This window comes from Scyliorhinus canicula, chromosome 16 (assembly GCF_902713615.1).
Source record: "Scyliorhinus canicula chromosome 16, sScyCan1.1, whole genome shotgun sequence".
Classification (NCBI taxonomy): domain Eukaryota; kingdom Metazoa; phylum Chordata; class Chondrichthyes; order Carcharhiniformes; family Scyliorhinidae; genus Scyliorhinus; species Scyliorhinus canicula.
The window spans coordinates 85,166,438-85,238,143 of NC_052161.1; the positions used below are offsets into that span (position 1 = coordinate 85,166,438).

Consider the following 71,706-nt stretch of genomic DNA (forward strand, 5'->3'; position numbering starts at 1 on the left):
CCTTATTTTCTTTGTTTCCCACATAAGAGAGCAACATTTACTATTGTTCCCCAAAAGGAAAATTAGAAAGCCTCCTGCGCTTGAAACCCCATCACATAAATTTGCATAGGACGCATCACTATAAACTATGAGTTTCAAATGCCTTAAGGTCACCTAAAACCGGGAACTTCAAAACACACTCCTGCATTTTTAGTTTGGCCAACGCTTTATTTGCTCTTATTATGTCTTCACTTTGGGATCATTCATTTTTGGACTCAACTCTAAGACATCAAAACTCACGTCCGGTCTAGTCTGTCTACCTAACCAGTTCAGTTGCCCAATTAAGCTTCGTAGTTGCTCTTTTTCTATCTTTGAAACCATTGCGTCTTTTTGTGAAACCTGGCCACGACAAATTGCGTTTGGGCTAATGCTTTCCAAATAAGATTGCTGACGTAAAGGTGCCCCTAACTCAGTCTGTCTGATTTCTAGTCCAATATATTTAAATGCACCGGAAGCCTGACCTCCAACACTGAATTCTTTCCTCAAACCAAAGATTACAATAGCTTCAAAATCACTAGTCCCACCCCACAAAAAATCATCGACATGCATCATAAAGCTGCCAGAAAGATTTCCTTTATAGTGCCGGTAAAACATTGCCGGATCTGCTTTCAACTGGCAACAGCCTAACTTTAACAAAACTGACCTTACCGAAAAATACCAGATGCATCATTTAATCCATATACACATTTGTTCAACTTCCAGAGTACCCCTTCTGTGTCAGGAGCTGATGCCCCTTTAAAAGGCAGCTTTTATATCTATAGATTTGCATTCCCATACCTTTGTGGCGAATAGAGCCAAGAAGATCTTTAAAATAACCTTTCCTGCTGTAGGTGAATCTACCCTTAAATCCTGATCTGCTAAGTTTTCTTCAAATCCCCTTGCCACAAGCCTGGCCTTTGCCTTATAGGTTCCATCCGGAAGAACCTTTTCCGTACAAATCCATCTGTGGGATAGAGCTTTTTGTCCCCTATCCGGTACTTCCGGGTATACCCAAAATTCACTCCAACTATGTAATACTTGCTGTTTATTTGAAGCCACCAAAATCTCACGCGCATGTGGGCTTCTACTCCTATTAGTATTCGTAGTCTTACTCATGTTCCGAGATCTTGATAAACTACGTCCCCTCTCCCGCCTGGTATCTCGGGCGGTATTCTCCCCTACCCGGCGGGGCGGGGGGGGGGTCCCGGCCTAGCGGAGTGCCGCCAACCACTCCGGCGTCAGGCCTCCCCAAAGGTGCGGAATTCTCCGCACCTTAAGGAGCTAGGCCCGCGCTGGAGTGGCTCCCACTCCGCCGACTGGCGCCAACAGCCTTTGGCGCCACGCCGACCGGCGTCAGGGCTGACTGAAAGGCCTTCGCCGGCCAGCGTGAGTCCGCGCATGCGCCGGAGCGTCAGCAGCCGCTGACGTCACCACCGGCACATGCGCGGTGGTGGGGGTCTCTTCCGCCTCTGCCATGGTGGAGGCCGTGGTGGCGGAGGAAGAAAAAGAGTGCCCCCACGGCACAGGCCCGCCCGCCGATCGGTGGCACCCCCGGGGTCCGATCGCCTCGCGCCCACCCCACCACCCAGGACCCCAGGGCCCGCTCCAGCCGCCTGCTCCCACCGGCACAGAAATGGTTTAAACCACGTCGGTGGGAGAGGCCTGACAGCGGTGGGACATCAGCCCATTGCGGGCCGGAGAATCGCCGCGGGGGGTACGCCGACCGACGGGGCGCGATTCCCGCCCCCGCCAATTCCCGGGTGGCGGAGAACTCCGGCCACGGCGGGATTTACGAAGGCCCCGGGTGATTCCCCGAACCTGCGGGGGGTCGGAGAATTCCGCCCCTCGTTCTGTACTGCTACTGCTTGATCTTTCCCTTCTGTTGTGGGATGTCCTTTCAATTGTTCTCGACCTTTTCCTGCGAACTTGTTCACTATCCGATGTACTATCAGAACTCGCACTGTATTTCTGTGCCCTCCATTTTTGAACTTGGTTTTCCCAATCCATTGTCTTAACTCCCTTCCCTGAATGCTGTACATTCAACCAATGTTTATACTTTCCAGTGGCCTTCCCTGCTCTACTAATAACAGTTGCATCCTTCCATTGACTAGACCCTTCAGGCAAGTATGTCACTTTTGTACCAACTTTTGGCAGTTGTCCTTTTGGAAAAATGGCCTGTTCTAATTTATCAGGAGTGTTGTGTTCCTCTACATAAACCCTGTCTATATCAGTTAACTGGTCCTCATAGTTCTGTAACACGTGCGTACCAGATGACTCTGGTTCCTCGTCATGTCTGTCTGCTCTGTCTAAATTTGAAAATTTATAATCGGTACCCATTATCCTTGATGACTGTACCCTAGCAGTTTGATTACCATGTTGCAAAATAAATGTTTTGCCATCTATGCCTACGATCTTCCCTGGACCTTTCCATTCATTAAAATTGTTTCTCTTATAGTATACCATGTCTCCTTGCTGAAAAACGGCATCTGATAGCCGTACATTATGTCTTAAAGCTCTGCGAATTCTTTCAGAGACTTCTGCTTCCAAAAAACATTTTCTGCTGCTATGTAATGCATTTAAATGTTCAGTAAAACCAGAGCTAATTGTAGTCTCCTCCCAAGCTGGAGACTGGACATCCAAAATGGACGGAATTTTAGGATTTCTACCAAACACTAATTGATAAGGACTATAGCCCCTAACCATCTGCACTGAATTCTTTGCATGTACTGCCCATGCTAAAGCTGAATTTAGCCTGCAGTTTGGTCGATCTGCCAAAATTTTCGGAAGCATGTCATCGATGACAGCATGATTTCTTTCGCAGACACCATTACTAAATGGGCTTTTTGCAGCCATGTTCATAACTCTGATATTCATGTTTTCGCACATATCCCTAAACTCATCATTAGCAAATTCTCCTCCATTGTCCGTAAGGAATTTTGCCGGTGGACCCATTCCTGTCCCGATCCATTTTTCCACGATTTGATCCAGAATTACTCTCTTTTCTTTACTTCGTATAATTGTTGATTGACTAAATCTGGTTGCTAAATCTACAAAATGCAAAATAAATATATTATTTGCTTTATCCCAGATCTTAAGGTCCGTGGCCACAATGTCGTTAAAATCCCTGGCCAAAGGTAGGGTTACTATCGGTCGTGCTGGTGTCCTTCTGTACTTCCTATAAACTTCACAGCGATCACTAACCTGTTCTATCAGCTTAGTATAGTCGTCATCCCTTACCCCTGCATCCTTTAATAAATTTTTCAGCCTCTGAGGAGACGGATGTGCAAATTGCCTATGCAGTTTTACTACAACAAGCTTTTTATCAGCTAAAGTCTCATTTTCAACTGCCATTAACACATCCTTAACCACTCTACTTGAAATATTATTTGTCAGTAATGGAATACAATAGTGTCCCGACTGTGTAAATTGTAAGTCCACCGTCTTTCGAAAAACTGTTGCCTTATCCTGTTCCATATCCAGTTTCATGTGTGCTTTCTTCGTCGACGGTCTGCTCAGAAGCAAAGGTATCTCACTTGATACAACATCCGTGCTAATGAAATGATTCACTCCAGCAATATTGCAAGGGATCACCACTCTTTTCAGCGACTTCAGAGTATTATCATCCCCAAACCTGAAACTTGTGGAACTTTTAAATTCCATTACCTTGTTACAATTTTAAGCATTCAAGGAGTCCAGATAACATTTTAACCAGTCAATCCCACACACAGTAGATGTGCAGCCACTGTCCAATACAGCACAGTTGAAGGATTCTGCAACCAACACTGTCATTACCAGCGTAAAACTGCTGGTTAATAGGACAATGCCTTCTTTCTGGTCACTATCTTTTTCCTCTTCTGACTCTTCCGTGTCATGTGTCGCTTCAAACACTTTTATAACGTGTTGGGCAGTTGAAAGTATAATGGCATTGAGAGTCACATCGAAAACATCGATTTATCATGCCCCGTGCATTTCTGGGGTTCATCCTCCTATTGTAGGTTCTAACTGGGTTTCTGTCTTCATAATTTCCTTGTCTCGGTCTCCTTTTATAGTCTTGAGGCCTGTTCGTAGCCGTACGATTTTGCCATCCTGTTAGTAATGTATCTTCCATATTCTGCCTTATTGCAGGCTGACCTATTTGGGTCATTAGAGCCATCGGAATCGAATATTTCCCCAGAAACTTTTGTAAAGCTTTTGTCATCTGTTCGAATAAGGTATCCTTATCCGCAAACTGAACTCCTGTCAAAACCAGGAGCCTATCCATGTTGGACACTCTAGCACAGTCAAGTAATTTAAACGCCAACACAGACTGTGGAAATTCCAGGTTGTGTTTCTGCAGCCTTTTATATAGTCTGCCAAATTCCATTATATAGTCTTCAATGGAGAAATCCTCCATTTTCCGGAACTTATTAATATCCGACCATGCTTCATACGCACTTAACAAGTCATCTTTCTTATAAATCGTATCCATATAATGTAATAAGGTGGCCAGACCTTCTTCTGAGTCTAACTCTTCCAATTCCAGCTCAGAAAGCACTTTGTTTCAGATTTTACTGCCATATGGTAAAGAAAGAGCCAATGCCATACCTTGCTTTCTCTTTCCCAAAGCAGTTACCTTAGTCCACATAACTACTGCACTTCTCCATTGGTCGTACGATTCCCTTTCAGAAAATAAGGGGGGATAGTCATACCCGGCCATCTTTATCCTGGGTTCAGCCATGTATCCCTTTTTTTTTCACTCACTCCTTGGTTTGATCTGGAAAAATTGTATCTTTCAACCCTTCACATTTACACAGCAACCATCCTCTGCTACTAAATATTAGATATATTAGATGCTGTGGTATGAAGAGACAAAAGTTCTGTTCTTTTTCCACCAACACACTTTTATTTCTTCCAACAGACTCTGCACAAAACTCTACACATCACCAGACCCAGAGGCCACCTGAAATCCCTTTACATATCAGTGTCAATTATTGGACACTTAACATAAATGAGACAACTAATTGCAATGTCTCTTTTTTATTAAATAATTTCTATTCAAAATGTTCACATTATAAATAACAGAAAGAAAAAATAGAACCCCCCCCCCCCCACCGCCCCTTTACACAAATAATAAAACAAAAAGAACTCAGCCTTGCCCCGGTCATGTGCGCCCTGTGCAGAACCTTAAATTGTATCAGGCTAAGCCTCGCGCAAGAGGAAGAAGAGTTTATCCTTCCCAGGGCAGCCGCCCACATACCCTAGTCGATCTCCTCCCCCAGCTCCTCCTCCCACATATCTTTTAACTCCTTCGCCGAGGCCTCCTCCTACTCCTGCATCACCTGATAAGTTGTCGAGATCCATTGCAATGTCTCCTAACCCATTACTTAATATCTGACTCTCTCGTTCTCTCCCTCTCGATCTCTGACTCTCTCGATTTGTCTCTCTCGTTCTCTGACTCTCTCCTATTCTGACTCTCTCGATCTCTGTCTCCCGTTCTCTCTCTCTCTCCTTCTCTGACTCTCTCCTTCTCTGACTCTCTCGTTCTCTGACTCTCTCGTTCTCTGACTCTCCCGTTCTCTGACTCTCTCGTTCTCTGAATCTCTCGTTCTCTCTCTCTCGATCTCTGACTTTCTCACTCTCTCTCTCTCGTTCTCTGACTCTCTCGATCTCTGACTCTCTCGATCTCTGACTCTCTCGATCTCTGACTCTCTCGATCTCTCTCTCTCTCATTCTCTGACTCTCTTGATCTTTGACTCTCGTTCTCTGCTTCTCTCGTTCTCTGCTCTCGTTCTCTGGCTCTCTCGTTCTCTGACTCTCCCATTCTCTGACTCTCTCTTGTTCTCTGAATCTCTTGTTCTCTCTCTCTCGATCTCTGACTTTCTCATTCTCTCTCTCTCTCTCGTTCTCTGACTCTCTCGATCTCTGACTCTCTCGATCTCTGACTCTCTCGTTCTCTGACTCTCTCGTTCTCTGACTCTCTCGATCTCTGACTCTCTCGTTCTCTGACTCTCTCGTTCTCTGACTCTCTCGTCCTCTGACTCTCTCGATCTCTGACTCTCTTGATCTCTGACTCTCTCGATCTCTGACTCTCTCGATCTCTGACTCTCTCGATCTCTGACTCTCTCGATCTCTGACTCTCTCGATCTCTGACTCTCTCATTCTCTGACTCTCTCATTCTTTGACTCTCTCGTTCTCTATCTCTATTTCCCTTTCCCTCTTTCTTTCTTTCTGTGTCCATCTCTGTGTCTCTCTGTGCCTCCGTCTCTCTCTCTCTCTCTGTCTCACTCACTCTCTCTCTTTCACTCTCTCTGTCTTTTTCTCTCTTTCACTCTCACTTTCATTGATATACAATCATCGTCTCATTCTCTCTCTCTCTCATCCCTGTCTCCCAGGTCTGTTCCGGGCTGCTGTACCCAGCGGGGCTTCCACCGGAATCTATGAAGCTCTGGAACTCCGGGACAATGACAAGGGCCGTTTCCTGGGAAAAGGTGAGCGATACAGGGATCGCAGGGTCACAGGGTGGAGGGACGAGATTGTGCCATCAACTGACACCAAGTCACCACCTCACATGAGGCCAGGGTGTGTGGTGGTAATGGACCGCCCTCAATATGAAGTCCACATTTCATAAAGCTTGGCATCAAGGAGACCAAGCAAAACAGGGGTAGATGGGAAACAGCGGAGAAAAACCACCGCTCGTTAGAGTCATACCTGACACGAAGGAAGATGGTTGTGGTGGTTTGAACTCCGGTCCAGGTCATCACTGCAGGAGTTCCTCAGGGTAGTGTCCGAGGCCCAACCACCTTCAGCTGCTCCATCAATGACCTCCCTGATGCACGATCAATTGCACAAAGACTTGAATTGGATACAACTGAGACTTTATTGCTCTCAGATGTGTGGCCTCCCACAACAGCTGGCGAAATGGCTGCTGCATGGGGGACACACATATTTATACTCCGCCTACTGGGCGGAGCCAGCAGGCAGGGACTATCAACGTACCTGTAGCACAGGTCCTACCATACAACCTCTAATAGGTGCAACAGTGGTTTACCACATTCATCCCCTGTTAAAATTGAGTCCAGCGGGGGTGGTGCAGAACTATATACAACAAATGGTTTTTACATTTACAACATTCAATAGAGAGAAGGAAATAAAAAGTGTCTTTTGAAGTCCAGTGGATCATTTAGAGGTTTAACCGGCCCGGGGCCTTGATGTGCCGCTGGGAGCGACGCAGTGGTGGAGGCGATGCTGCTGGTGTCCAGTGACTCCGTGAGTGTGCCAAAATCCTCTTCATCCTCGGGCATGGGCAGGGGGAGGACGGATGGTCGTGGGGGGGGTTGCTGCTGGGAGCGCCGGGGGAGGGAAGGGTGGCGCCGGGCCGGGTGGGTGTGTGTGTGTGGAACCTGCTGGTGCGTGGTCCCTGAGGGAGACAGTTTCCTGGCAGCCATCGGGGTACGCCACGTAGGTGTACTGGGGGTTTGCATGGAGCAACTGCACCCTCTCCGCCTTGTGGAGTCAGACGTTCCTACGGAGCAGGACGAGTCCTGGAGCTGCGAGCCAATTCGGGAGCGACACCCCGGATGTGGACTTCCTGGGGAAGGCAAAAAGACGTTCATGGGGTGTGTTGTTAGTGGCGGTGCACAGTAGAATGGAGTGTAGTGCATCCGGGACGACCTGCTGCCAGCGAGCGGCCGGGAGGTTCCTGGACCATAGGGCCAGTTGGACGGCCCTCCATACCGTCCCGTTCTCCCTCTCGACCTGCCCGTTTCCCCAGGGATTATAGCTGGTCGTCCTCCTGGAGGCGATACCCCTGCTGAGCAGGAACTGACGCAGCTCATCACTCATGAATGAAGATCCCCTGTCACTGTGGATGTAGGCAGGTAAACCAAACAGAGCGAAGATCGTGTTGAAGGCTTTGATGATGGTGGCAGACGTCATATCGGGGCATGGGATGGCGAAGGGGAATCTGGAGTACTCATCGACCACACTGAGAATATAAATGATTCGGTTGGTGGAGGGGAGGGGCCCTTTGAAATCCACGCTGAGGTATTCAAAGGGGCGGGAGGCCTTCACCAGGCGCACACGCTCCAGCCGGTAGAAGTGCGGCTTGCACTCCGCACAGACCTGGCAGTCCCTGGTGATTGTCCATACTTCCCCAACAGAGTAGGGCAGATTGCGGGCCTTTATGAAATGGTACAACCGTATGACTCCCGGCTGTCGTGCAGGGTCCAGAGTCGGTCTACTTGTGCACTGGCACATGTACCTCGGGATAGGGCGTCTGGGGGCTCATTGAGCTTGCCGGGGCGATACAAAATCTCGTAACTGTAGGTGGAGAGCTTGATTTGACCATGAAGGCTACCGACTGTTGGTCAGTGAGGAGAGTGAATCTCCTGCCAGCCAGGTAATGCCTCCAATGCCGCACAGCTTCAACGATAGCTTGGGCCTCTTTTTCGACAGATGAGTGCCGAATTTCTGACACATGAAGGGTATGGGAAAAGAATGCCACGGGTCTGCCTGCCTGATTGAGGGTGGCGGCTAGGGCGACGTCTGATGCGTCGCTGTCTACTTGAAAGGGCAGTGTCTTGTCTACTGCGTGCATTCCGGCCTTGGCGAAATCGGCTCTGATACGGACGACGGCCTGTTGTGCCTCAGCCGTCAGGGGAAAATGGGTGGACTGTATGAGTGGGCAGGCCTTGTCTGCATAGTTTGGGACCCACTGAGCGTAGTACGAAAAGAACCCCAGGCAGTGGTTGAGGGCCTTGGGGCAGTGGGGAAGGAGGAGTTCCATGAGGGAGCGCATGCGGTCGGGATCGGGCCCCAGTAGTCCGTTCTGGACCACGTAGCCGAGGATGGCTAAGCGGGCCGTGCTAAACACGCACTTCTCCTTGTTATAGGTGAGGTTTAGGAGAGTGGCGGTGTGGAGAAATTTGGCAAGGTTGGCGTCGTTGTCCTGCTGATCGTGGCCGCAGATGGCGACGTTGTCTCGGTACGGAAAGGTGGCCCACAAACCGTAACGGTCGACCATTCAGTCCATCTCCCTTTGGAACATCGCGACCCCGTTGGTGACGCCGAAGGGAACCCTGAAGAAGTGATAGAGGCGACCGTCTGCCTCGACGGCCGTGTATGGATGGTCCGATTTACGAATGGGGAGCTGGTGGTAGGTGGATTTGAGGTCTACCAATGAGAAGACCCGATACTGTGCAATCTGATTGACCATATCAGATATGCGTGGGAGGGGATACGCGTCGGGCTGCGTGTACCGATTGATGGTCTGGCTGTAATCCATGACCATTCTGTGTTTCTCCCCAGTTTTAACTACTACCACTTGGGCTCTCCAGGGGCTGTTGCTGGCCTCGATACTGCCTTCCCGAAGCAGCCGCTGGGCCTCGGACCTGATGAAGGTCCTGTCCTGGGCGCTGTACCGTCTGCTCCTGGTGGCGACGGGTTTGCAATCCGGAGTTAGATTGGCAAAGAGGGAGGGTGGATCGACCTTAAGGGTCGCGAGGCCACACACAGTAAGGGGTGGTAAGGGCCCGCCGAATTTGAGGGTTAGGCTCTGGAGGTTGCACTGGAAGTCCAGGCCTAGGAGCAGGGCAGCGCAGAGATTAGGGAGGACGTAGAGACGGAAGCCGCTGAATTCTACGCCCTGGACCGTGAGTGTGACCGTACAGTACCCCCGGATCGCCACGGAATGGGATCCGGAGGCCAGGGAGATTATTTGGTTGGCGGGGTGGACCGCGAGGGAGCAACGCCTTACCGTATCCGGGTGGATGAAGCTTTCGGTGCTCCCGGAGTCCAGCAGGCAAGAGGTCACCTGACCGTTGATTCTGACACTGGTCGATGCGGTGGCCAGGTTGTGCGGACGAGACTGGTCGATGGTCACTGAGACGAGTCGTGGTCGGTCGTTGCTTGTGTCGGATGATGGGGAGCCCGGGGGGCACAGGTCCTGGAATGCTGGCGGCACCCATTGTCCATAAACGAGGGAGGTGGGGGCGATATCGGCGACTGCACGGGTCTGGCACACCACGGCGAAGTGCCCCTTCTTACCGCAAGCCTTAAAAAAGGCCAGCTCGGGCCGGGCAGCGTTGGTGGGGGTGTTTCTGCTGGCCTCAAAAGTAGGATCTGGGACCCTCGGGGTTCGATGGCTGGCGCATGACGCAGGTGTATTAGCTGGGTAAGGCCCCCGCTGGTGCGGCCGTCTGTGGGGTTCACGATGCATAGGAGGGGTAGGCCGCGCGGCTGGGGGTGTGGGCCTGAACGTTGCGCGAGGCAACCGTCATAGAGAGCGCTAGTTTCTTTGTCTGCGAGATCGAGTGTGGCCTCTTCTAACAGTCGCTGGCATATGAGGTCCGACCCCATCCCCGTAACAAACGCATCCCGCATGAGGAGGTTGAATGTTCAGTGGCCGTAACGGCCTGACAGTCACAGTCCCGGACGAGTGGGATTAGGGCCCGCCAGAAGTCTTCTATGGACTCACCAGGGAGTTGAGAGCGAGTAGCCAGTACGTGCCTGGCAAAGAACGTGTTCATCTTCTGAGCGTAATTCTCTTTGAGAAGCATCATGGCCTCGGCGTAGTTCGGCACGTCTTGGATTAGCGGAAAGACGCTGGAGCTCAACCTTGAGTACAGTATCTGTATTTTCTGAGCCTCCAAGACAGGGCTGGGCGCCGAGTTGATGTACGCCTCGAAACAAGCTAGCCAGTGTTGAAAGTCCTTTTTGGCGTTGCTTGAATGTGGATCCAGCTGCAGGTGATCCGGTTTTATACCGGCCCTGATGGAATGCATCCCAGGGTACTGAAAGAGATGGCTGGAGTAATAGCAGATGCACTGGTGGTAATTTTCCAAAATTCGCTGAACACTGGGGCAGTCCTAGAGGATTGGAAAACAGCAAATGTGACACCACTGTTTAAAAAGGGAAGTAGACAAAAGATGGGGAATTATAGACCGGCTAGCTTAACCTCTGTCGTGGGAAAGATGCTTGAGTCTATTGTCAAGAAAGAGATAGGAGGGCACCTCGATAGAAATTGTCCCATTGAACAGACGAAGCATGGATTCATGAAGGGCAGGTCATGCTTGACGAATCTCTTGGAATTCTATGAAGACATTTCGAGCAAGGTAGACAAAGGGGACCCAGTGGATGTGGTGTACCTAGATTTCCAAAAGGCCTTTGACAAGGTACCGCACAAGAGGCTTCTGCATAAGATAAGGATGCATGGTGTTAAGGATAGAGTACCCTTAAGGGTAAATGCTTCACAGCTCCAGGGTCCCAGGTTCGATTCCCGGCTGGGTCACTGTCTGTGTGGAGTCTGCACGTCCTCCCCGTGTGTGCGTGGGTTTCCTCCGGGTGCTCCGGTTTCCTCCCACAGTCCAAAGATGTGCGGGTTAGGTGGATTGGCCATGCTAAATTGCCCGTAGTGTCCTGAAAAGTAAGGTTAAGGGGGGGGGGTTGTTGGGTTACGGGTATAGGGTGGATACGTGGGTTTGAGTAGGGTGATCATGGCTCGGCACAACATCGAGGGCCGAAGGGCCTGTTCTGTGCTGTACTGTTCTATGTTCTATGTACTAGCATGGATAGAGGATTGGTTGTCTAACAGGAAACAAAGAGTGGGAATAAATGAGTGCTATTCTGGTTGGCAATCAGTGACGAGTGGTGTGCCTCAGGGATCGGTGTTGGGACCACAATTATTTACAATTTATATAGACTATTTGGAGTTGGGAACTACGTGTAAGGTATCCAAGTTTGCAGATGACACGAAGGTGTGTGGCAGAGCAAAGTGTACTGAGGGCTGTAAAACCTTACAGAGGAACACTGACACATTGAGTGAGTGGGCAAAGGTCTGGTAGATGGAGTATAATGTCAATAAGTGTGAAGCCATGCATTTTGGTAGGAGTAATAATAGAACGGATTATTACTTAAATGGTAAAAAGCTGCAGCATGCTGCTATGCAGAGGGACCTGGGTGTACTTGTGCATGAGTCACAGAAGGTTGGTCTGCAGGTGCAACAAGTAATTAGGAAGGCAAATGGAATTTTGTCCTTCATTGCGAAGGGGATTGAGTTTAAAAGTAGAGAGGTAATGTTGCAGTTGTACAAGGTGCTGGTGAGGCCACACCTGGAGTACTGTGTGCAGTTTTGGTCTCCACGCTTGAGAAAGGATGTGCTAGCACTAGAGGGGGTGCAGAGGAGGTTCACTAGGCTGATTCCGGAGTTGAGGGGGTTATCGTATGAGGAGAGGCTGAGTAGATTGGGATTATATTCACTGGAATTCAGAAGGTTGAGGGGGGATCTAATAGAAACATATAAAATTTTGAAGGGAATGGATAAGATAGTAGAAAGGATGTTTCCACTGGTAGGTGAAAGTAGGACAAGAGGGCATAGCCTCAAGATTAGGGGGAGCAGATTTAGGACTGAATCAAGGAGGAACTTCTTCACTCAGAGGGTGGTTAAAGTATGGAATTCCCTACCGAAAGGAGTAGTAGACGCTACTTCATTGAATATATTTAAAGATAGGGCAGATGTTTTTTTGAAAAATAAAGGAATTACGGGATATGGCGAGAATGCGGGTAAGTGGTTCTGAGACCACGAATAGATCAGCCATGATCTTATAGAATGGCGGAGCAGGCTCGAAGGGCCGGACGGTCTACTTCTGCTCCTAGTTCTTATGTTCTTATACGCAGGTCCATCTTTTGACAATCTTAGAGCAATAAATTGACGCACGATCAATTGCACAAAGACTTGAGTTGGGTACAACTGAAGCTTTATTGCTCTTAAGATGTGTGGCCTCCCACAGCAGCTGGCGAAATGGCTGCAGCATGGAGGACACGCACATTTATATTCCGCCTACTGGGCGGAGCCAGCAGGCAGGGACTACCGACGTACCTGTAGTACAGGTCCAACCATACATCCTCTTATAGAGGTGCAACAGTGGTTTACCACACTCCTTCCATCATAAGGTCAGAAGTGAGGATGTTCCCCAATGACTGCACAATGTTCAGCACCATTCGCAACTCCTCAGATAATGAAGCAGTTCATGTCCAAATGCAGTAAAATCTGGAGAATATCCAGGCGTGGGTGACAAGTGGCAAATTACATTTGTGCCATACAAGTGCCAGGCAATGACCATCTCCTACAAGAGAGATTCTAACCATCTCCCCCTTGACATTTAGTGGCATTACCATCGCACATTTGGTAGTTCCCGCCAGAGTTCATGTTTTTTGGTCCATTTAGCCCGGTTCCCAGGGGAAATTGGTTGACAAATCCAGCCCAGCTAACTGTACTTTATGAGAATATGTCAAAAGCCGTGAAAAAGAATGTCGGAAAGAAGGTACGAATGGCAGCCCTTCAGTGAAGACGGAGAAGATGTGAAGCTCGTTGAGGGGAAAGATGACGGAGGTGACTTCATTGGGTGGGGCCGCACCTATCACAGTAGATACGCTGACTTGAGGTAATGGAAATCGAGTTTCAGACATAATTTAGAAAGCGCTTTGAGAGGCAAGGAAGGGAAATGATGGAGACCCTCAAGTAGTCTGTTGAGGACGGACTGGGCCCGATAAGGAAGAGTGGGAAGGACCTCGGAGGCGGTGAAGGAGCATGGAGAGGTGCTGAAGGGGGTGTAGGGGACTTGTTGTGACACAGCGACCAGACAGTCTTGCTGGAAACTGAACTGCTGGTGGTGGAGGAGAGGAATAAGGGCCAAAGGGCGAAGGTCGAGGACCTGGAGAACAGGTCGAGGAGGCACAACCCCAGGATCGTGGGGTTGCCGGAGAGGGTGCAGGGCCCCAGGCCAACCGAGTACGTTGCCCAGATGTTTGAAAACGTTGATTGGGTGGGGGTGCGAAAACAGATGCCCCCTCTTGAGCTGGGTAGGGCCCACTGAACTCTCTGGTTGAGGCCATGGGTGAATGAGCCGCCAAGGGCAGTGATAGTGTGTTTCCACAGTTAGAACATAGAACATAGAACAGTACAGCACAGAACAGGCCCTTCGGCCCTCGATGTTGTGCCGAGCCATGATCACCCTACTCAAACCCACGTATCTACCCGTAACCCAACAACCCCCCCTTAACCTTACATTTTAGGACACTACGGGCAATTTAGCATGGCCAATCCACCTAACCCGCACATCTTTGGACTGTGGGAGGAAACCGGAGCACCCGGAGGAAACCCACGCACACACGGGGAGGACGTGCAGACTCCACACAGACAGTGACCCAGCCGGGAATCGAACCTGGGACCCTGGAGCTGTGAAGCATTTATGCTAACCACCATGCTACCATGCTGCCCAATCGTCAGTTATCGGCTGAAGGAGCGGGTCTTGAAATTGGCCAAAGAAAACTGGGATGCGAGGTGGGAAGACAGCAGCATTTGGATTGATCAGCATGCGGCCTTTAATAAGGCGAAGTCAGTGTTGTACAAGAGCGGTGTATGTTTTGGTGCGGTGTACCTGGCGGGTTTGAGTCATGCACAACTCAAAAGGATCGCTTTTTCGAGATGGCGACGGAGGCTTTCGTCAGAGAACGAGGGCTTGGAATTGAGTGGATTTGCATGGGATTTTAAATGGTGTTGATGGGACAAGATTGTTTGCCGATGTTTTAATATTTTTTGTACATATGTTTGGTTAACTGGAGTTAATTGTTCTATATTGGAGTGTATATGTTGTTGGGGGAGTGGTGGGGGGAGGGGGGAAAGAAGTTGGGGCTAATGATTAAGGCAGTCATGTGGATAATAGATGGACCAAGGTGCAAAGTTGAGAAGTGTAAAGGCTTTGGTTTTGATTATTGCTTTGTGGCTGAAGGGTAGGGGTGGGGGGGGGGACGATGGTGGGCGGGGGAGGTTCTGTCTCTTTTCTTTGCCTTTGGGAGTGGGCCCAGGTTGGGGGGGGGGGGGGGGCTACCTCACCAGCAGTTAGATTTAAGGTAGTAAACGGGAGTGAGGTGGGGGTAGGGGCTGCGGCCTGTTTAGCCAGGTTTCGATGAGCCTAGAAAGAGTGTCTAGTGGGGGAACAGGATGGTTGGGAGAGAGGTTTCTGGGTTGGGAGTGGGGTAGGGGGGTGGAGGAGGAGGGCAGATGCTGACAGTGACCAGGGGTTTTCCTATGGGTGGGGCTGGTGGCCACCTTGGGTGGGCCTCGGTGCCAGGAACTTGCAAGAGGGAAGGGATAACCGCTCGCGGTGGAGATGGATAACTTTAGAGAGAGAGGGAGAGACCCCCGATCAAAGAGCAAAGAAAAGTACAGCACAGGAACAGGCCCTTCGGCCCTCCAAGCCTGCAGGCTTGTCACGTGGAATGTTAGGGACGGGGGGGGGGGGGGGGGGGCAGTGAAACACTTGAGAGATTTCTCTCACCTGAAGAACTCCTTCTCGAGCACCATGTCATTGATTCTGAAGGTTGAACTGGAGCCCTGTCTTTGAGTGGCCATATTTGGGGTGTCAGACTCACCAGAGCAGACAGACGAGGGCTGATGTTCTGGCCTTCGCATCGCTGATTTCCCAGAGGCGAGTACTGCTGGAGTGATGGGCAGTTTCTCTGTCCAGTGCCCCTGTGTGGCTGGGAGATCTGATGGGATACTTCGAGAACGGAGGCTAGGAGCGGTGGCGCGTGAATCTCGGCTGCCGGGCCTTGATGATTGCGTCAAAGTGGCGCGCCTGGAGTGACACGGTCGGCTGCACCTAAGTGACGTCAGCCGTGCATGCGCAGGTTGGCCGGCTCCAACCCGCGCATGCGCGGTTGCCGTCTTCCCCTCCGGCTTGACCTTGCGGGGCGGCGGTGGGAAAAGAGTGCGTCTTTTAGAGACGCGGGCCCGACGATCGGTGGCACCGATCGCGGGCCAGACACCTCCTGAGCACGCCCGTGGTGCTCGATCCTCCCTCCGTCCCCCACAGGCCCCACACACAGCGGTCGCGCGCTGTTCACGCCGGCAGCGACTAGGTGTGGTTGGCACCGGCGTGAACCGGTCGGGTTTACGCCATTTTGGGGGGGGCTGGGAGAATCGCGGGGGGTGCCAGGGCGGCGCGGCGTGATTCGCCTGGCCCTCCCACGATTCTCCCACCCGGCGTGGGGGGTCAGAGAATCGCGCCCCCCGTGTCTGTGTGGGTTTCCTCCGGGTGCTCCGGTTTCCTCCCACATTCCAAAGTTGTGCAGGTTAGGTGGATTGGCCATGCTAAATTGCCCCTTAGTGTTGAAAAGGTTAGCTGGGGTTCCAAGGATAGGGTGGAGGTGTAGGCTCTTTCCGAGGGTCGGTACAGACCCGAAGGGCTGAATGGCCTCTGCACTGTAAATTCTATGATTCTATAAAATATATTTTTTAAAGTTTCCCTCCAAGTCCCCCACACACCATCCCGACTGGGAAATATGTCGGCTGTTCCTTCACTGTCGCTAGGTCAGAATCCTGGAACTTTCTCTCTAACAGCGCCATGGCTGTACCTACACCACACGGGACTGCAGCGGGTTCAAGATGGTGGCTCACCCACCACCCTGTCAAGGGGCAATTAGGGATGGTCAATACAATGCCAGCGTTGCCCAGATCTCTGTGGACAAATAAATAAAACAGATTTTCCGCACTTTCTCGAATGCCGGCATCCTTCCTAAATGTAGTTGCCCATAAATGGACACAATTGTACCCCAGAATGGTGCCAAGGTTTGAGGGTCTTTAGTCAATGGGGTGGAGCTGGTTCTCCCAGGGCTCTTCAGCTCGATCGGCCAAGCCTGCATCACTTCAAACAGAGACACGGACATGACCCAGGGACATTATCGCAATGGTGTTTCTGGGATCTTTTGGTGTTTAAATTTCAAACGAGATGGCTGTGATTAACACCTCAAACCCAAGCCTTTGGCTGTTGAGTTGCTTTGGGTGGGTTCTCAGGAGGGGATGGGGCGAGATGAATGCAAGTCGGTTTAATGACAGATCCCCCAGCCCACAGACATCGGTCGCCGGTGGCATCAACATATTAATCGGGGACGATTTGCAGATGAAGAACATTCTGGAAGAATTTATGATTCCCCCCTCCCCCCACCGCAAAAAAAGACACTCGGGTGAACTGTCTGCCTCCGTGGCCGCATGTTCCTCGCCGACGCGCCATCGCCAGGATTTCCTGTTCTCGCCATCGGCCAAGGGGATTTCCCATTGCTCCCACCCCATGCCGCCGGGAAACCCGTGTGTGGGGATGTGATGCCGACGGAACGGAAAATATCGCCAGTGGAGAATTTACCCCCACTCTCAGCTAAAGGGTTAACATGAGGTCTCTGGTGCTGGTGATTCTTTCCAAGCCCAACCCCACTCTGGAGTAGATTCTCACAAGGAAAGGTAATTAAGCAGTTTCCAGGGAGCTGGAGACCTCTTTACTCTGGCGGACAGTTGGCCAACGGGGTTGCGTGGCCATTTAAGGATTTGAAAGACAGAAACGTACTTTTGGAAACCGTGTTTTATGAGCTCGTTTTATGCTGGGGGTGGGGCAGGAAACAAAAGGGTCAACTGCTTGGCTGACAATGGGAATAGTGATTTCACAGATCCGGTTGTTGAGGGAGCAACTGTATAAATCGGACACCATTTCAATGAGTCCATCATCTGTCCTTTTCCCTTCAACCATTGACTTTCTACCTTCTGTCAGGACCCCTCAGTTTTGTTTGATTTTGCGCTTGTGTGCGAGTGTGTATGTGTGCGCATGTTCACTTGTGTGCGTGAATGTGTGTCTGTACACGTGCGAGAGTGCGTGTGAGTGAGCGTGCATGTGAGCGAGTGTGCGTGTGAGAGAGAGCGAGTGTGTTGTGTGTCGGTGAGCGTGAGTGCGCACACATGTGAGGTGAAAGTGCGAGAGTCAGTATATTTGGAAAGAGTAATCATAATACTGTCATATTAATAATGTTTGCCTTTTGACTTGCCAAATCTGATTTGATGAACTGATAAATTTGAGGTTTATTGAGGAAACCTGGTCACTGAAAGCTCACTCCGAGATTCAACGGGAAAGCACATGTTTGACCGCATTACGAGCTAAATGAATCATTTAAATATATGTGGTGACCTGGGGAGGAGTGGGACTAGTCAAACAGCGCCCGCCTCGCAGCTCCGTAATAACACTTTCCTCTTTCATTATCACAGGGGTTCTCCAAGCAGTCGGTCACATCAATGACACCATTGCTCCCGCACTCATCAGCGAGGTAAGGAGAGGAGGAAACAGGGACTGGGTGATGGCAGAGAGGACAGAGGCAGAGAGAGAGAGGCCGAGGGGGAGAGAGGTTGGGAGGTCAGGAAGGAGAGAGAGTGGCACAGGGAGAGGGGGAGGAGAGGGTGAAGAGAAAGCAATGGAGAGGCAGAGAGTGTCTGATGGAAGAAAAGTGGGAAGGAGGGTGACTGAGGGAAGAGGAGAGAGTGACAGAGGGAGGGCGGTATGGAAGGAGGGAGAAAGGGAGGGTTAGAGGGAGAAGGATCAAGGGAGGGGGAAGAGAAAGGGACGCACTGAGGACAAGAGAGTGGTTGGTGTAAAACCAAGAGGGAAAGAGAGAGAGAGTGAGAGAGAGCTGCACATAGGAAGAGAGTGAAGGGGATGGGAGAGACAGAGAAGGCGGGGGAGAGAAAGTGAGGAATTGCAAGAGAGAGACAGTCAGGGAGAGAGAGAAACAGACAGTGACGGAAAGAGTCAGACACCAAGGATAGAGAGAGACACAGAGGGAGAGACAACCAGACACAGAGGGACACATAGACACAGAGGAAAACACAGTGAGGGAAAGACAGCGAGGGAGAGAGAGCGAGGGAGAGAGGGCGAGGGAGAGACGGCGAGGGAGAGACGGCGAGGGAGAGAGAGCGAGGGAAAGACGGCGAGGGAGAAAGAGCGAGGGAGAGACGGCGAGGGAGAGACGGCGAGGGAGAGAAGGCGAGGGAGAGAGAGAATGAAGGTGATTTAAGAAGAGGGGAATGGAGAGGGGGACTGACAGATGGGGATGGGGTGTTGTTACCCTCTGACGCTGACGCTCTGGGTTTGTGCAGAACCTCAATGTAACCGAGCAGGAGAAAATCGACCAGGTGATGCTGAACCTTGACGGGACGGAGAACAAATGTGAGTTCAACCAGCAAGGGGGCCACTGCCCCCACCCCCACACACACTGCCCCCACACACACTGCCCCGACCCCCACACACACTGCCCCCATCCCCACACACACTGCCCCACCCACACTGCCCCCACCCCCACACACACTGCCCCCACCCCCACACACACTGCCCCCACCCCCACCCACACTGCCCCCAAACCCACACACACAGCCCCACCCCCACACTGCCCCCACCCACACTGCCCCCACCCACACACACACTGCCCCCACACACACTGGCCCACCCCCACACTGCCCCCACCCCCACACACACTGCCCCCACACACACTGCCCCGACCCCCAGCACCACACACACTGCCCCCACCCCCACACACACTGCCCCCACCCCCACACACACTGCCCCGATCTCCACCCACACTGCCCCCACCCCCACACACACTGCCCCCACCCCCACACACACTGCCCCCACCCCCACACACACTGCCCCACCCCCACACTGCCCCCACCCACACTGCCCCCACCCCCACACACACTGCCCCCACACACACTGGCCCACCCCCACACTGCCCCCACCCCCACACACACTGCCCCCACCCCCACGCACACTGCCCCACCCCCACACACACTGCCCCACCCCCACACACACTGCCCCCACACACACTGCCCCCACCCCCACACACACTGCCCCCACACACACTGCCCCCACCCCCACACAAACTGCCCCCACCCCCACACACACTGCCCCCACCCCCACACACACTGCCCCCACCCCCACACACACTGCCCCCACCCCCACACACACTGCCCCCACCCCCACACACACTGTCCCCACCCCCACACTGCCCCGACCTCCACACACACAGCCCCCACCCCCACACACACTGCCCCCATCCCCACACACACTGCCCCCACCCCCACACACACTGCCCCCATCCCCACACACACTGCCCCCACCCCCACACACACTGCCCCCACCCCCACACACACTGCCCCCACCCCCACCCCCACACACACTGCCCCACCCCCACACACACTGCCCCAACCCCACCCACACTGCCCCACCCCCACCCCCACACACACTGCCCCACCCCCACACACACTGCCCCACCCCACACACACTGCCCCCACCCCCACACACACTGCCCCCACCCCCACCCCCACACACACTGCCCCCATCCCCACACACACTGCCCCAACCCCACACACACTGCCCCCATCCCCACACACACTGCCCCCATCCCCACACACACTGCCCCACCCCCACACACACTGCCCCCATCCCCCACACACACTGCCCCCACCCCCACACACACTGCCCCCACCCCCACACACACTGTCCCCACCCCCACACACATGCCCCCACCCCCACACACACTGCCCCCATCCCCATACACACTGCCCCCACCCCCACACACACTGCCCCCACCCCCACACACACTGCCCCCACCCCCACACACACTGCCCCCACCCCCACACACACTGCCCCCACCCCCACACACACACTGCCCCCACCCCCACACACACTGCCCCACTCCCACACACACTGCCCCCACACACACTGCCCCCACACACACTGCCCCCACCCCCACACACACTGCCCCCACACACACTGCCCCCACCCCCACACACACTGCCCCCACACACACCCACACTGTCCCCACCCCCACACACACTGCCCCGACCCCCACACACACTGCCCCCACCCCCACACACACTGCCCCCACCCCCACACACACTGCCCCCACACACACCCACACTGTCCCCACCCCCACACACACTGCCCCGACCCCCACACACACTGCCCCCACCCCCACACACACTGCCCCACCCCCACACACACTGCCCCCACACACACTGCCCCCACCCCCCACACACACTGCCCCCACCCCCACACACACTGCCCCCACACACACTGCCCCCATCCCCACACACACTGCCCCCACCCCCACACACACTGCCCCGACCTCCACCCACACTGCCCCCACCCCCACACACACTGCCCCCACCCCCACACACACTGCCCCCACCCCCACACACACTGCCCCACCCCCACACTGCCCCCACCCACACTGCCCCCACCCCCACACACACTGCCCCCACACACACTGCCCCACCCCCACACTGCCCCCACCCACACTGCCCCCACCCCCACACACACTGCCCCCACCCCCACATGCCCCCACCCACACTGCCCCCACCCCCACACACACTGCCCCCACCCCCACGCACATTGCCCCACCCCCACACACACTGCCCACCCCCACACACACTGCCCCCACCCCCACACACACTGCCCCCACCCCCACACACACTGCCCCCACACACACTGCCCCCCCCCCCACACACACTGCCCCCACCCCCACACACACTGCCCCCACCCCCACACACACTGCCCCACCCCCACACACACTGCCCCCACCCCCACACACACTGCCCCCATCCCCACACACACTGCCCCCACCCCCACACACACTGCCCCCACCCCCACACACACTGCCCCCATCCCCACACACACTGCCCCCATCCCCACACAACACTGCCCCCACCCCCACACACACTGCCCCCACCCCCACACACACTGCCCCCACCCCCACCCCCCACACACACTGCCCCACCCCCACACACACTGCCCCAACCCCACCCACACTGCCCCCACCCCCACCCCCACACACACTGCCCCACCCCCCACACACACTGCCCCACCCCACACACACTGCCCCCACCCCCACACACACTGCCCCCACCCCCACCCCCACACACACTGCCCCCATCCCCACACACACTGCCCCAACCCCCACCCCCACACACACTGCCCCCATCCCCACAACACACTGCCCCCACACACACTGCCCCCACCCCCACACACACTGCCCCCACCCCCACACACACTGCCCCCACCCCCACACACACTGCCCCCACCCCCACACACACTGCCCCCACCCCCACACACACTGCCCCCACCCCCACACACACTGCCCCCACCCCCACACACACTGTCCCCACCCCCACACACATGCCCCCACCCCCACACACACTGCCCCCATCCCCATACACACTGCCCCCACCCCCACACACACTGCCCCCACCCCCACACACACTGCCCCCACCCCCACACACACTGCCCCCACCCCCACACACACTGCCCCCACCCCCACACACACTGCCCCCACCCCCCACACACACTGCCCCACCCCCACACACACTGCCCCCACACACACTGCCCCCACACACACTGCCCCCACCCCCACACACACTGCCCCCACACACACTGCCCCCACCCCCACACACACTGCCCCCACACACACCCACACTGTCCCCACCCCCACACACACTGCCCCCACCCCCACACACACTGCCCCCACCCCCACACACACTGCCCCACCCCCACACACACTGCCCCCACACACACTGCCCCCACCCCCACACACACTGCCCCCACCCCCACACACACTGCCCCCACACACACTGCCCCCACCCCCACACACACTGCCCCCACCCCCACACACACTGCCCCCACCCCCACACACACTGCCCCGACCTCCACCCCCACACACACTGCCCCCACCCCCACACACACTGCCCCCACCCCCACACACACTGCCCCACCCCCACACACACTGTCCCCACCCCCACACACATGCCCCCACCCCCACACACACTGCCCCCACCCCCACACACACTGTCCCCACCCCCACACACATGCCCCCACCCCCACACACACTGCCCCCACCCCCACACACACTGCCCCACCCCCACACACACTGCCCCACCCCACACACACACTGCCCCACCCCCACACACACTGCCCCCACCCCCACACACACTGCCCAGACCCCCAGACACTCTTCCCCCACCCCCACACACTCTGACCCCATCCCCACACACACTGCCCCCACCCTCCTCCAATCGCCCTCACCCTCCTCACTTCCATTCTACACTCTGCGAGTCCGAGCCGCCAATGGCTTGACCCTGATTTGGAAGAGGTGTGTGTAGGGTCACTGTGTGGATCGAACCTCCATAACCTAAGTTTCACCACTTCTCTCTACCGTCCCCCACTGCAGCCAAATTCGGAGCCAACGCAATCCTTGGTGTTTCCTTGGCGGTTTGCAAGGCTGGTGCCGCGGAGAAGGAAGTTCCCCTGTATCGCCACATCGCCGACCTCGCAGGGAACTCTGACGTCATCCTGCCAGTACCGGTATGTCCAGCCAATTGCAAATATCAAGCAATGACTCTCCAACAGTGCGGCCTTCCCTCAGTATTGACCCTCTGACAGTGCAGCACTCCCTCAGTACTTCCTTGACAGTGCGGCACTCCCTCAGTACTGACCCTCTGACAGTGCGGCACTCCCTCAGTACTGACCCTCTGACAGTGCGGCACTCCCTCAGTACTGACCCTCTGACAGTGCAGCACTCCCTCAGTACTGACCCTCTGACAGAGCGGCACTCCCTCAGTACTGTCCCTCTGACAGTGCGGCGCTCCCTCAGTACTGACCCTCTGACAGAGCGGCACTCCCTCAGTAATGACCCTCCGACAGTGCGGCACTCCATCAGTACTGATGCTCCAAATGTGCAAGGCTCCTCATGACTGATCCTGTGACAGTTTTACTCTGTATCTAACCCCGTGCTGTACCCGTCCTGGGGGTGTTTGATGGGGACAGTGCAGAGGGAACTTTACTCTGTATCTAACCCCGTGCTATACATGTCCTGGGAGTGTTTGATGGGGACAGTGCAGAGGGAGCTTTACTCTGTATCTAACCCTGTGCTGTACCTGTTCTGGGAGTGTTTGATGGAGTCAGTGTAGAGGGAGCTTTACTCTGTATCTAACCCCGTGCTGTACCTGTCCTAGGAGTGTTTGATGGGGACAGTGTAGTGGGAGTTTTACTCTGTATCTAACCTGTACTGTACCTGTTCTGGGAGTGTTTGATGGAGTCAGTGTAGAGGGAGCTTTACTCTGTATCTAACCCTGTGCTGTACCTGTTCTCGGGGTGTTTGGTAGAGGGAGCTTTACTCTGTATGTAACCCTGTGCTGTCCTCTAACCTCAGGCCTTCAATGTGATCAATGGAGGTTCCCATGCTGGGAATAAATTGGCCATGCAGGAGTTCATGATTCTCCCTGTCGGAGCGGAGAGTTTCCGGGACGCCTTACGGATTGGTGCTGAGGTGTATCACACTCTGAAGAGCGTTATCAAATCCAAATATGGGCAGGATGCCACCAATGTAGGCGACGAGGGAGGTTTCGCCCCCAACATCTTGGAGAACTCTGAAGGTGAGGGTGAGGTTAGGGCCGGTCAAGGACAGTAGTGGGAACTTGTGCATGGAGTCAGAAGAGATATGAGAAGCGTTGAATGAATATTTTTCTTCTGTGATCACCAAGGGGAGAAACTATGGGCGGAGATTCTCCGCTCCCCACACCGGGTGGGAGAATCGCGGGAGGGCCGGGCGACTCACGACACGCCCGCCTGGCGCCCTCCGCGATTCTCCCACCCCCCGCTCGGAAGAATCGCTGCTCACCGTTTTTCACGGTGACCGGCGATTCTCCGGCCCAGATGAGCTGAGCGGCCTGCCGTTCGCGACCGGTTCACGATGGCGGCAACCACACCTGGTCGCTGCCGTCGTGAATATGGCGCCAAAAGCTGGTTTGAAGCTTGTGGGGGGCGGAGAGGGAAGTGAGCACCACGGCCGTGCTCGGGAGGGGACTGGCCCGTGATCGGTGCCCACCGATCGTCGGGCCGGCGTCTCAAAGGGACGCACTCTTTCCCCTCCGCCGCCCCGCAAGATCAAGCCGCCACGTCTTGCGGGGCAGCGGAGGGGAAGACGGCAACCGCGCATGCGCGGGTTTGAGCCGTCAGCCGTCGTGACGTCAGCCGCGCACGCGCGAGTTGGAGCCAGCCACCCTGCGCATGCGCGGCTGACGTCACTTAGACGCGCCGGCTGCGTCATTCTCGGCGCGCCGCGTTGAAGCAAGCGTCAAGGCTCGGCGGCCGAGAGTTACGGAGGGCCGCTCCTAGCCCCCCGGGTGGGGGTGAATAAGGTGAGAGGAGCGGCCTCCGAGTCCGTCGTGAAACTCGGCCGAGTTCACGACGGCCTTCCCGATTTTTTGCGGGAGCGGAGAATTCCGCCCTATGTTTTTGAGGATGAGAGTGTGATACAGGTGGGTAGGCTGGAGGAGGTAGATGTTCTGAGGAAGGGTGTATTAGCAAGTTTGAAAAAGCTTAGGGTCGAGAAGTCCCCTGGGCCGGATGGGATATATCCTAGGATTCTTTGGGAGGCAAGGGAGAGATTGCAGAGCATTTGGCTTTGATCTTTGGGTCCTCACTGTCCACGGGGATAGTGCCAGAGGACTGGAGAGTGGCAAATGTTGTTCCTTTGTTCAAGAAAGGGAGTAGGAATGACCCTGGTAATTATAGCCCGGTTAGTCTTACTTCGGTGGTAGGTACGTTAATGGAAAAGGTCCTGAAGGATAGGATTTATGACCATTTGGAAAGATGCAGCTTAATCCGGGATAGTCAACACGGATTCATGAAGGGTAAGTCTTGCCTCACAAATTTGATTGAATTCTTTGAGGAGGTAACTAAGTGTGTAGATGAAGGTAGAGCAGTTGACGTCGTATACATGGATTTTAGTAAGGCATTCGATAAGGTTCCCCATGGTCGGCTCATGAAGAAAGTAAGGAGATGTGGGATAGAGGGAAATTTGGCCAATTGGATAAGTAACTGGCTATCACATAGAAGACAGAGGGTGGTGGTGGATGGAAAATTTTCAGACTGGAGACCAGTTACCAGCGGTGTACCACAGGGATCAGTGCTGGGTCCTCTGCTATTTGTGATTTTTATCAATGACTTGGAGGAGGGGGCTGAAGGGTGGGTTTGCTGATTTGCTGATGACACCAGGATTGGTGGAGTAGTGGATGAGGTGGAGGGCTGTTGTAGGCTGCAAAGAGACATTGATACGATGCAGAACTGGTGAAAAATGGCAGATGGAGTTTGACCCTGATAAGTGCGAGGTGATTCATTTTGGTAGGAAACATTTGAATGTGGATTACAGGGTCAACGGCAGGGTTCTGAGGAATGTGGAGGAACAGAGAGATCTTGGGATTCATGTCCACAGATCTCTGAAGGTTGCCACTCAAGTGGATAGAGCCGTGAAGAAGGCTTATAGTGTGTTAGCGTTTATTAACAGGGGGCTTGAGTTTGAGAGCCGCGGGGTTATGCTGCAACTATACATGACCCTGGTGAGACCACATTTGGAGTATTGTGTGCAGTTCTGGTCACCTCATTATAGGATGGATGTGGAAGCATTGGAAAGGGTGCAAAGGAGATTTACCAGGATGCTGCCTGGTTTGGAGGGTAGGTCATATGAGGAAAGATTGAGGGAGCTAGGGCTTTTCTCTTTGGAGCGGAGGAGGCTGAGAGGCAACTTAATAGAGGTTTATAAGATGATGAGGGGGATAGATAGAGTGGACGTTCAGAGACTATTTCCTCGGGTGGATGTAGCTGTTGCAAGGGGGCATAACTATAAGGTTCAGGGTGGGAGATATAGGAGGGATGTCCGAGGTAGGTTCTTAGAGAGTGGTTAGGGTGTGGAATGGACTGCCTGCTGTGATAGTGGAGTCAGACACTTTAGGAACTTTCAAGCGGTTATTGGATAGGCACATGGAGCACACCACAATGAAAGGGAGTGGGATAGCTTGATCTTGGTTTCGGACAAAGCTCGGCACAACATCGAGGGCCGAAGGGCCTGTTCTGTGCTGTAATGTTCTATGTGAGGCTACAGGCTCTATTCCCAACCTACTAATTCTGGTTTGGCCTCCCACTCCACTTCAAAATCTGACCCCTGAACCCCTCGCCTGTATTGATTGCGCCTGCCTCTGGCAATGCTCCCTGGCCTGCACCCGCCTACCGATGCCCCCCTCCCTCGGTGTACTCCCTCCACATGCAAACCTGTTTGCCCCCCTCCTCTCTCTTTTTGATTCCTCCACTCTGTCTCACCCCCAACCTGTATCTTGACCCCTGCCCTGACCCCGTGTCCACTTGCTGACTCCTTGACCCTTGCCCTGAGGCTTGTCCAAACTCTGACCCATTGACCCCTGCTCTGACCCTGTGTCCACTCTCTCCTTCAGCACTTCCTTTACCTCTCATCTATTCGCTGAACCCAGCTGCCTCACTTCCCTCCTCGGCCCCCGTTGTAGCCCAATCAATATGTCTCCTTTCATGATAATTACTGTCCTTCTCTCTCCCCCCTCCCCTCTCGCTCTCTCTCCCCCCCCCCTTCACTCTCTTTTACCCCCCCCCCCTTTTGCTCTATTTCTCTGTCACTTTCCCTCTCTACCCGTTCCCCCACTCCCCCATCTTGTTATCACAATCACTCCGTCCCTCCACCTCTCATTCTCTCCCTCTCCATCACTCTCTCTTTATCTACCCTCCTTCTCCTGTATCCCTCCCTCTGGGCCTCTCTCTGTCTTTCTGAACCTCTGTCTCCATCTCTGTTTCTCTTTCCTCTTTTTCTTTCTCTCTCCCCCTCTCTCCTCTCTCTTACTTTCTCTCCCCCTCCCTCCCTCTTTCCTCCCTCTCCCGCTCACTCTCCTCCTGCCTTACCCTCTCCCTCTCTCCTCTCTGTCTCTCTCGCTGTCTCTCTGTCCATCCCTTTCTTTCCCTTTCTTTCCCTCGCTCTCCCCCTCTCTGTCCCCCTCTCTCTCTGCCTTTCTCTCTGTCTGTCTGTCTCTCTGTCTGTCTCTTTCTCTGTCACTCCTCTCTGTTTGTCACTCCCTCTCTGTTTGTCACTCCCTCTCTCTCTGTCTCTCCCACTGTCTCGGTCTCTCTCTCTCTTTCTCCCTGTCTGCCTGTCTCTCTCTCTCTCTCTTTCTCTCTCTGTATGTCTATCTCTCTCCCTCCCTGTCTGCCTGTCTCTCTCTCTCTTTCTCTCTCTGTCTGTCTGTCTCATTCCCTCTGTCTGCCTGTCTCTCTTTATCGCTCTTTCTCTCTCTGTCCATCTCACTCTGTCTCTGTCTCTCTCTGTCTCTCTCTCTCCCTCCCTCTCTGTCTTCCCTCTTTGTCTTTCCCTCTTTGTGTGTCTCTTTCTCTCTTGCTCTCACTCACTCTCTCTCTCTGTTTCTGCCTCTATATATCTCTCTCTCCTTCCCTCCCTCTCTCCCACGCAGCATTGGACCTGATCAAGAGCGCCATTGCCAAGGCCGGCTACACAGACAAGGTAGTGGTGGGCATGGATGTCGCTGCCTCCGAGTTCTACAAGGGCGGACGCTATGACCTGGACTTCAAATCCCCTGATGACCCCGACCGTTACATCTCTCCTGACGAGCTGGCTGATCTCTACAGGACGTTTATCCGCGATTACCCAGGTAAGAGTCGACGTCGGTGGACGGAGTGAGTCTCTGTTGGGCCTGTTCTGGAGGTCGGCTGATTACATGGGCATTAACGTTCGGGCAAGACTCTGCAGGCTCCATGTCGGGGCTGGTGGAGCCTGCCTGTTTTCGGTCAATGCAGAGACGAACAAGACAGGCTGCAGGCTTTATATCTGGCCTGTTCCAGAATTAGCCTAATTTTGGTCAATGTTGGGATTCTTGCCAGGCCCCATGTTGGGCCTAAACCTGGAGTTAGCACGATTCAATTCAGTCAATGTGAGGATTAATGTTCAGGGTGGCACATGGTGGCACTGCTGCGTCACAGTGCCAGGGACCCAGGTTTGATTCCGACCTCGGGTGACTGCCTGTGTGGAGCTGCACACAGGGCCTAGTCTGGAGATTTCAGTCAATATGGGGAATAATAGTCAGGGCAGACCCTAACCCTAACGCTTGGGGTCCATGTCAAGCCTAATCTGGAGTTAGCCTGACTAAATTCAGTCACGTGGGGAGTAACTTTCAGGCAGTTAAGCCTCCAACGTCATGTCAGGCTTCATCTGAAATTAGCCTGACTTTGCTCAATGATGGGTTTAACCTTCGGGCATGTCTTGTCAAACCTGTTATGTTCTCGTGCTTGGCTGGTAGGAATCAATGCACTAGGGAACATCTAGTTCGTGACTAGTTGAAAGTTTATTGATTTGGGTTTTAGATTTTGTTTATTGTCATGTGTACTGAGGTTTTTTTCTGCGAGCAGCTCAATAGATCATTGAGTACATGAAAAGAAAAGGAAATAAAAGAAAATACATAATAGGGCAACACAAGGTACACAATGTAACTAGATAACACTGGCATCGGGTGAAGCATACAGGGGTGCAGTGTTAATGAGGTCAGTCCATAAGAGGGTCGTTTAGAAGTCTGGTAACAGCGGGGAAGAAGCTGTTTTTGAGCCTGTTCGTGCGTGATCTCAGACTTTTGTATCTCCTGCCCAATGGAAGAAGTTGGAAGAGTGAGTAAGCCGGGTGGGAAGGGTCTTTGATTATGCTGCCCGCTTTCCCCAGTCAGCGGGAGGTGTAGATGGAGTCAATGGATGGGAGGCAGGTTCGTATGATGGACTGGGCTGTGTTCACGACTCTCTGAAGTTTCTTGTGGTCTTGGACCAAGCAGTTGCCATATCAGGCTGTGATGCAGACAAATAGGATGCTTTCTATGGTGCATCTGTGAAACTTGGTAAGAGTTAATGTGGACATGCTGAATTTCTTAGTTTCCTGAGGAAGTATAGACGCTGTAGTGCTTTCTTGGTGGTAGTGTCGACGTGGGTGGACCGGGACAGATTTTTGGAGATGTGCACCCCTAGCAATTTGAAACTGCTAACCATCTCCACCTCAGCCCCGTTGATGCTGACAGGGGTGTGTACAGTACTTTGCTTCCTGAAGTCAATGACCAGCTCTTTAGTTTTGCTGGCATTGAGGGAGAGATTGTTGTCACTGCACCACTCCACTAGGTTCTCAATCTCCCTCCTGTATTCTGACTCGTCGTTATTCGAGATCTGGCCCTCTATGGTCGTATCGTCAGCAAACTTGTAGATGGAGTTGGAACTAAATTTTTCCACGCAGTTGTGTGTGTCCAGGGGATATAGTAGGGAGCAAAGTACGCAGCCTTGTGGGGCGCCAGTATTGAGGACTATTGTGGAGGAGGTGTTGTTGTTCATTCTTACTGATTGTGGTCTGTAGGTTAGAAAGTAAAAGATCCAGTTACAGAGTGAGGAGCCAAGTCCTAGGTTTTGGAGCTTTGATACGAGCTTGGCTGGGATTATGGTGTTGAAGGCGGAGCTGTAGTCAATAAATAGGAGTCTGATGTAGGAATCCTTGTTGTCGAGATGCTCTAGGGATGAGTGTAGGGCCAAGGAGATGGCGTTTGCTGTGGACCGGTTGTGGCGGTATGTGAACTGCAGTGGATCAAGGCGTTCTGGGAGTATGGAGGTGATGCGCTTTATGACCAACCTCTCAAAGTGCTTCATTACAACTGAAGTCAGGGCCACCAGGCGGTAGTCATTGAGGCACGTTGCCTGGTTCTTGAAACAGGTGGGGATCTCGGAGCGGAGTAGGGACAGGTTAAAGATGTCCGCGAACACATCTGCCAGCTGGTCCACGCAGGCTCTTAGTGCACGGCCAGGGATCCCGTCCGGGCCCATTGCCTTCCGAGGGTTCACTTTCAGGAAGGCCGATCTGACTTCGGAAGCTGTGATGGTGGGTATGGGTGAGTTATGGGCTGCTGGGCCGCTCAACAGCGGTTTGATGGTTTCCTGCTTGAACCGAGCATAGAATGCATTGAGTTCATCAGGGAGGGGTGCGCTGCTGCCAGAGATACTGCTCAGCTTCGCTCTGTAGCCCGTTATGTTGTTTAGGCCTTGCCACAACCGCCGAGAGTCTGTAACACTAGTCTGTGACTCTAGCTTGGTCTGATATTCTCTCTTGGCATCTCGGATGGCTTTGCGGAGGTCGTACATGGATTTCTCGTATAGGTCAGGGTCACCTGACTTGAACGCCTCAGATCTGTCCTTCAGTAGGGAATCAATCTCGCGATTGAGCCATGTTTCCGGTTGGGGAATATACGTACTGCTTTCTTTGGCACGCAGTCATCCACACATTTGCCGATGAAGTCTGTGACGGTTGAGGCATACCCATTTAAGTTGGTCGCTGAGTTCTTAAATATGGACCAATCCACTGTCGCCAAGCAGTCACGTAAGAGCTCTTCTGTTTCCTCGGACCAGCACTGCACAACCGTCTTAGCTGGATTCTCCCGCTAGAGTTTCTGCTTGTATGCTGGGAGAAGGATGATCTGATTTCCCAAATTGTGGTCGGCGGATGGAACGGTAGGCACCCTTGATTTTTGAGTAGCAGTGGTCAAGAGTGCTGTCGCCCCTGGTGAGACAGGAGCTGGTGGAATTTTGGCAGTACACTCTTGAGGTTGGCCTTGTTGAAACCCCCGGCCACGATGAACAAGGCCTCGGGTATTGTTGAACAATAACGTGGCTCAGATAACAATAGAAAATTATCAAAATCTACTAACTATTAAATTACTATTATCAAATTATCCCACTGCGACTATCCACTACGACGACTATCTCCAGACTCCCCAAGGTTGCAGAGTCACGTGGTTGTTTTATACTGCCATCTGCTGGTTGGAGGTCGTATCTGTTAATATTTACATAACTGTTTATGCTTATCATCACATCCTCTTTAATTTGGAAATGAATAATATTTACATACATTATTTAAAATAATACTACATATGATATGCATCATGCTCTACTTAATTAAGGATTAAATGCCCATCACAAATTCAATCTGTCTGGCTTTCTACTGTGTATTGTCGACCTTCTAAGTGCTGGTTTAATCTGTGCATTCGACTGCCATTCAGATGTTTCTGAAACTTGTTCTTGCTGCGTCTCTGTGCTTTGCACTGTTAGACTTTGTACTGTTCCTGTGTGCTGAGGTTGCGCTTGTTCAGGTTACCTGAGATTGTTCTCTTCGTCATCCAGTGGATCAGAAACAACGGGTTGCTGAACCTTCAGCAAGGCCCACCTGCTTCTTTGTAGGACATGTCCTTGATGCGTAACGGTGATGTATGATTGTGGACCTGATGGTTGTATTACCTTTGCACACTCAGGATCTTCTATCTTGACTGTGTCATCTTTTACAAAAGAACATAGAACAGGACAGCACAGAACAGGCCCTTCAGCCCTCGATGTTGTGCCGAGCATTGTCCGAAACCAAGATCAAGCTATCCCACTCCCTGTCATTCTGGAGTGCTCCATGTGCCTATCCAATAACCGCTTGAAAGTTCCTAAAGTGTCCGACTGCGCTATCACAGCAGGCAGTCCATTCCACACCCTAACTACAAGGTTGCAGACATTTTGTAGATCTGCCACAATATTTCTTCTGCCTCCTTTTTTGAAATTCAAATTTTTTCATGAGTTTCCGATTAATTAGCTCCTGTGAACTATACGGTAAGGTGGTTCTGAGTTGCCGATTCATTAACAATTGTAAAGGTGACAGCCCATTAATCAATGGTACTGCTCAATAGCTAATTAATGCGAGATATGGATCTTCCCGGCTGTCCATAGCTTTTTGAGTAACTGTTTCACAATGTAAACACCTTTTCCAGCCTTCCCATTGGATTGTGGATAAAGAGGACTAGATGTGATGTGTCGAAAATCATGGCCGGGATTCTCTGAAATCCCGGCCAAATGTTGACGCTGGCAGCACGGTAGCATAGTGGTTAGCACAAATGCTTCACAGCTCCAGGGTCCCAGGTTCGAATCCCGGCTGGGTCACTGTCTGTGCAGAGTCTGCACGTTCTCCCCGTGTGTGCGTGGGTTTCCTCCGGGTGCTCCGGTTTCCTCCCACAGTCCAAAGATGTGCAGGTTAGGTGAATTGGCCATGCTAAATTGCCCTCGGGGTCCAAATTGCCCTTTGTGTTAGGTGGGGTTACTGGGTTATGGGGATAGGGTGGAGGTATTGGCTTGGGTAGGGTGCTCTTTCCAAGAGCCGGTGCAGACTCGATGGGCCGAATGGCCGCGCGGGTAGACACATGCGCGTCACGGGTCCGCGCATGTGCGTAGGTTGTCGTCTCGGTGCCGGCCCCCGGGCAGAATGGCGGAGTCCTACAGGGGCCCGGCGCGAATGAGCATAGGTTCCCCCCCCCCGGAATTAGCCCGCCCGCCAATCGGTAGACCCCGATCGCGGGCCTGGCCACCATGGAGTCCACCCCCCCACCCGAGTCAGATCTGCCCCCCCCACCCCACCAGGGTGGACCCCGCAGCCAGAACTCCGAGGTCCCGCCAGGTAGGACCATATGTAACGCATGCCAGCGGGACTCGGCCGAACCCTACAGCATCCGGCCCGTCGAGGCGCGGAGAATTGCTGGGGGGGGGGCAATTTAATCGGCCCCCGACCGGCTCGGCGGCGACTCCGCGGGCGCCATTGCTGCCAATTCCCCGGTCGCCGGACGATCGGCAGCCAAGTGTCGGAGCGGCTTGGCGCGATCCCTGCGCCCTCCGGTAATTCTCCGACCCGGTGCGGGATCGGAGACTCCTGGCCACTATCTTTGTCGATACATGACTGCTAAAACACGGGCCACTGTCTCTCATGACAATTTGAGGTATTCCATGATGAGCAATAATGTCCTTAGTATGTTTGATAACACACCTGGCTGGCGAACTGGCTAGTTGTACCACATCTGGAAAGCTAGAGGAACGGTTGATTACAACAGGTATTCTTTTCCTGCTGTATAGAAAGATCTATTCCCACTTTCTGCCACAAAATGGTTATTATTTTGCCCAGCTGCATTGGTTCTTTTTTGTTGTTTGTACTGAAATTTCTGACAAGTTGCAGAGTTTTCCATCATCCACTGAATATCTAGATTTATACCTGGCCAGTATACCGTGTCTCTATCTCTTCGTTTGCGTTTTTCAATGCCTAAGTGTCCCTCATGAACCTTCTGTAGAATCAGAGATCTTTAGAGAATGGGGTATGACAATCCTGTTCTGCCGATGGAAGAATCCATTGGCTGCACTGAGTTCCGCTCCTACATTCTGACATTTGGAGCAGGATCCTTTTGGCCAACCCTCACTGAGATGTTTTATGATCCTTTGTAGCACTTCATCCTTTTCGGTTTCTTCTTTAATCAACTTTTATTTCTCATCGGACACTGACAGTGTCTCTGTCACAAGATTTACGTGTACTTGGATATCCTCATTCATGCATCGTTCTTCTACCATATCTGTGAGAATGCATCAGCGACTACGACATATTTTCCTGCAGTGTATATAAGATTGAATTGTTATGGGCCAGGGTTTAGAGAACTCCAAAGTATATCATGGAGATCACCTGACCTACAACTTTTACGAGATTGGGGTATGGGGAGCACACGGCCCACTCTGCATGTGTGTGCAGCAGAAATCTAACAGTATTTTTTAAAGCAAACCAATGTTTATTCTATGAACTCAGTTAACCTTTTATATAACATAAGTGAACATCTTAGCAACCATCAATTCGAATACATCCCCCAAAGAATACTACACTCTAATTAATCCTTAAACTTTCCTTTTAACATCCATAAGACAAGAAACTCTTTTTACAGAAGCACATAATCAGGTTTAAATTCTCTACTGAGAGCAGTTATCACTCTGAATTCACCAAATGAGCTAGAGATAGTCTTTAGATGGCAGAGAGATCAAAATTACACCCACACTCTGACATCACTGCAGCTACTTGAGCAGACAAACATTTCTTAAAATGACATTCCGATGACACCTCCCCCCAAGAAAAAAAATAAACCATCAACTTCAAGATGGTTTCATTTTTCACCTTTTCACTATCCTTTAAGAAAAATAGACAATGGATATGTGTTTTTTTTAACAAAACAAAACATGCAAATATTTAATAATAACATAGTCCATTTTTGTTCTTCTTCCTCCAACTGGAATCGTTCTCTATTGACAGTCTCTTTGAACAAGAAGGTCTTTGCACGATCTATCCATTTCTCTACGCCTCGGCATGTCTCTTTAAAGTCAGATACTACAGTTCAATCTGATCAGAGTCCCTTGTAATTCTCCAACACAGGAGCATTGGTTAGCACAGCTTTCAGGCTGTCAAATGCCTGTTGAAACTCCGCTATCCACTGAAATGTTCAACGTTTCTTCAGCAAGTCCGTCAGTGGAGCAACCACGCTACAAAAACTTTGCACAAATGTTTGATCAAATCCACTCATGCCACCTTCCTGGCATCCCCACCTCCCCGGCGCCCCCGATCCCCACCTCCCTGACACCCCCAGTCCCCACCTCCCCGGCGCCACCGATCCCCACCTCCCCGGCGCCCCCGATCCCCACCTCCCCGACACCCCCAGTCCCCACCTCCCCGGCGCCACCGATCCCCACCTCTCCGACACCCCCGGCCCCCACCTCCCCGGCGCCACCGATCCCCACCTCCCCGGCACCTCCGATCCCCACCTCCCCGGCACCCCCGGTCCCCTCCCCGGCACCCCCAGTCCCCACCTCCCCGGCGCCACCGATCCCCACCTCCCTGGCACCTCCGATCCCCACCTCCCCGGCGCTCCCGGTCTCCTCGCCCCACCCGGCACCCCCGATCCTCACCCCCCCGGCACCCCCGGTCCCCACCTCCCCGGCACCCCCAGTCCCACCTCCCCGGCACCCCCAGTCCCCACCTCCCCGGCACCCCCGGTCCCCTCCCCGGCGTCACCGATCCCCACCTCCCCGGCACCCCCAGTCCCCACCTCCCCGGCACCCCCAGTCCCCACCTCCCCGGCACCCCCGGTCCCCACCTCCCCGGCGCCACCGATCCCCACCTCCCCGGCGCCCCCAGTCCCCACCTCCCCGGCGCCACCGATACCCATCTCCCCGACACCTCCGGTTCCTGACACCCCCAGTCCCCACCTCCCTGGCACCCCCGGCCCCCACCTTCCTGGCATCCCCACCTCCCCGGCGCCCCCGATCCCCACCTCCCTGACACCCCCAGTCCCCACCTCCCCGGCGCCACCGATCCCCACCTCCCCGGCGCCCCCGATCCCCACCTCCCCGGCAACCCCGGTCCCCGGCAACCCCGGTCCCCATCTCCAAGGCAACCCCGGTCCCCACCTCCCCGACAACCCCGGTCCCCTCCTCCCCGGCACCGTGGTCTCCACCTCCCCAGCACCTCCGGTCCCCACCTCCCCGGCACCTCCGGTTCCCACCTCCAAGGCACACCCTGACCCCACCTCCCCGGCACCTCCAGTCCCCACCTCCCCAACACCCCCGGTCCCCACCTCCCCGACACCCCCGGTTCCAACCTCCCCAGCACCTCCGGTCCCCACCTCCCCGGCACCTCCGGTTCCCACCTCCAAGGCACACCCTGTCCCCACCTCCCCGGCACCTCCGGTTCCCACCTCCAAGGCACACCCCGTCCCCACCTCCCCGGCACCCCCGGTCCCCACCTCCCCAACACCCCCGGTCCCCACCTCCCCGACACCCCCGGTTCCAACCTCCCCGGCACCTCCGGCCCCCTCCTCGGCACCTCCGGCCCCCTCCCCGGCAACCCCGATCCCCACCTCCCCGGCATCTCCGGCCCCCTCCCCGACACCACCGGTTCCCACCTCCCCAGCACCCCCGGTTCCCACTTCCCCGACACCCCCGGCCCCCACCTCCGCGACACCCCCGGTCACCACCTCCCCGGCACCTCCGGCCCCCTCCCCGGTACCCCCGGTCCCCACCTCCCCGACGCCCCCGGCACCTCCGGCCCACTCCCCGGTACCCCCGGTCCCCACCTCCCCGGTACCCCCAGTCCCCACCTCCGCGACACCCCCAGTCCCCACCTCCGCGACACCCCCGGTCCCTGGCACCTCCGGCCCCCTCCCCGACACCTCCGGTTCCCACCTCCCTGGCACCCCCGGATCCCCACCTCCCCGGCACCCCCGATCCCCACCTCTCCGACACCCCCGGCCCCCACCTCCCCGGCGCCACCGATCCCCACCTCCCCGGCACCTCCGATCCCCACCTCCCCGGCACCTCCGATCCCCACCTCCCCGGGAACCCCCGGCCCCCACCTTCCTGGCATCCCCACCTCACCGGCACCCCCGATCCCCACTCCCCGGCACCCCCAGTCTCCACCTCCCCGGCGCCCCCAGTCCCCACCTCCCCGGCGCCACCGATACCCATCTCCCCGACACCTCCGGTTCCTGACACCCCCAGTCCCCACCTCCCTGACACCCCCAGTCCCCACCTCCCCGGCGCCACCGATCCCCACCTCCCCGGCGCCCCGATCCCCACCTCCCCGACACCCCCAGTCCCCACCTCCCCGGCGCCACCGATCCCCACCTCCCCGGCGCCCCCGATCCCCACCTCTCCGACACCCCCGGCCCCCACCTCCCCGGCGCCACCGATCCCCACCTCCCCGGCACCTCCGATCCCCACCTCCCCGGCGCTCCCGGTCTCCTCGCCCCACCCGGCACCCCCGATCCTCACCCCCCCCGGCACCCCCGGTCCCCACCTCCCCGGCACCCCCAGTCCCCACCTCCCCGGCACCCCCAGTCCCCACCTCCCCGGCACCCCCGGTCCCCTCCCCGGCACCACCGGCCACCTCCCCGGCACCCCCAGTCCCCACCTCCCCGGCGCCACCGATCCCCACCTCCCCGGCGCCCCCAGTCCCCACCTCCCCGGCGCCACCGATCCCCACCTCCCCGGCACCTCCGATCCCCACCTCCCCGGCACCCCCGGCCCCCACCTTCCTGGCATCCCCACCTCACCGGCACCCCCGATCCCCACTCCCCGGCACCCCCAGTCTCCACCTCCCCGGCGCCCCCAGTCCCCACCTCCCCGGCGCCACCGATACCCATCTCCCCGACACCTCCGGTTCCTGACACCCCCAGTCCCCACCTCCCTGGCACCCCCGGCCCCCACCTTCCTGGCATCCCCACCTCCCCGGCGCCCCCGATCCCCACCTCCCTGACACCCCCAGTCCCCACCTCCCCGGCGCCACCGATCCCCACCTCCCCGGCGACCCCGATCCCCACCTCCCCGACACCCCCAGTCCCCACCTCCCCGGCGCCACCGATCCCCACCTCCCCGGCACCCCCGGCCCCCACCTCCCCGGCGCCACCGATCCCCACCTCCCCGGCACCTCCGATCCCCACCTCCCCGGCACCCCCGGTCCCCTCCCCGGCACCCCCAGTCCCCACCTCCCCGGCGCCACCGATCCCCACCTCCCCGGCACCTCCGATCCCCACCTCCCCGGCGCTCCCGGTCTCCTCGCCCCACCCGGCACCCCCGATCCTCACCCCCCCGGCACCCCCGGTCCCCACCTCCCCGGCACCCCCAGTCCCCACCTCCCCGGCACCCCCAGTCCCCACCTCCCCGGCACCCCCGGTCCCCTCCCCGGCACCCCCGGTCCCCTCCCCGGCACCCCCAGTCCCCACCTCCCCGGCGCCACCGATCCCCACCTCCCCGGCGCCCCCAGTCCCCACCTCCCCGGCGCCACCGATACCCATCTCCCCGACACCTCCGGTTCCTGACACCCCAGTCCCCACCTCCCCGGCACCCCCGGCCCCCACCTTCCTGGCATCCCCACCTCCCCGGCGCCCCCGATCCCCACCTCCCTGACACCCCCAGTCCCCACCTCCCCGGCGCCACCGATCCCCACCTCCCCGGCGCCCCCGATCCCCACCTCCCCGGCACCACCGATCCACACCTCCCCGGCGCCCCCGATCCCCACCTCTCCGACACCCCCGGCCCCCCCACCTCCCCGGCGCCACCGATCCCCACCTCCCCGGCACCTCCGATCCCCACCTCCCCGGCACCCCCAGTCCCCACCTCCCCGGCACCACCGATCCCCACCTCCCCGGCACCTCCGATCCCCACCTCCCCGGCGCTCCCGGTCTCCTCGCCCCACCCGGCACCCCCGATCCTCACCCCCCCGGCACCCCCGGTCCCCACCTCCCCGGCACCCCCAGTCCCCACCTCCCCGGCACCCCCAGTCCCCACCTCCCCGGCGCCACCGATCCCCACCTCCCCGGCACCTCCGATCCCCACCTCCCCGGCACCTCCGATCCCCACCTCCCCGGCACCCCCGGCCCCCACCTTCCTGGCATCCCCACCTCACCGGCACCCCCGATCCCCACTCCCCGGCGCCCCCAGTCCCCACCTCCCCGGCGCCACCGATACCCATCTCCCCGGCGACCCCGATCCCACCTCCCCGACACCCCCAGTCCCCACCTCCCCGGCGCCACCGATCCCCACCTCCCCGGCGCCACCGATCCCCACCTCCCCGGCACCTCCGATCCCCACCTCCCCGGCACCCCCGGTCCCCTCCCCGGCACCCCCAGTCCCCACCTCCCCGGCACCTCCGATCCCCACCTCCCCGGCGCTCCCGGTCTCCTCGCCCCACCCGGCACCCCCGATCCTCACCCCCCCGGCACCCCCGGTCCCCACCTCCCCGGCACCCCCAGTCCCCACCTCCCCGGCACCCCCAGTCCCCACCTCCCCGGCACCCCCGGCCCCCTCCCCGGCACCCCCGGTCCCCTCCCCGGCACCCCCAGTCCCCACCTCCCCGGCGCCACCGATCCCCACCTCCCCGGCGCCCCCAGTCCCCACCTCCCCGGCGCCACCGATACCCATCTCCCCGACACCTCCGGTTCCTGACACCCCCAGTCCCCACCTCCCTGGCACCCCCGGCCCCCACCTTCCTGGCATCCCCACCTCCCCGGCGCCCCCGATCCCCACCTCCCTGACACCCCCAGTCCCCACCTCCCCGGCGCCACCGATCCCCACCTCCCCGACACCCCCAGTCCCCACCTCCCCGGCACCACCGATCCACACCTCCCCGGCGCCCCCGATCCCCACCTCTCCGACACCCCCGGCCCCCACCTCCCCGGCGCCACCGATCCCCACCTCCCCGGCACCTCCGATCCCCACCTCCCCGGCACCCCCAGTCCCCACCTCCCCGGCACCACCGATCCCCACCTCCCCGGCACCTCCGATCCCCACCTCCCCGGCGCTCCCGTCTCCTCGCCCCACCCGGCGCCCCCGATCCTCGCCCCCCCCGGCACCCCCGGTCCCCACCTCCCCGGCACCCCCAGTCCCCACCTCCCCGGCACCCCCAGTCCCCACCTCCCCGGCGCCACCGATCCCCACCTCCCCGGCGTCACCGATCCCCACCTCCCCGGCACCTCCGATCCCCACCTCCCCGGCACCTCCGATCCCCACCTCCCCGGCACCTCCGATCCCCACCTCCCCGGCACCTCCGATCCCCACCTCCCCGGCACCTCCGATCCCCACCTCCCCGGCACCCCCAGTCCCCACCTCCCCGGCACCCCCGGTCCCCTCCCCGGCACCCCCAGTCCCCACCTCCCCGGCACCCCCAGTCCCCACCTCCCCGGCGCCCCCAGTCCCCACCTCCCCGGCGTCACCGATCCCCACCTCCCCGGCGCCCCCGGTCCCTTCCCCGGCATCCCTGTCCCCTCCCCGGCACCCCCAGTCTCTATCTACCTGGCATCCCCCCACCCCATCAACCCCGGTCCCCTCCCCGGCACCACCGGCCCTGGGGACACCCGCAAACCCCCACACACCCCCCCCCCCCCCCCCCCCCCCCCCCCCCCCCAGCCAGCACGGCTTGTTGACGCCATTAAAAACCGACTTTGATTTTGGCGGGACTTCGGCCCACCCGGGCCGGAGATTTGCAGCCGGCCCAGGTACCAGCACGTCACGCCGATTCTGGTGATTCTGCAATTCTCACCGGCGGGCTTTTTCCTGGGTCGGAGAATCGTGGTGGCAGCGTCGGAGCGACAGGGCGGGATTTGCGCCACCCGCCCGGATATTCTCAGAATTGGATAATGTTTCCGCTTTATATTTAAATTCAGATCTTTGGGATCCATGCAGATTCTCAAGTCATTATTTTGTTTCTTTTTTTTTAAAATTTAGAGTACCCAATTCATTTTTTCCAATTAAGGGGCGATTTAGCGTGGCCAATCCACCGAGCCTGCACATCTTTGGGCTGTGGGGGGAGAATGTGCAAACTCCACACGGACAGTGACCCAGAACCGGGATCGAACCTGGAACTTCAGCGCCGTGAGACAGCAGTGCTAACCACTGCGCCGCCGTGCTGCCCATTGTTTCGTTTCCTTACGCATTCCATGGAGTTCACCCAGTCCGTTGGTTCTCCAATTTTATTTATTACTCCCAGACCTGTCATCCTCTCCAGCGAAAGAGAAAATCCGCTGAAGTTAATTTCATAGAATTTACAGTGCAGAAGGAGGTCATTCGGCCCATCGAGAACCCTACCCAAGGTCAACACCTCCACCCTATCACCATAACCCAGCAACCCCACCCAACACTAAGGGCAATTTTGGACACTAAGGGCAATTTATCATGGCCAATCCACCTAATTTGCAAATCTTTGAACTGTGGGAGGAAACCGGAGCACCCGGAGGAAACCCACACACACACGGGGAGAATGTGCAGACTCCGCACAGAGTGGAGTGAGACGGAGTGAGACTCGTACAGAGTGGAGGATTGAAAATTGGTAATTTGGTGCAGTGAGGTAATTCGGTGCAGAGTGTGAGGAGGTGCTCTTTAACCCTGGTAAGTGACTGGTAAGTAGTCTCTCTTTTTCTTTTCATTGTCTAATTTACTTATTTTTATTTTGAAATTGTAGTTGTTTAAGTTTACCAAGGGTTTAAGACATGGCAGGAGATCCCAGACCCGTGTCATGCTCCTCGTGTGCGATGTGGGAGCTCAGGGACACGTCCACTGTCCCTGGCTCCTTCACGTGCAAGAAGTGTGTTCAGTTGCAGCTCTTGTTAGACCGCTTGACGGCTCTGGAGCTGCGGATGGACTCACTTTGGAGCATCCGCGATGCTGAGGAGGTCGTGGATAGCACGTTTAGCGAGTTGGTCACACCGCAGGTGAAGGTTACTGAGGGAGATAGAAAATGGGTGACCAAAAGAAAGAGCAAGAGTAGGAAGGCAGTGCAGGTGTCCCCTGCGGTCATCTCCCTGCAAAACAGATATACCGTTTTGGATACTGTTGAGGGAGATGGCTCACCAGGGGAAGGCAGCAGCAGCCAGGTTCATGGCACCGTGGCTGGCTCTGCTGCACAGCAGGGCAGGAATAAAAATGGCAGGGCTATAGTGATAGGGGACTCGATCGTAAGGGGAATAGACAGGCGGTTCTGTGGACGCAATCGAGACTCCAGGATGGTATGTTGCCTCCCTGGTGCAAGGGTCAAGGATGTCTCGGAGCGGCTGCAGGACATTCTAGGGGGGGAGGGTGAACAGCCAGCTGTCGTGGTGCACATAGGCACCAACGATATAGGTAAAAAACGGGATGAGGTCCTACAAGCGGAATTCAGGGAGTTAGGAGTTAAACTAAAAAGTAGGACCTCAAAGGTAATAATCTCAGGATTGCTACCAGTGCCACGAGCTAGTCAGAGTAGGAATGTCAGGATAGATAGGATGAATGCGTGGCTCGAGAGATGGTGCAAGAGGGAGGGATTCAAATTCCTGGGGCATTGGGACCGGTTCTGGGGGAGGTGGGACCAGTACAAACCGGACGGTCTGCACTTGGGCAGGACTGGAACCGATGTCCTAGGGGGGGGTGTTTTCTAGAGCTGTTGGGGAGGGTTTAAACTAATGTGGCAGGGGGATGGGAACCAATGCTGGAAGTTGGAAGGTAGTAAAACAGGGACAGAAACAAAAGGAAGTAAGGGGAAAAGTGCAAGGCAGAGAAGACATAGTCAGAAATCCATAAGGGCGACAGTACAAGGTACAGTGACTGAGGGGAGCACAGTGAATAGGCCCAGTAATAACAAAAGGAATAAAACTGGAGATGTTAAGATTCAAAACAGAGGTAAAAAAACCAACATAAGTGTACTTTATCTGAATGCTCGTAGTATTCGGAATAAAGTAAATGAGTTGGTGGCACAAATCATCGTGAAGGACTATGATTTAGTGGCCATTACTGAAACATGGTTAAAGGATGGTCACGACTGGGAGTTAAATATCCGAGGGTATCAAACTATTCGGAAGGACAGAGTGGATGGTAAGGGAGGTGGTGTTGCTCTGTTATTTAAGGATGACATCCGGGCAATAGTAAGGGATGACATCGGTGCTATGGAGGATAAGGTTGAATCCATTTGGGTGGAAATCAGGAATAGTAAGGCGAAAAAGTCACTGATAGGAGTAGTCTATCGGCCACCAAATAGTAACGAGATGGTGGGGCAGGCAATAAACAAAGAAATAACTGATGCATGTAGAAATGGTACAGCAGTTATCATGGGGGATTTTAATCTACATGTCGATTGGTTTAACCAGGTCGGTCAAGGCAACCGTGAGGAGGAGTTTATAGAATGTATCCGCGATAGTTTCCTAGAACAGTATGTAATGGAACCTACGAGGGAACAAGCGGTCCTAGATCTTGTCCTGTGTAATGAGACAGGATTGATTCATGATCTCATAGTTAGGGATCCTCTCGGAAGGAGCGATCACAATATGGTGGAATTTAAAATACAGATGGAGGGTGAGAAAGTAAAATCAAATACTAGTGTTTTGTGTTTAAACAAAGGAGATTACAAGGGGATGAGAGAAGAACTAGCTAAGGTAGACTGGGAGCTAAGACTTTATGGTGGAACAGTTGAGGAACAGTGGAGAACCTTCCAAGTGATTTTTCACAGTGCTCAGCAAAGGTTTATACTAACAAAAAGGAAGGACGGAAGAAAGAGGGAAAATCGACCGTGGATATCTAAGGAAATAAGGGAGAGTATCAAATTGAAGGAAAAAGCATATAAAGTGGCAAAGATTGCTGGGAGATTAGAGGACTGGGAAATCTTTAGGGGGCAACAGAAAGCTACTAAAAAAGCTATAAAGAAGAGTAAGATAGAGTATGAGAGTAAACTTGCTCAGAATATAAAAACAGACAGTAAAAGTTTTTACAAATATATAAGACAAAAAAGAGTGGCTAAGGTAAATATTGGTCCTTTAGAGGATGAGAAGGGAGTTTTAATAATGGGAAATGAGGAAATGGCTGAGGAACTGAACAGGTTTTTTGGGTCGGTCTTCACAGTGGAAGACACAAATAACATGCCAGTGACTGATAGAAATGAGGCTATGACAGGTGAGGACCTTGAGACGATTGTTATCACTAAGGAGGGAGTGATGGGCAAGCTAATGGGGCTAAAGGTAGACAAGTCTCCTGGCCCTGATGGAATGCATCCCAGAGTGCTAAAAGAGATGGCTAGGGAAATTGCAGATGCACTAGTGATAATTTACCGAAATTCACTAGACTCTGGGGTGGTCCCGGTGGATTGGAAATTAGCAAACGTGACGCCACTGTTTAAAAAAGGAGGTAGGCAGAAAGCAGGAAATTATAGGCCAGTGAGTTTAACTTCGGTAATAGGGAAGATGCTGGAATCTATCATCAAGGAAGAAATTGCGAGGCATCTGGATAGAAATTGTCCCATTGGGCAGACGCAGCATGGGTTCGTAAAAGGCAGGTCGTGCCTAACTAATTTAGTGGAATTTTTTGAGGACATTACCAGTGCAGTAGATAACGGGGAGCCGATGGATGTGGTATATCTGGATTTCCAGAAAGCCTTTGACAAGGTGCCACACAAAAGGTTGCTGCATAAGATAAAGATGCATGGCATTAAGGGTAAAGTAGTAGCATGGATAGAGGATTGGTTAATTAATAGAAAGCAAAGAGTTGGGATAAATGGGTGTTTCTCTGGTTGGCAATCAGTAGCTAGTGGTGTCCCTCAGGGATCCGTGTTGGGCCCACAATTGTTCACAATTTACATTGATGATTTGGAGTTGGGGACCAAGGGCAATGTGTCCAAGTTTGCAGATGACACTAAGATGAGTGGTAAAGCGAAAAGTGCAGAGGATACTGGAAGTCTGCAGAGGGATTTGGATAGGTTAAGTGAATGGGCTCGGGTCTGGCAGATGGAATACAATGTTGACAAATGTGAGGTTATCTATTTTGGTAGGAATAACAGCAAACGGGATTATTATTTAAACGATAAAATATTAAAGCATGCCGCTGTTCAGAGAGACTTGGGTGTGCTAGTGCATGAGTCACAGAAGGTTGGTTTACAAGTGCAACAGGTGATTAAGAAGGCAAATGGAATTTTGTCCTTCATTGCTAGAGGGATGGAGTTTAAGACTAGGGAGGTTATGTTGCAATTGTATAAGGTGTTAGTGCGGCCACACCTGGAGTATTGTGTTCAGTTTTGGTCTCCTTACTTGAGAAAGGACGTACTGGCGCTGGAGGGTGTGCAGAGGAGATTCACTAGGTTAATCCCAGAGCTGAAGGGGTTGGATTATGAGGAGAGGTTGAGTAGACTGGGACTGTACTCGTTGGAATTTAGAAGGATGAGGGGGGATCTTATAGAAACATTTAAAATTATGAAGGGAATAGATAGGATAGATGCGGGCAGGTTGTTTCCACTGGCGGGTGACAGCAGAACTAGGGGGCATAGCCTCAAAATAAGGGGAAGTAGATTTAGAACTGAGTTTAGGAGGAACTTCTTCACCCAAAGGGTTGTGAATCTATGGAATTCCTTGCCCAGTGAAGCAGTTGAGGCTCCTTCATTACATGTTTTTAAGGTAAAGATAGATAGTTTTTTGAAGAATAAAGGGATTAAGGGTTATGGTGTTCGGGCCGGAAAGTGGAGCTGAGTCCACAAAAGATCAGCCATGATCTCATTGAATGGCGGAGCAGGCTCGAGGGGCCAGATGGCCTACTCCTGCTCCTAGTTCTTATGTTCTTATGTTCTTATGTTCTTATGACCCAAGCTGGGAATCGAACCTGGGACCCTGGAGCTGTGAAGCATTTGTGCTAATCACTGTGCTACCGTGCTGCCCAGTTGCTGGTACTCTCCTTGGAGCGTGTATGACTGGTTGCTCATTCTCTTTGAATTGTAGTCTATAAGTGAATGGCAAGACTCCAAATCCTTGGAATATCTAGGGGCTTTTCACAGTAACTTCACTGAAGCCTACTTGTGACAATATGCGATTATTATTATTATTATGTCTCTTGAAATGCTTTAATGATTGAATCTACTGATGTACTGTGCATGGTAAAAACACAATCAGCACTGTGTACTCTCTTGACCAATTCAAGTACTTCACAGGCTTCCACACCCAGTAGTGATTCACGATCTGCTTCCACAATCGCAAATTTATCTTATTGTTCAGACTGACATCTAGTTTGCATATTCCTAGACTCTTGATTCTTTTACTGTTAGAATCCTGCAAAAGTACCGTTTTATTCCAGATGTGCGGTTTAACATTCATTTCTTGCATATCCGATAAACTTATAAGATTAGCTCTCGCTCCCGTGTCGGGTTTAACATTTTAAAAATAAATCTAGTGTACCCAATTCATTTTTTCCAATTAAGGGGCAATTTAGTGTGGCCAATCCACCTAACCAGCACATATTTTGGGCTGTGGGAGCGAAACCCACGCAAACACGGGGCGAATGTGTAAACTCCACACGGACAGTGACGCAGAGCCGGGAGCGAACCTGGGACCTCGGCGCCGTGAGGCAGCTAACCACTGCGCCACCGTGCTGCCCGGCGAGTTTAACATTGACTAATGTTTTATTATTCATTTGAAGAACTGTCCAGTTATCTCTATGAATAATTAGATTTCCATTACTATGACTGCAGATTTGCCGCGAAGACTTTTTAGCTTGCATCATATTATAAAGCTTATCTTCACTAGATACAACATCAATACAAAATGTATCTTCCTGATTTAACTCTTCAACCACATTTATCGACTTTTGTATTTCTGATTTTTTTAAATTCGGAAAGCATTATTTTGCAAAGAGCCTTTGCATTTATCACACACTTTTCCAAAAGCTGGACATTGCCTTTGCAAATGCCTGTTGCTGCATTGTTTGCACAAAATGGTGGCTTCGGGTAATCGTTTAAAATGGGCACTGCTGTTGAGACCATGTTTTGCTTTTGGATGCGTCACACTGAGCTAAGTCGCTGGCTTTTAAAGCAGACCAAGGCAGGCCAGCAGCACGGTAGCATTGTGGATAGCACAATTGCTTCACAGCTCCAGGGTCCCAGGTTTGTTTCCCGGCTTGGGTCACTGTCTGTGCAGAGTCTGCGCATCCTCCCCGTGTGGAACCTCCTGAGTGCAAATGGTTTGGATGGAGCAGATTCTGTCAGGTGTGTACAGGAAAAATTCCTGACTCGATATGTAGATAGGCCGGCTAGGGGGGAGGCCATATTGGACTTGGTGCTCGGCAACAAACCAGGCCAGATGTCAGATGTCTCGGTGGGACAGCATTTCGGTGACAGTGACCACAACTCCTTGACCTTTACTATCGTCATGGAGAGGGATAGGAACAGACAGTATGGGAAGATATTTAATTGGGGGATGTGAAATTATACTGAGCTATTAGACAGGAGCTGAGGAGCATAAAGTGGGAACAATTGTTCTTGGGGAAATGCACAATAGCAATGTGGGGATTGTTTAAGGAGCACTTGCTGTATGTGAATAGTTTTGTCCTACTGAGACGAGGAAGGAATGGTAAGGTGATGGAGCCTTGGATGACAAGAGAAGTGGAGCTTCTAGTCAAGAGGAAGAAGGAAGCTTACGTAAGGTTGAGGAAGCAAGGATCTGACTCGGCTCTAGAAGGTTACAAGGTAGCCAGGAAGGAACTCAAAAATGGACTGAGGAGAGCTAGAAGGGGGCATGAAAAAGGCCTGGCAGGAAGGATTAGGAAAAGCCCCAAGGCGTTCTACACTTATGTGAGAAATAAGAGGATGATCAGAGTGAGAGTAGGGCCGATCAGGGATAGTGGAGGGAACTTGTGCCTAGAGTCTGAAGAGATAGGGGAGGCTCTAAATGAATACTTTGCTTCAGTATTCACTAGAGAGAGGGACCTTGTTGCCCATGAGAACAGTGTGAACCAGGTTAATAGACTCAAACAGGTTGATATTAAGAAGGAGGATGTGCTGGAAAGTTTGAAAAGCATCAGGATAGATAAGTCCCCTGGGCCTGACGGGATATACCCAAGGTTACTACGGGAAGCGAGGGAGGAGATTGCTGCGCCGTTGGTGATGATCTTTGCGTCCTCAGTCTCCACTGGAGTAGTACCGGTTGATTGGAGGGAGGCGAATGTTGTTCCCCTGTTCAAGAACGGGAATACGGAAATCCCTGGGAATTACAGACCCATCAGTCTTGCGTCTCTGGTGAGCAAAATATTGGAAAGGATTCTGAAAGATAGGATTTATGATTATTTAGAAAAACATAGTTTGATTAAAGATAGTCAGCATGGCTTTGTGAGGGGCAGGTCATGCCTCACAAGCCTCATTGAATTCTTTGAGGATGTGACAAGACACATTGATGAAAGTCAGACAGTGGATGTGGTGCATATGGATTTCAGTCAGGCATTTGATAAGGTTCCCCATGGTAGGCTCATTCAGAAAGTTAGGGGGCATGGGATACAGGGAAAATTGGCTGTCTGGATAGAGAATTGGCTGGCCGAAAGAATACAGCAAGTGGTAGTGGATGGATCCCGCAAGGATCTGTTCTGGGACCTCTGCTCTTTGTGGTTTTTATAAATGACTTGGATGAGGAAGTGGAAGGGCGGGTTAGTAAGTTTGCCGATGACACAAAGGTTGGGGGAGTTGTAGATAGTGTTGAGGGTTGTTGCAGGTTACAACAGGACATTGATGGGATGCAGAGCTGGGCTGAGAAGTGGCTGATGTGATTAATTTTGGAAGGTCGAATTTGAATGCTGACTACAGGGTTAAAGGCAGGATTCTTGGAAGTGTGGAGGAACTGAGGGATTTTGGGATCCATGTACATAGATCCCTCAAAGTTGCCACCCAGGTTGATAGGGTTGTTAAGAAGGTGTATGGTGTGTTGGCTTTCATTAACAGGGGGATTGAGTTTAGGAGCCGTGAGGTTTTGCTGCAGCTTTATAAAAACTCTAGTTAGACCACATTTAGAATATTGTGTCCAGTTCTGGTCGCCTCATTATAGGAAGGATGTGGATGCTTTGGAGAAGGTGCAGAGATTTACCAGGATGCTGCCTGGAATGGAGGGCATGTCTTATGAAGAAAGGTTGAGGGAGCTGGGGCTTTTCTCACTGGAGCGAAGAAGGCAGAGAGGTGACTTGATAGAGGTGCACAAGGTGATGAGAGGCATGGATAGAGTGGATAGCCAGAGACTTTTCCCCAGGGCGGAAATGGCTGTCACGAGAGGATATAATTTTAAGGTGATTGGAGGAAGGTATAGGGAGGATGTCAGAGGTCGGTTCTTTACACAGAGAGTGGTGGGTGTGTGGAATGCACTGCCAGCAGAGGTGGTGGAGTCAGAGTCATTAGGGACATTTAAGCGACTCTTAGGCACATGGACAGCAGTAAATTGAATGGGTGTAGGTTAGGTTGATCTTAGATTAGGTTAAATGGTCGGCACAACATCGTGGGCTGAAGGGCCTGTACTGTTCTATGTTCTATGACTCTAAGAATGTTCATAGTAGAGGCCTCAGGCTCCATGTTGGGCCTGTTTTCAAAGGAGCTTTGGACTTGTGTAGACAGGGCGTGGCACTTTCTTGACTCTTTCTCTCTCTCTCTCTCTCTGGACAGTGGTGTCAATTGAGGACCCCTTTGATCAGGATGATTGGCCAGCCTGGGCGAAGTTCACAGCAGCTGGGGGCATCCAGGTGGTAGGAGACGACCTGACAGTGACCAACCCCCGGCGCATTGAGAGGGCAGTGGAGGAAGGGGCCTGCAACTGCCTCCTCCTGAAGGTCAACCAAATCGGCTCAGTCACCGAGTCCATCCAGGCGTGAGTGAGAGAAGGGGGAGGGGATGGAAAGGGACAGCTACAATGCAGAACTCCTTCTGAGAAAGGGGAATCTGACAAAGGGAGAACATGATAACCCTCCTGTAGGCCAACCCCATACCCAGGGAATGATTCTCCTCCCAAATTTTTACGTTCACTTGTGGGTTTTTTCAGGGAGTTCCCCACCGCTGTTCAATGACAATCACTTTTTTGGGCCCTGGGGAGTTTCTCACCGGTTTAACCCACACTTAGAAATCTTTATAGCACTGGGGAGCTGAACTCCAAGATCGAGCCTTTGAAAGGATGCCCCAATCTCTAAGTGAGATTGTGGGTCCCCCACACCCCCCACCCATGGACAATGTCACCCTCCACACATATGGGCACTACCACACACCTCCCAAGTGAGGGCACCCCGCTATGCAGTCCCTGGGGGCTCCCCTCTTTAGCCCCCCCCCCCAACCGCCTTCCAGCACCCCTTCCCTTCCAGGACCCCCACCCATCACCCCTCCAACCTCCCAGAGGCCCCTACTTACTTGCCCTGCACACCTCCACCCTCCACCCTTCTTTCATGGGCATGGCCCACCCCACCCCCTGGCCCTTGGCACTGCCACCCAGGCCATGCTCCTGCCAGCTTGCAGTGTCAGGATGGCAGTGCCAAGGCACCATCTGGGCAGTGCCAAGGTGCCTGTGTTCCAGGGGAGGGCCTGGGGGCCACCCAGCACTTACCCTGAGCATCCAGAGGTCTCCGATGGCCCGGGTGTCGTTCGGCCTGGTCCACGTGTGTGTGGACCAGTGCTGAACGCTGCCCGGCTACGGCCTCGATGGGGAGGCCGGTAGATCCCACAAAGGCGGTGGATACCGGGTGAGTAGGCCTAAGCTGGTTTAAAACCGGTTTCAGCACGCACCATTTGATCACACTCCTTGTGGGCATGTTTCAGATTCGGATGCCTCTCGGGCCTTGGATGAATTCCACGAGGTGCGAAGACTGTCGAGAAGTCCGTGAGAGGGCACTCTCGTCATTCACCGGCCGCACCGTGCTCAAGGGAGAACATGATAACCCTCCTATAGTCCAACCCACTTTCTACCCAGTGTCAGCACTGAAAACTCCCAGGGACAGGTACAATACAGAGCTCCTTCTGAAAAAGGGGAATCTGACAAAGGGAGAACATGATAACCCCCCTATTGTCCAACCCACCTTATACCCAGTGGCAGCACGAGCGCTCCCAAGGGCCAGTACAATACCTCCTGACTGGTTTTAATAAATGTTCTCTCTCTCGATCTCTCCATCAGCTGTAAACTAGCTCAGACTAATGGATGGGGCGTGATGGTCAGTCACAGGTCCGGAGAAACTGAAGACACCTTTATTGCTGATTTGGTTGTCGGACTTTGCACAGGACAGGTATGCTGCCTGGGTGAGATTCGGGGGGAGGTGTTGGCAGATACAGTGATGTGTGTGAGAGAGAGAAGGGGTTAGGGAAACCTCCCCAGATACAGGAGTGTGTGTGAGAGAGGGGGGGTTAGAGAGACCTCCCCAGATACAGGACTGTGTGTGCAAGAGAGCGGGGTTAGAGAGACCTCCCCAGATACAGGAGTATGTGTGAGAGAGAGACCTGCCCAGATACAGGAGTGTGTGTGAGAGAGAGGGGGTTAGAGAGACCTCCCCAGATACAAGAGTGTGTGTGAGAGAGAGAGGGGGTTAGAGAGACCTCCCCAGGTACAGGAGTGTGTGTGTGAGAGGGGGGTTAGAGAGATCTCCCCAGATACAGGAGTGTATGTGAGAGAGAGAGAGAGGGGGTTAGAGAGACCTCCCCAGGTACAGGAGTGTGTGTGAGAGAGAGAGGGGGGTTAGAGAGACCTCCCCAGATACAGGAGTGTGTGTGAGAGAGAGAGAGAGGGGGGGGGGGGGGGGGTTAGAGAGACCTCCCCAGATACAGGACTGTGTGAGAGAGAGAGGGGGTTAGAGAGACCTCCCCAGATACAGGACTGTGTGTGTGACAGAGGGGGGGGGGGGGTTAGAGAGACTTCCCCAGATACAGGAGTGTGTGTGTGAGAGAGAGGGTTAGAGAGACCTCCCCAGATACAGGAGGGTGTGTGAGAGAGGGGGGGGGGGGGTTAGAGACCTCCCTGATACAGGAGTGTGTGTGAGAGAGAAAGAGTGGGGGTTAGACAGACCTCCCCAGATACAGGAGTGTGGGTGAGAGAGACCGGGTTAGAGAGACCTCCCCAGATACAGGAGTGTGTGTGAGAGAGAGAGAGAGTGGGGGGTTAGATAGACCTCCCCAGATACAGGAGTGTGTGTGAGAGAGACCGGGTTAGAGAGACCTCCCCAGGTACCGGAGTGTGTGTGAGAGAGAGGAAGTTCATTGAGTATCTTTTTATTTTGTTCTCTCTGACTCTCAGATAAAAACTGGAGCGCCTTGTCGATCAGAAAGACTAGCAAAGTACAATCAAATGCTCAGGTAGGTTCATGGTGGGGTGAGGGAAATGGGGAGATGGTGGGGAGTGAGGAATATGGAATGATGGTGGGAGTGAAGGATAAGGGGAGATGGTGGGAGTGAAGGATACGAGTGGTGGTGAGAGTGAGGGATGGCCAGCGATGGTGGGAATGAGGGATAGTGGGACATGGTGAGAATGAGGGGCATGGGGAAACGGTTTGATTGAGGGATACGGGGAGATGGTGGAAGTGAGAGATACAGGGAGACGGTGGAAGTGAGGGATACGGGGAGGTGGTTGGAGTGAGGATATGGAGAGACGGTGGGAGTGAGGGATACGGGGAAACGGTGGTGTTATGGACCAGGGTTTAGAGAACCCCAAAGTGTATCATGGAGTTCACCTGACCCACAACTTTTAATAGATTGTGGTATGGGGAGCACACGGCCCACTACAGGTGTGGTACAACAGAAATGGAAAAGTAATTGTTAAAGCAAAACAATGTTTATTCTGTGAACTCAAGTTAACCTTTTTAAAACATACAGTGAACATCTTAGCAACCATTAATTCAAATAGAACCCCCAAAGACTACAAAACTAAGTAATCCTTGAGCCTTCCTTTTAACATCCGTAAGACTTAAAACAAAACCTTTAACAGAAGCACCTCAGGTTTAACTTCACTACTGAGAACAGTTACCACGTTGAAATCAGCAAATGGACATTCATAAGCTTGCAGAGGTTCGCACACATCCTGCTGTGAATGCAGCTTCGCCAAAACTAAAATGAAACCAAACACACCCTGCAGCAAAAAGCCTAAAGCGAAAGTAAAAAGCTGACAGACAGCCCAGCTCCACCCACTCTCTGATATCACTGCAGTAATAAACACCCATTTCTTAAAGGTACTTTCACATGACAGTGGAAGTGAGGGATACGGGGTGATGGTGGGGTGTAAGGGATGCAGAGGAACAGTGGGAGTGAGTGATACGGGGAGGGAGGATGAGAGTGAGGGATATGGAGTAACAGTGAGGGAAACGGGAAGTCAGTGGGATTGAGAGTTACGGGGAGATAGTCGAGTGTGAGGGAGACGGTCGGACGTGAGGAAAATGGGGAGGTGGTGGGAGTGAGGGATATGGGGATTCTATAATGTGTTATTTACCCTTGTCTGTTTCTTGCTCTTTCTCCCTCTTTTGTTCTCTCTCTCTCTCTCCCCACTTTTGTCTCTCTTTTCCACGCTGTCTTTTCCACTCTCTGTCTCACACTCTGCCTCTCTCGCTCTTTCTCTTCTCTCTCTCCCTTTATCTCTCTGTCAATTTCTCTGTCTCTCTCACTCTCCCCCTCACTTTCTTTATCTCATCCCCTCACTCTCTCTGTCTTGTGCTGTCTCTTACTTCCTCTGTCTCTCTTTCTCTCACTCTATCTCTCTGACTGTCTCTCTGTCACTCTGTCTGTCACTCTTTCTCTGTCTCTCCCTCTCTCTTTCTCCCTCCCTCTGTCTCTTTCACTCTATCTCTGGCACTCTCTCTGTCACTCCCTCTCTCCGTTACTCTCTCTTTCTGTCATTCTCTCTCTGTCACTCTCTGTGTCTCTCTCTCTCTCTCTCTGTCTCCCTCTTGTTCTGTGTCTCTGTCTCCCACCCACTCACTCACTCTCTCTCTCTCTCTCTCTTTCTGTCTCTCTCTTGCTCTGTCTCTCTCTGTCTCTCTCTCTGTGTCTCCCTCTTGCTCTGCATCTCTCTCTCTGTCTCTCTACCTGTCCCTCTCTTTCTGTCTCTCTCTCTGTTCCTCTCTCTCTTGTTGTCTCTCTCTGCTTCTCTCTCTCTCTCTCTCTGTCTCTCTCCGTCTGTCTCTTGCTCTGCGTCTCTCACTCTCGGTTTCGCTCTCGCTCTCTCTCCCTCACTCTCTATGTCTCACTGACAGGATCGAGGAGGAGTTGGGAGACTTGGCCCGTTTTGCTGGCCACAATTTTAGGAATCCGAGTGTGATGTGAGGCTTTCCCGCTGCTCACGTGGGAATTCCGTGATCGGAGTATGAACTCCAACCCAGACATTGGCTAGCCCCTTCACTGCCCAATAGCTCAGTCACCTGTTTTATTTGTGTAGCTTCAACCCTGCACCGGGCAAGGAACAGACTCTGGGCATTGCTCTCCTCCTCCATTCTCTCCTCCTTCCCTCCACTCCCTCACACCTCTCTTCACTCTTTCCCTCTCTCCCCGTCTCTCTCTCTCTCTCCATCTCTCTCTCTCCCTACCTCCATGTCTCTGTCTCTCTCTCCCACCCTCTTCCTTCTCTCCTCCTCTGTCTCTCTCCTCTCTCTTCCTCTGTCTGTCTTTCTCCCTCCCTCTGTCTCTCTCACCCCGTTGTCTCCGTCTCTCTCTCTCTCCTCTCTCCGTGACTCTCCCTCTCTCTCCCTCTCCCATCCTGTCTCTCTCTCACCCTGTCTCTCTCTCACCCTGTCTCTCTCACCCTGTCTCTCTCTCACCCTGTCTCTCTCTCACCCTGTCTCTCTCTTTCACATGTCACTCTCTCTCTGTCCTCCCTCTGTGTCTCTCCCACCCTCTTCTCTCTCACCCTGTCTCACTCTCACCCTGTCTCCCTCTCTCTCACCTTGTCTGTCTCCCTCTGTCTCTCTCCCTGTCTCTCTCTCTCTCCCTGTCTCTCTTCCTGTCTCTCCCTCTCCCTCACTGCCTGTCTCTCCCTCCTGTCTGTCTCTCTCTCCCGTCTCTCTCTCTTGCTCTCCCTCCCTGTCTTCTCCCTCGCTCTGTCTCTTTCTCTTTCCTCCTGTTTCTCCCTCTCCCTGCCTATCTCTTTCTGCCTGTCTCTCTCTCTCTCCCTCCCTGTCTCTCTCTCCCTGTCCCTCTCTCTCTCTCCCTCCCTGTCTCTCTCCCTGTCCCTCTCCGTCTCTCTCTCTCCATGTCTCCCTCTCCCTGTCTCTCTCTCTCTCCCTGTCTCTCTCCGTCTCCGTTTCTCTCTCCGAGTCTCTGTCCCTCTCTCCCGGTCTCTATCTCTCTCTCCCTGTCTCCGTTTCTCTCTCCCAGTCTCTGTCTCTCTCCCTGTCTCCGTTTCTCTCTCCCAGTCTCTGTCCCTCTCTCCCAGTCTCTGTCGCTCTCTCCCAGTCTCTGTCCCTCTCTCTCTGTCTCTGTCCCTCTCTCCGTTTCTCTCTCCCAGTCTCTGTCCCTCTCTCCCAGTCTCTGTCCCTCTCTCCCAGTCTCTGTCCCTCTCTCCCTGTCTCTGTTTCTCTCTCCCAGTCTCTGTCCCTCTCTCCCAGTCTGTCCCTCTCTCCCAGTCTCTGTCCCTCTCTCCCTGTCTCTGTTTCTCTCTCCCTGTCTCTGTTTCTCTCTCCCAGTCTCTGTTTCTCTCTCCCAGTCTGTCCCTCTCTCCCAGTCTCTGTCCCTCTCTCCCTGTCTCTGTTTCTCTCTCCCTGTCTCTGTTTCTCTCTCCCAGTCTCTGTCCCTCTCTCCCAGTCTGTCCCTCTCTCCCAGTCTCTGTCCCTCTCTCCCTGTCTGTCCCTCTCTCCCAGTCTCTGTCCCTCTCTCCCTGTCTCTGTTTCTCTCTCCCAGTCTCTGTCCCTCTCTCCATGTCTCTGTCCCTCTCTCCCTGTTTCTCTGTCTGTCTCTCCCTGTTTCTCATCCTGCCCATTCCTCCAATTCCCACCCTAGCCTGTCTGTCAAACCACATCTCAAGCAGAGTCGACCTCCCCCCCCCCCAACCCCAGACCCCTCACCTCCCTGAGGCCACTGCTTTGTGACAGAAGCCCAGAGAGCCAGTCCCATCAACACAACTGACATGTTGAAGGTTATTCAACTCCTCACCTCGGGATCGATGTTTTTCCAAATCTCTTATTGTGTTGTCTGTGTGATGTGTAGACCCCATTGTCCTATGACTGCTATGGAGTGTAGCTGTATAGAGATTATTTATCTGAATATAAATCTATAAAGACATTGTGAAGTCTGATCCCTAGACCCGATGGCAACTAACTACTTCGGGACAAGAGGAACGGAGACAATCGCAAGGATATATGATCATAAATGTTCCACAAATAAAGTCTTTCAGCTCTCCATGGTCTCCTGTCATTTTCTCCACAATCCACATTGTCGGAGGGTCAGTACTGAGGGAGTGCTGCACTGTCAGAGGGTCAGTACTGAGGGAGCGCCGCACTGTCAGAGGGTCAGTACTGAGAGAGTGCCGCACTGTCAGAGGGTCAGTACTGAGGGAGCGCCGCACTGTCAGAGGGTCAGTACTGAGGGAGCGCTGCACTGTCAGAGGGTCAGTACTGAGGGAGTGCTGCACTGTCAGAGGGTCAGTACTGAGGGAGCACCGCACTGTCAGAGGGTCAGTACTGAGAGAGTGCCGCATCGTCAGAGGGTCAGTACTGAGGGAGCGCCGCACTGTCAGAGGGTCAGTACTGAGAGAGTGCCGCACCGTCAGAGGGTCAGTACTGAGGGAGTGCTGCACTGTCAGAGGGTCAGTGCTGAGGGAGTGCTGCACTGTCGGAGGGTCAGGACTGAGGGAGCGCCGCACTGTCGGAGAGTCAGTACTGAGGGAGTGCCGCACCATCAGAGGTTCAGTACTGAGGGAGTGCCGCACTGTCAGAGGGTCAGTACTGAGGGAGCGCTGCACTGTCAGAGGGTCAGTACTGAGGGAGTGCTGCACAGTCAGGGGGTCAGTACTGAGGGAGCGCCGCACTGTCAGGGGGTCAGTACTGAGGGAGTGCTGCATTGTCGGAGGGTCAGTACTGTTGGAGTGCTGCACTGTCAGAGGGTCAGTACTGAGGGAGTGCCGTACTGTCAGAGGGTCAGTACTGAGGGAGCGCTGCACTATCAGCGGGTCAGTACTGAGGGAGCGCCGCACTGTCAGAGGGTCAGTACTGAGGGAGCGGGACACTTCCGTGTGCGGCTATGTGGAGCTAAGCCGCACGTTCGGCAGCTCCCGCTAACAACGGACTTTGGGGCTCTTTTCAGGGCCCCCAACAGACCTTCTTCGATGATTCCCGACGTGGGAAGGGATCTGTAGTAGATCTCCAGGGTCCTATGGTCCGGACCAGGAGTGGGGTAAGCAGTAAAGCAGTGGAAGCGCCCCTGGAAAAGCGGGGGAAGGGAAACAAAATGGCGGCCGGCGGAGCCCTCGAGGAGCTGAGGCAGTGGGCGCAGGAGTGGCAGGAGACTCTGCTGCGCTGCTTCCAGGGGCTTAAGGTGGAGCTGCTGGAGTCGCTGAAGGCTACCACCAGAGAGCTGATGGAGACCCAGACAGCCCAGGGGGCTGCGATCCGGGAGCTGCAGAAGCAGGCCTCCGAAAGGGAGGATGAGGCCGTGGCCGTCGCGGGGAAGGTGGAGATGCACGAGGCGCTCCATTAAAAAGTGGCAGGAGCGGTTCGAGGAACTGGACAACCGGTCGAGGAGGAAGAATTTGCGGATCCTGGGCTTCACGGAGGGGCTGGAGGGGTCGGACCTAGCGGCCTATGTGGTGATGATGCTGAACTCGTTGATGGGAGCTGGGTCCTTCCAGGGGCCCCTGGAGTTGGAGGGGGCCCACAGAATTCTGGCTAGGAGGCCTAAGCTGAATGAGCCACCACGGGCGGTGTTGGTGCGGTTTCACCGGTTCGTCGATCGTGAGTGCGTGCTCCGGTGGGCCAAGAAGGAGCGGAGCAGCAAGTGGGAGAACACGGAGGTGCGGATCTTCCAGGACTGGAGTGCGGGGGTGGCTAAGCAGAGGGCCGGGTTTAACCGGACGAAGGTGGTGCTCCACAGACGGAGTGTGAAATTTGGCATGTTGCAGCCGGCGCGTCTGTGGGTCACCTACAAGGACCGGCACCATTATTTTGAGTCCCCGGAGGAGGCGTGGGCCTTTGTGCAGGCCGAGAAACTGGACTCAAACTGAGGGTCAAAGATGGGGGATTTTGTATGAAAATGTAACTGTGTTTAATTTTTGCTCTGGAGGGGAGGGGGGTTCTCTGTTTCATGCAAGATGTGTGTTGGCTTTAGGGTGGGTGGGGTGATGTGTTTATGTCTTTTTGTATGGGTCTGGTGGACGGGTTCGGGCAGGGAGGTAAACTGGGAGTGCGGGGAGCTGGTGGTGGGGACTGGCAATGGGAGTTGCCCTAGAGGAGGCGGGGTTGGGCAGGGCGAAAGCGCGGGCTTTTCTCTGGTTTCCCGCGCTGTGCGATGATGGGGGGCGGGGTCGGGGCTGAGAAGCGCGGGCCTTTGCTGACTGTTATTTTCCCGCGCAAGAGCGGGGGGGGGGGGGGAGGAGGGCCTGCTGATGTGCACGAAGGGGGTGGGGTCGGAGCTGGCTCACGGGAGTACTGCGGAGGGGAGGGCGTGGCTAGGAGGGGTTCTTGGGGGGGGGGGGGGTACCGGGTTGCTGCTGAAACGGTCAGGAAGGAGCTGGAGTATGCAGGGAGTGCTGGGGGGGGGGGGGGGGGGGGTGTTGCCACCGTGGGGAACAGGCCGAGCGGGGGACGCTGGCCAGTGGTGGGCAGGGGATGGGTTATGGCTAGTCGGCAGGGGAGGGGGGCAGGGAACCCTCTGATCCGGCTGATAACCTGGAATGTGAGGGGGCTGAATGGGCCGGTCAGACGGGCCCGGGTGTTTACGCACTTGAAGGGGCTGAAGGCAGATGTGGCCATGCTCGAAGAGACACACCTGAAGGTGGCGGACCAGGTTCGACTGAGGAAGGGGTGGGTGGGCCAAGTATTTCATTCAGAGCTGGATGAGAAGAATCGGGGGATGGCGATCCTGGTGGGAAAGAGGGTGCCGTTTGAGGCGTTGAGGGTGGTGGCTGACAGTGGCAGGAGGTATATGATGGTGAGTGGTAAGCTGCAGGGGGAGCGGGTGGTGTTGGTGAATGTTTACGCCCCAAACTGGGACGATGCAGGGTTTATGCGGCGCATGTTGGGCCGCATTCTGGACCTGGAGGAGGGGGGCCTGATCATGGGGGGGACTTCAACACGGTGCTGGATCCCCCATTGGATCGATCCAAGTCCTGGACGGGTAGGAGGCCAGCGGCGGCTAAGGTGTTGAGGGGGTTTATGGATCAAATGGGAGGGGTGGACCCCTGGAGGTTTGCGAGAACAAGGGCCAGGGAGTACTCGTTTTTCTCCCACGTGCATAAGGCCTATTCGAGGATTGATTTTTTTTGTCCTGAGCAGGGGGCTGGTTTCGAGGGTGGAGGATGTTGAATACTCTGCCATTGCCATTTCGGATCATGCCTCGCACTGGGTGGACCTCGGGCTGGGGGAGGCAAGGGACCAGCGTCCGCTCTGGCGCTTGGAGGTGGCTGACGAGGAGGTGGCCGGGAAGGTTCGGGGGTGTATCGAGAGGTACCTTGAGGCCAACGATAACGGGGAGATCCGAGTGGGGACGGTCTGGGAGGCATTGAAGGCGGTGATTAGAGGGGAGTTGATTTCCAACCGAACCCAATAGGGACAGGGGGGAGCAGAGGGAGAGGGAGAGATTGATCGGGGATATGATGAGGGTGGATAGGAGATATGCGGAGGCTCCGGAGGAGGGATTGCTGGGGAGCGGCGTAGCCTTCAGGCCAGGTTCGATCTATTGACTACCAGAAAGGCGGAAGCTCAGTGGAGGAAAGCACAGGGGGCGGTGTATGAATATGGGGAGAAGGCGAGCAGGATGCTGGCACACCAGCTCCGAAAGCGAGACGCGGCCAGGGAGATTAGGGGAGTGACGGATAGAGCTGGGAAGGTGGTGCGGAGGGGGTAGACATTAATGGGGTCTTTAGGGACTTTTATGGGGAACTGTACCGGTCTGAACCCCCGGTGGACGGGGGGGGGGGGGGGGGGGGGGGAATGGGGCGCTTCTTGGACAAGCTGCGATTTCCAAGGGTGGAGGAGGGGCAGGTGGAGGGATTGGGGGTGCCAATTGAGCTGGAGGAGCTGGTTAAAGGGATAGGGAGCATGCAGTCGAGGAAGGTGCCGGGGCCGGATGGGTTTCCGGCCGAATTTTATAAAATGTATGCAGACCTGTTGGGCCCCCTGTTGGTCCGGACCTTTAACGAGGCAAGGGAGTGGGGGGCTTTGCCCCCATCTATGTCATGGACGCTGATTTCCTTGATCCTTAAGCGGGACAGGGACCCTCTGCAGTGTGAATCGTATATAGAACATAGAACATAGAACGGTACAGCACAGAACAGGCCCTTCGGCCCTCGATGTTGTGCCGAGCAATGATCACCCTACCCAAACCCACGCATCCACCCTAATTGTAACCCAACAACTCCCCCCCTTAACCTTACTATTAGGCCACTACGGGCAATTTAGCATGGCCAATCCACCTAACCCGCACATCTTTGGACTGTGGGAGGAAACCGGAGCACCCGGAGGAAACCCACGCACACACGGGGAGGACGTGCAGACTCCACACAGACAGTGACCCAGCCGGGAATCGAACCTGGGACCCTGGAGCTGTGAAGCATTTATGCTAACCACCATGCTACCGTGCTGCCTTATAGGCCGATCTCGCTGCTAAATGTAGACGCCAAGCTGCTGGCAAAGATTTTAGCCACAAGAATTGAGGATTGTGTGCCGGGGGTCATTCATGAAGACCAGACAGGGTTTGTGAAGGGAAGGCAGTTGAATACCAACATACGAAGGCTCCTCAACGTCATTATGATGCCGACTGTGGAAGGGGAGGCGGAGATAGTACTGGCATTAGATGCAGAGAAGGCCTTTGATAGGGTTGAGTGGGGGTATCTGTGGGAGGTGTTGGAAAGGTTTGGGTTTGGGGAGGGGTTTGTCCGTTGGGTGAGGTTGCTTTCTGAGACCCCGATGGCGAGCGCAGCCACAAATAGGAGGAGGTCGGAGTACTTTCGTCTGTACCGGGGGACGTGACAGGAGTGCCCCCTGTCCCCCTTGCTCTTTGCGTTGGCAATTGAGCCCCTGGCCATGGTGTTGAGGGAGTCAGGGAACTGGAGGGGCCTGGTGCGGGGTGGGGAGGAGCATCGAGTGTCGCTTTATGCGGACGACCTGTTGCTGTATGTGGCAGACCCGGTGGGGGGGGGGATGCCGGAGGTGATGAGGATTCTCAGAGAATTTGGGGGCTTCTCTGGGGATAAGCTCAACCTGGGCAAGAGCGAGTTGTTCGTGGTGCACCCAGGGGATCAGGAGGAGGGGATTGGTAGGCTCCCACTGAAGCAGGCAGGGAAGAGCTTCAGGTACCTAGGAGTCCAGGTGGCTGGGAGCTGGGGGGCCCTGCACAAGCTCAACCTCACAAGGTTGGTGGAGCAGATGGAGGAGGAGTTCAAAAGGTGGGATATGTTACCGCTGACACTGGCGGGGAGGGTGCAGTCCGTCAAGATGACGGTGCTCCCGAGGTTTTTGTTCCTGTTCCAGTGCCTTCCCATCCTTATCCCGAAGGCCTTTTTTAGGAGAGTTAACAGGAGTATTACGGGATTTGTGTGGGCGCATGGGACTCCGAGGGTGAGAAGGGTATTCTTGGACCGGGGCAGGGATAGGGGGGGCTGGTGCTGCCAACCTCTGTGGATACTATTGGGCTGCCAACACAGCGATGGTGCGTAAGTGGGTAATGGACGGGGCAGGGGCAGCATGGAAGAGGATGGAGATGGCATCCTGTGTGGGCACGAGCCTGGAGGCGCTGGTAACGGCGCCATTGTCGCTCCCTCCAACGAGGTATACCACGAGCCCGGTGGTGGCGGCTACCCTCAAAATTTGGGGGCAATGGAGTCGGCATAGGGGAGAGGAGGGGGGGAGGGGCTCGATGGAGGCCCCGATACGGGGGAACCATCGGTTTGTTCCAGGGAGCATTGATGGCGGATTTCTGGGCTGGCACAAGGTAGGTGTTAGGAGGTTGAGGGACCTGTTTGTGGATGGGAGGTTCGCGAGCTTGGGAGAGTTAGAGGGGAAGTTTGGGCTCCCCCCGGGGAACATGTTTAGGTACATGCAGGTTAGGGCGTTTGCCAGGCGGCAGGTGGAGGGGTTCCCCTTGCTGCCCCCACGTGGGGTACGGGACAGGGTGCTCTCGGGGGTGTGGGTTGGAGGAGGGAGGATTTCGGACATATACCGGGTAATGCAGGAGGTAGACGAGGCTTCGGTGGAGGAGCTGAAGGGTAAATGGGAAGAGGAGCTGGGTGAGGAGATTGAGCAGCGGACGTGGGCGGATGGCCTGGAGAGAGTGAATTCCTCCTCTTCGTGTGCGAGGCTTAGCCTCATACAGTTCAAGGTGCTGCACAGGGCCCACATGACTGGGACGAGGATGAGTAGGTTTTTCGGGGGCGAAGACAGGTATGCTAGGTGCCATATGTTTTGGGCATGCCCAGCGCTGGGGGAGTTTTGGAAGGGGGTAGCAAGGGGTCGAGGGTGGTGGGACCCAGGGTCAAGCTAGGCTGGGGACTCGCAATTTTTGGGGTTGTACATGGGTGTGTTGGATGTGGCGGGTGGTATCTCCTTCCTTTCTGTTTGCTTTTCTTTTTGTTTTTTTTGTTTTCGACTTAATAGTTGTTTTTGTAGGGGGGTGGGTGTTGTTCCTGGGTTTTTTTACAATGGTTATACTGTTAATATTGTTTTGTTGTTTATATTTTGTGAAAATCTTAATAAAAATTATTTTTTTTTAAAATAGTACTGAGGGAGCGCTGCACTGTCACAGGATCAGTACTGAGGAAGTGCTACATTGTCGGACGGTCAGTGCAGAGGGAGCGCCACATTGTCACAGGGTCAGTGCTGAGGGAGCACTGCACTGTCAGAGGGTCAGGTCTGATTGGGTGCACACATACTCTCGTACATTCTCACCCACACATTCTCACCCCTTTAAGTGGCACTCTTTCTCACGCTCATGCACGCATTCTCACGCAAACAGGGTGGGATTCAGCCTGGGGCCGGGCCAGAGAATCCCCACGACCGGCGCGAATTGCGCCACACACCCCCCCCCCCCCCCCCCCCGGCACGCGATTCTCCGCTGAGTTTCACGTGCCCCCACCGCCACTCTCAGCCCGGGATGGGCTGAGCAACGTTCACATCTGCTCTCAGCCGGCAGGAACTCAGCGTGGAAGGGTCCGGGGGCGGCTTGTCGGGGGGGGGGGGGGGGGGCTCCGATATGGCCTGACCCGTGATCAGGGCCCACCAATCGGCCGGCCAGCCTCTCTGGCTGGGGGCCTCCTTTCTTCTGCGCCGGCCTCTGTAGCCCTGCGCCATGTTGCGCGAGGACCGGCGCGGCGAAGGGAGCCACTGCACATGTGCGTGTTAGTGCCATTGCCACTGCGCATGCGTGGACCCCACGGCGTCCAGTTCATGCCAGGGTCAGTAGCTGGAGCGGCGTGGATCGTTCCAGTGCCGTGCTGGCCCCTGTAGGGGCCAGAATTGCTGATCGCGAGGCCGTCGATGGCGTTTCCGACGGCGTCAACACTTAGCCTCAGGATCACAGAATCCAGCCCACATTCTCTCACGCCCGGATTCTCACGCACATTCACTGACATGCCCATTCTCACCCACAATCTCAGTCACACATTCTCACACACATTTTCACGCACATTCTGCAGATTCTCATTCACTCTCCTGCAAGCACACGCTCTCACGCACGCAAACACACACACACACAATCTCACTGTCACATTCTCATGCACACATTTTCACGTACACATTCTCACGCAGATTCCCACACTCACATTCTCACACACATATTCTCTCACATTCTCACAATCACATTTTCACATGCACACTTACTCATGCATTCTCCTGCACAGATTCTCTCACACATTCTCATGCCTACATTCTCCTGCACAGATTCTCACACTCGTGCACACATTCTCATGTACACATTCTCACATGCACTCTCTCACGCTCACATTCCCCTCCTGCACACATTCTCACGCACTCATTCTCCTGCTCATATTCTCACGCTCGCATTCTCATACACACAATCTCACGTACACATTCTCATGCAAATTCTCATGTTCACATTCCCACGCATTCTCACACGCACACCTCACATATTCTCACATGCACACATTCTAACATGCACATTCTCATGCACACACCCTCACATATACTTACTCACCCATACTCACATTCTCACGCAGACATTCTCACACTCTCACACATGTATTCTCATGCACTCTCACTCACTTTCTGACGCACATTCTCACGCACACATTCTCATGCACACATTCTCCCGCAGATTGTCAAACACATTCACCTGCACACATTCTCACGCAGATTCTCATGCTCAAATTCTCACACAAACACATTTTCACTATCACATCCTCATGCATACATTCTCACGCAGACTCAAACACATTCGCACGCATCATTTCATGCAGACATTCTCTTTTTAAAATAAATTTAGTGTACCCAATTCTTGTTTTCCAAGTCAGGGGCAATTAGATGTGGCTAATCCACCAAACCTGCACATCTTTTCTTTTAAATTTAGATTGCCCAATTAATTTTTTCCAATTACGGGGCAATTTAGCGTGGTCAATCCACCTACCCTGCACATAGAACATAGAACAGTACAGCACAGAACAGGCCCTTCGGCCCTCGATGTTGTGCCGAACAATGATCACCCCACTTAAACCCACGTAACCCGTATACCCGTAACCCAACAATCCCCCCATTAACCTTACACTACGGGCAATTTAGCATGGCCAATCCACCTAACATCTTTGGGTTGTGGGGGCAAAACCCACGCAAACACAGGGAGAATGTGCAAACTCCACACGGGCAGTGACCCAGAGACGGGACCGAACCTGGGACCTCGGCGCCGTGAGGCAGCAATGCTAACCACTGTACCGCCCACCACATCTTTTTGATTTGTTGTGGTAAAACCCACTCAGGCATAGGGAGAATGCGCAAACTCCACATGGACAGGGACCCGGGGCCGGGATCAAACCTGGGACCTCAGCACCGTGAGTCATCAGTGCTAACCACTGTGCCACCGCGCTGCCCCACTCACACACATTCTCATGCACACATTCTCAAGCAAACACTGACTCATGCACATTCTCACACATTTTCACGCACACATTTTCACATTCACACACGTTCTCATGCACATTTTCATACACATTGTCACACATTCTCACGCACACTTTTCACACATTATCACGCACACATTTTCATACACATTCTCACACACGCATTTTCACACATTCTCACATGGATATTTTCACACACATTCTTACTCATGCACGTTTTCATGCCCAAATTCTCACGCACTCGCACACATTCTCATGCACAATCTCTCACACATATTCTTACTCACACACATTCTTACGCATGCACATATTCTCACGCATACACATACTCACTCATATTCTCACACATGCATACACACACACATGCATTCTCACATGCACGTGCATTCTCACACATTCACACTGTTGTGATATGCTTCTTCATGTGGCATAAGCTGCTTCCTTGATGTATACTCTGACAAAGGAAGGTTCAGACTTGGAGATAGATTTAACACATTTATTGAACTGTTAACAATTCTCCTACTTGGGTTCGACTCTACTGCTAATCTAACTATAGTAACTCAATCTAACTAACCAGTCTGCTCTAATCCATGTGGTGGGTGTGATGCTTCCTGATCTGGCCCTGTCTCTCTGAGTGTCGCCTATGGAAAAAGAAAGAGCATGTGTGCCCTGTCCTTTTATATGGGTAACCCCCTTGTGGTAGTGTCACCTCCGGGTATGTCTTGACTGCCCATTGGTCGTGTCCTATCTTACTGGCCTATTGGTTGAATGTCTGTGTGTCATGATATCTCTGGTGCTCCCTCTAGTATTTATTTAGTTCTAGTGTATTTACATTAACCTCTTGTGTATTTACAGTGATGCATATCACCACTCACGTGTACATTCTCACGCACTCTCAGTCTCATGCACAATCTCACTCACATTCTCACGCATACACATATATTCCCACTCACATTCTCACACATGCGTACTCACGCACATGCATTCTCACGCGCAAATTCCCACACATGGAAAATAAATAAAAATCGAAGTGTTCCACTAAAAGGTTAAAGGTCACTGGTTCAATGGTAAACAGTCAGGCGATGGACTCCTTGAAACGGCGTGCAGGTTGCTTTCTAAGCACTGGCCCGTGGAACACTCGGTGTCTCTTGCACTCGTTTCCAGGTGGTCCTGCAGCAAACCTGCAGCTGGTCGATGTCAGGAGCTGGAGCCGAGCAACTTCCACTCACCCCTCACTTCTCATCTGGGGCTGAAGTTTCACGAGCTTTTCCCATCTTTACGCTTAGGCAGTTGCTTCTTCTCATCCCCCCCCATCTTTTAAAAGTTTTCCACGCAAAACATGTTTTTTTATTTTTCTAAAAAGTCATAAACCACCACATAATCCTTTTGCCAACAGTCCACCAGGGTAAAGAGGTCTTAATTACCACTTAATTACCCTCTTTTGTAGAAAATGTTTTTTTCCCCAGGGGAGCAGTGGCAACTGTAGTCCTTGCACCACCACTTTAAGTGACATTATGTTTTTTAAAAGTCCCAATCCGTGGGCCCTGCTGATTTTGATGTACCTTTAAGACAGGCTTGTTCATCCTGTGGTCCGTGAGATGGATTGAGGCCCCCAGGGCCGCCGGACAAAATGGTAGTCAATCAGTCAGGCTGGGGGTTCAACAAAGTTTTAAAAAAAAATTTAGAGTATTTTTTCTCCAATTAAGGGGCAATTTAACATGGCCAATCCACATACCCTGCACATCTTTGGGTTGTGGGGGTGAAACCCACGCAGACACAAGGAGAATGTGCAAACTCCACATGGACAGTGACTCAGGGCCAGGATTCGAACCCGGGTCCTCAGCGTCGCTGTCCCAGTGCTAACCACTGCGCCATGTGCTGCCCCGGGTTCGACAAAGTTGAGGGGGACCAGGGCTGCTCCTCCAATCACAGGCCAGAACGCTCCCGATTGCTGCTGATAGCCACAGTGGTGAACCAATCAACAGGAAGTGCAGGGGAGACGCAACCTTTGGTTGGAGAAGGAACTGGGGAGGTGGAGGGTGGGGAGGGAGAGGATTGCAGGCGTGTGTGTGGCATGGGGTGGGGGTAAGTGAGAGGAGAAGCAGAAGGTGCTGTGGGGCCTGGGGAGAGAGTGATGAGCCAGGGAGGATAGTCTACCAGGCTGGAGGAGATGGGACAGAAAAGCCGCGGACTCGGGTAGGGAGTGATGGATCATCAATTCATCAGACACGTGTTTCCGATATGAATCTAGGCTTTAATCGACTTACTTCAGAGGCAGCCTGTTACCTGTTGATGAACTCTTAGTGAACTCAGGCTGACTCTGGACAAGGGTATTTATACGACAGCACTAGGGGGAGGAGTCGTGGGCGGAGCCAAGGGTGGAGCCTTGTACAAGTTCCTGAGTACTCCCAGAGCTACTCCCCCTAGTGGTTGGATAACGCTACTGCGCTTACAAAGACAGTGTGAATTATCATATCATATATATTACATTCACCACATTCACCCCCTGCAAAAAAATCAAGTCCGGCGGGGGTGGTGGCCTACAACGTCAGTCTATCCGGTGGTCGAATTGTCGGCTGTGATCTGCGGAGCACCGGGGTTGCAGCCTCTTGCGGTGGCTGGACGGGTGTAGTGTGTTGGGGTACGATGGCGGACTCCAGGGAGGGTTGTATCCGAGCTTCATACTCTCCTGGTTCGACCGGGGACTGGGGGCGCTGGGGGCTGGCCGGCGCGGGGGCGCGGAACTGGTGGAGCGAGCTCGTGGGCTTGGGCGCGCAAGGGGGCGGCAGCATCGGGTGTACGGTGAGAGATCCTTCTATAGGGGTAGAGGGGGCGCTGGATCCGGCGGGTGCCAGATCCCGGAGGGATACCGTGTCCTGACGGCCGTCAGGGAACTCGACGAATGTGTACAGGGGGTTGGAGTGGAGCAGGCGCACCTTCTCAACAAGGGGTTCGGTTTTGTGCGCACTGACGTGTTTCCTCAGGAGTACGGGGCCCGGCGTCCTCAGCCATGCCGGAAGTGGGACCCCCGTGGTAGTGCCCCTGGAAAAAATGAAGAGCCTCTCGTGAGGGGTCTGATTGGTCGCCGTACACAAAAGGGACCTAATAGCGTGGAGCACGTCTGGGAGGACTTTCTGCCACTGGGAGACTTGGAGCTTTCTAGACCGGAGGGTCAGTAGGACGGTCTTCCAGACCGTCGCGTTCTCCCTCTCCACCTGCCCGTTCCCCCTGGGATTGTAGCTGGTAGTCCTGCTCGAGGCAATGCCCTTGTCGAGCAGGTACTGACGCAGCTCGTCGCTCATGAAGGACGAACCCCGGTCGCTGTGTACGTAGCTGTGGAAACCAAACAGGGTGAAGATGCTATGCAGGGCCCTAATGACTGTGTGGGAGGTCATGTCGGGGCATGGGATAGCGAATGGGAAACGGGATAACTCGTCTACGACGTTTAAAAAGTAAACGTTCTTGTTAGTTGAGGGGAGTGGCCCTATGAAATCAATCGCGAGGCGTTCAAAGGGCCTAGAAGCCTTGACCAGGTGGGCCCTGTCTGGTCTATAGAAGTGCGGTTTGCACTCCGCACAGATCGGGCAGTCCCTGGTGACCGCTTTTACCTCCTCTTTGGAGAAAGGCAGGTTTCGGGCCCTGATGTAGTGGGCGAGCCGGGTGACCCCCGGGTGGCAGAGGTCATTGTGGATGACTTTTAATCGGTCCATCTGCGCGCTGGCGCATGTCCCGCGGGATAGAGCATCCGGAGGCTCGTTGAGCTTCCCGGGTCGATAATTAATATCGTAATTGTAGGTGGAGAGTTCGATCCTCCACCTCAGAATTTTGTCGTTTTACTTTTTCCCCTTTGCGAGTTGTCGAACGTGAAGGCAACCGATCTTTGGTCGGTGATGAGGGTGAACCTCCTACCTGCGAGGTAGTGCCTCCAGTAACGGATAGCCTCCACAATGGCTTGTGCTTCTTTCTCGACTGAGGAGTGTCGGAGGATGGCTAGTCTGGTTGTGCAGAAAACACATTTCTCCTTGTTGTACGTGAGATTCAGTTTCTGTGCCGTCTGGAGAAATCGGTGGAGGCTGGCGTCGTGGTCCTGCTGGTCATTGCCGCAGATGGTAACATTGTCCAGATACGGAAACGTGGCCCGCAGCCCGTACTGGTCCATTCGGTCCATTGCTCGTTGGAACACCGAGACCCCATTAGTGATGCCGAAAGGGACCCGGAGGAAATGGAAGAGGCGACCATCGGCCTCGAATGCTGTGTAGTGGCGGTCCTCCGGGCGGATTGGGAGCTGATGGAAAAGAGCCGGTACTGGGCGATCTGGTTTACCATGTCTGCAATCCTGGGGAGGGGATACGCGTCGAGGAACGTAAATCTATTTATGGTCTGACTATAGTCGACCACCATACGGAATTTCCCCCCGGTCTTAACGACCACCACCTGAGCTGGCCAGGGACTATTGCTGGCCTCACGGTAGCATGGTGGTTAGCATCAATGCTTCACAGCTCCAGGGTCCCAGGTTCGATTCCCGGCTGGGTCACTGTCTGTGTGGAGTCTGCACGTCCTCCCCGTGTGCGCGTGGGTTTCCTCCGGCTGCTCCGGTTTCCTCCCACAGTCCAAAAGATGTGCGGGTTAGGTGGATTGGCCATGCTAAATTACCCGTAGTGTAAGGTTAATGGGGGGATTGTTGGGTTACGGGTATACGGGTTACGTGGGTTTAAGTGGGGTGATCATTGTTCGGCACAACATCGAGGGCCGAAAGGCCTGTTCTGTGCTGTACTGTTCTATGTTCTATAACCCCCTCACGGACCTCTGCTCTGATAAATACCCTATCCTGCAGGCTGTACCGCCTGCTACGAGTGGCTACGGGTTTACAGTCCTTTGTGAGATTGGCGAAGAGAGGAGGGGGGGGATTCACAGCGTAGCGAGGCTGCAGATAGTGAGTGGGGGCAGGGGCCCTCCGAAGCTGAGGGTGAGGCTCTTGAGGTTACATTGGAAGTCTAGGCCTAGTAAGAGTGGCGCGCAGAGTTCGGGCAAAACGTAGAGTTTGAATTTTGAGTAGCCAGCGCCTCGGATTGTGTGTCGCGGCGGTGCGCCCCTGGATCTGGACCGAATGGGAGCCTGAAGCGAGCGAGATAGTTTTCTGCACGGGGAAAACGGGGAGCGAACAGCGTCTTACCAGGTCTGGATGTATGAAGCTCTCCGTGCTCCCGGAGTCGAAGAGGCATGGCGTTTTGTACATGTTGATATGGACCTCTGCCATCGAGTTTCGTAGATTCTTTGGTCGTGATTGGTCAAGGGTGACCGCGCTGAGTTGCGGGTAGTCGGCGGCTCGATCAGCTGTACTGGAGTGGCCCCATGATGACTGCCCTCTGAGTTCATAGTCGTATTCTTCCGCTGAGTTGTCCGAGCGGGGAGATGCCGATCGGGCCCGTGGATCGCACGTGGCGGGCGGCGAGGAGGATGGCGTCCAAGATGGCGGCCCCCATGAGTCGCACGTGGTGGAGGTTTTCCAAGATGACGGCCCCCATGGATCGCACGTGGCTGGAGGGGGCGGAGTCGGGGCATAGGCCGCAGCGTTTCGGGCCCCGCGGGCCTGCGAGTGAGGGGAGCGATTACTTCGAGTCGCTGGGGAGTTGGAAGTTGGGGCCCTTTTAGCGAGGCACACTCTTGCGTCATGGCCTTTTCTCCCACAGCTGCTGCAGGTCGCGTTGCGGGCCGGGCAGTGCTGCCGCGGGTGCTGGTTCTGGCCGCAGAAATGGCAGGCTGGAGCAGCGTAGTGGCTGGCTGGAGCAGCATAGTGGCTGGCTGGGGCAGCATGGTGGCTGGCTGGAGCAGCATAGTGGCTGGCTGGAGCAGCATAGTGGCTGGCTGGAGCAGCATAGTGGCTGGCTGGAGCAGCATAGTGGCAGGCTGGAGCAGCATAGTGGCTGGCTGGAGCAGCATAGTGGCTGGCTGGAGCAGCATAGTGGCTGGCTGGGGCAGCATGGTGGCGGGGTGGCCGCGTAGCACAGGCCTGGGGGAGTCGCTGGTCGGGGGCCCATGATTGGGTCGCGGGGTCCGCGGGGAACGAGTTAAGGCTGCGGAAGGAGACCTCCATCATGGTAGCAGCTTCCACAGTTGTTTCTAAGTCCTGGGCCCCCTTTTCCAGCAGTCGTTGGCGCACATAGTTAGACCTGAGGGTTGCTACAAAAACATCGCGTACAGCAAGTTCTCTGTGTTCAGCCGCAGTAACCGCTTGATAATTACAGTCATTGGACAAATTATTGAGTTCCCTTAGAAATTCAGCGAATGAATCTGTAGGCCGCAGGCGACGAGTCGTAAACACATGGCGAGCGTAAACTTCATTAATAGGCCTTACATAAATTTTATCGAGAACTGCTAGCGCCGCAGTATATGAACTGGCCGAGTTTAGTTGGGTAGAGATTCTGTGGCTCACCCTCGCGTGCAGGAGACTTAGCTTCTGATCCTCTGTCGTTTCGGCTGTGCTCGCTTCTGCCAGGTAGGCCTTGAAGCACCGCAGCCAGTGGGAGAAGATTTCTTTAGCCTCTGCATCCTGCGGATCGAGTTCTAGGCATCGAGGCTTAAGGGCCGATTCCATGATCGATCTTTAC

General features: G+C 54.3%; 1 protein-coding gene across 1 annotated transcript; it reads left to right on the forward strand.

The window, feature by feature from the left end:
• The first annotated feature begins 6,389 nt into the window (after window positions 1–6,389).
• Window positions 6,390–54,243, forward strand: LOC119979701 (gamma-enolase). Its single transcript, XM_038822252.1, has 10 exons — window positions 6,390–6,485; window positions 18,083–18,141; window positions 18,968–19,037; window positions 23,092–23,225; window positions 24,073–24,295; window positions 28,187–28,384; window positions 49,540–49,741; window positions 51,029–51,137; window positions 52,139–52,197; window positions 54,084–54,243. Exons 3-10 carry the CDS (start codon window positions 19,007–19,009, stop codon window positions 54,151–54,153), a joined length of 1,026 nt encoding a protein of 341 aa, XP_038678180.1. The 5' UTR covers window positions 6,390–6,485; window positions 18,083–18,141; window positions 18,968–19,006; the 3' UTR covers window positions 54,154–54,243.
• Window positions 54,244–71,706: the final 17,463 nt, after the last annotated feature.

Excerpts from the sequence above, each read along its gene's own strand:
- LOC119979701 (XM_038822252.1), top strand. The coding sequence starts at position 19,007 with ATGCTGAACCTTGACGGGACGGAGAACAAAT. Across the intron at positions 23,226-24,072 it reads ACGTCATCCTGCCAGTACCG|GCCTTCAATGTGATCAATGG; the intron begins GTATGTCCAGCC and ends CTCTAACCTCAG. Across the intron at positions 52,198-54,083 it reads AAGTACAATCAAATGCTCAG|GATCGAGGAGGAGTTGGGAG; the intron begins GTAGGTTCATGG and ends TCTCACTGACAG.